We start from the raw sequence: 72,089 nt of genomic DNA on the forward strand, positions 1-72,089 counted from the left end.
GTGAAGTACTCGGTACAAAGTAGGGAAAGAGTGTCTATAACTCCCCGGGACCTACCCCCAAACCCGAGTAGCTAGATGGGGAAGTAAAAATCAATCCTTGTTCATACATGGGTTTCTCCAGTGCGAAATGAGACACTTCAAAATAGGTTCATTGCTCCGGCCCGAATACGATTAATCCGGCATGGGCTACGTGAGCCCTCAAGTAGTTTTACCGGACAAATTTATAAGTCCGGCATTCCCGCCCACCAAGCGAAACCGCTAGTTTCTTGGTCACGACTCGACTAAAGCTAAAGTTCCATTAAAGAGCGTTTCCACGGGGTAGAACCTCCTCAGGGAATATAAGGTTTTCATGAGGCTGATCCTGAGCTGCCATCCAAGCACGAATACCTTCATTTTAGAGAATATTTTGTGGTGTAGAAAGTCTCAAATTCCGGATCTCCAATAAGTAGTCTCCTACCATTAAAGGCCGAACACCACTATAGGGGGTGTGATTTGCTTCGAGTTGTAGTCCTCAAGATGTTGCCTACCCAACTTGGACTACAGGGAACCGAAATAAAGGGGCTCCGCAAGCTTCATTTCATTATCATTGAATGCTTCAAAATTGCTTAAGTGGTTGTTTGCTTAGCATCTTGAGTTTAAAATTTACTATTGTATGCCTACACCTAAGCCACAGGTTATTTATTTAGCCACTTATCAATCTCTCTTGTCTTTCATATTTATTTGTTTGGGGAAAAGCAAACATTTAAGTGGGGGGATATTTGATAAGTGTTTAAATACATCACTTTTAGTGTACACATTTTATGCATATTCAAGTATATTTTATACGACTCTGATGCCTTCGCCCCGTATTTTCCTTTCTTTTTATTTCAGGCTATCAAAAGATCATTTGGAGTAAAAGTGAGCTTCTTGCAATGAAATTTGGATGATTTATCGAAGCTCACACCCATCTCGAGCGGTTTAGCCACCTATTACTCATGTAAAGACTGGGAAAGAAGAAAGAAAAACTTCCAATGGTTGACTACAAGTAATTGACATTTTCTGGATATAGTTGAAAGATCTTTTCTGTAGACAGCTCCATTAATGATTGAATGTTGCTTATCGGAAATATTTGTTTTAAGATTTCCTTTCTCTGCGAACAATTTTTTTGTAAGGGGAAGTTGATGTTTAATAATTACCAACATGCAACATAAGTTCTGGCTATATTTGTTCCTCTCAAAAGCAACGTTCTACATCTTTATTTAAAAGTGAACCTCTTCTCCTTTCCTTTTCTCTTTTGTTTAGACTTGCAATGCAAGTTACTATTCCTTTTTTTGATAACTATATTTTTGTATTTTATGCTACCATAAGATCCATGGTATGATATCAACATTTTGTGTAGACTGAATGAATGGTTCAACTAGTCTAATGTTTTGCCCTTCGAATAACAGAAAGTAATCCAGAGTAAGAAACTGGACCCTTGGTTTGGAAGGTGTTAGACCCCATATTGCAATTATTAGAGCCTTTGGAAGCATTAGTCATACTTGTGGCCCATAAGCCTCTCTAGTTCTGGTATTATCAGTGAAGAACTAATTGAGAATCTGATTAAGAATATTCGCACTGCTAGAGGTTTACTTCTCTCAATGTTCTTTATGCTTGTGTAATTCTGCTTTTAAGTTTGTTGTTTGCATTCAATTTCAATCTACTGAGAGTAGTATTGGCATTTTAATTATTTAATAAACTCAAATTAAAGCATCAAACATTTACATTGTGCCTATAGTTAATGAAATAGAAGTTATAACAAACGTATCAGCTTTCAATTTAGATTATACTTCCCAAAGACAAATTGAAAAGAAGTCAGATCAATGTAAAGTAGGTTGTGTATTAAGCCTGCAAATGTGGAATATTATCAACTGCCTTTTGCATGATAATAATTGTTCACAAATCGAATTTGCTTGCTATGATATCTTTCTTTCTTTCTTTCTTTCTTTTTTAATCTTCTCTAATGAATTGAACTCAAGGTTGAGCAGAGAGCAAGCATTAGGCTGCAAAAACTGGGTTGGGCTCATCAACAGCAATGAACATTAGTAGTTGCTGCTTTACATGAACTCCCATTTGTGTCTAAAGATGGGATTGTTGTACAGACAACTGATTTAGATCTTGGCTTGGTTAATGCTATAGCTCAGACTACTGATTGAATAGCTCAAGAGAAAATTGGTAGTGGTTTTGATGTTTGTGCTGCTGTATATGGTAGTTAACACTATGTTCAATTTTTGCCTTCTGTTTTATTTTATGCTCAGGTTCCACCTATTTTTTCCTATGATATTTATATTGAAAGTACTTAAAAGTTAATTTTTAATTGGAAACTGACATGATGAATCTGGTTTGCCTAGATAATACTTTTACGAGTTGAAAAATGTGTAATTAGAAGTTCTGCAATGAAAGACCTCATCCTTTTGTTTTTACCATATGAGCGGGGTCCTCTTGAATTTCTGGCTATGGAGGAAAGCAGCTACCCTGACATGATCAATGATATTCTTAAAGAGAAGTGGGATCTCGAAAAGTTGTCATTTTCATTACCATCTCTGATGCCCCTTATGGGTTTGCATTTCATCTTTAAATTTGTATCTGACTAATTACTTATGTAACTTGCAATTAAGATGCTTACGGTAATTTTTAGTAGTCCAGAAGTTTGTTAATATATTGCTGAATATTATTTTCCATAAAAGTTAACGAGCTGTTTGAAATTGATCAAGATATTGTCACACTTTTAGATGTGCCTTTGTAGTTCTACCTATTATTTATTACTTATTTATTTTTCTTATGGTAGTTACCCTTTATAAGTTACTGTGAATTAATTCATACATTTTTGGCAGCTCTTAGGAGAACCTAGTATTGGAGGTTCATCTGCTCCTTCAATGGTTGGCTCTGTGAAACAGTGACAGAATCTGACCCTTAGAAATCTGAAAAAACATGGACGTGGTTGGCAACGCTAATTCAATGCTTGAGCTAGAGCTTAACAAGTTAAAATAATTTGCATTGGAGCAATGGGCTTTATACAAACATGAAAAGGTAAAATGCTTTGGTCATTATTTGTTTTTTGTGAAGGTTATAGTTTACTCACTAGTCCAACCTATGTTTAGCAATGTTAATTCAGAACAATCGACTTGCTATTGTAGTTTTTTTAATGATTAAATTATTTTAAGAATACTATCATTTGGAAAGAGGAGGCTTTTCTCTCGTTGGGATGTTTGGTTCGATAACCATTTCCGACAACCAAAAACACCCTATGAAGATATTGTGCCATCACCTCCTTTAAATGTGGTGTTTTAATGATATAGGAGTGCTGGTTGAAGTTTAATCTGTTATACTTTTGCTCTTGCACATTTAGCATAACCTAGTCAAATTTCCTCCCATCACAATTCTTATGATTCTCTAATTTTATAAAGTTGGTTGAACAAGTCACAGATCAAACACAGAAATCAATTGTCAAATCATTGCTAAGGGCTAGAGAAGCTTTTGTGGAGATTAGATTTCATATGCGGATGATGGGCAAGGGAGCTGGTGTCCCGGTATACTTTTTTCATGAATTTCTTTATACAAGCTTTAGTTAGAGCTGCCTCATGTATTTCTTTAATACTCTACTTGTTTGTTAGTTGATGTAAAATCGCTCAATGGAGTATTTTTAACCAGAGAAGTATAGAAGTTTGGGGGAGCACACATAAGGAAGCTTACTTTCTAACTGAAGTTATTGAAAACTTCTCATTTACGATACTTTTTTAATTTTTCATCAGCTTTCATGGAGATTGTTTCAAATGACATAAACTGGCTACTCTAAACTCTATTGTTTTACTTGCTGGTCCCTGGAACATATTTTTGAGAATCTTTTTGCAGCCAGTTTTATACTGGTTCACTGTGGAGATTAATTTTAATCATATGCTTTTTTTGCTCATTAACTGTGGAGATTAATTTAATCACATGATATTTTTGCTCATTCATCGTGGAGAATAATTTTAATCACATACTTGTGTTACTTTACTAATCTAATGAGCATTTTCAACTAATTACCTACTTTGCGGATCAAACCAGAATCACAAACTTAACTCCAAGATGCCACTATGAGTATGAAAGGAGTTCTAGTAGCCGGAGTTCACGGAGCTGGCGGCTATGATGTGGTGTTTGCTTGATGGATGATTTCATTCATCCATGATCGATTATGGTTATTTAAATAAAAGGGTGCATGCCGCTCCTTAATTTATTTTGGCAAATTATGCTTGCGGCATTTACTCCTATCAAATGGAAAATTCATTGTGGATTTCGAGTTCTTATTACTTATGTGCTTTATGTTAGATGTATTGTTGTATTGTATATGCATGTATACATGTATATGTATACTTATCATGTTCTATATGTAGACCCAAAGGGTCACTAATGTATGTTGTTCAAGGGATGTACACTTGTTCCACTCTCTCTTTCTTCCTCTAACATGAAATCAGACGCCTAGGTTTTTTTCGCCGCCGACATTGCCGCCGCCCTCCTTGTCTCTCTCTTGCTAAACTGATCGGTCCTCTTTCTCTTACAAAGCCAGTCCTCTCTCTCTCTCTCCTTCTCTATCACTCACCGACCACCTCCTTTCCTTTTCGACCCTCTATATCTCTATCCTCTGCTTCTCATTGGCAATCTTTTTCTCACCCATTGGACATCTCTATATCACCAACTTTCATTCATTCACACATACCAACAAAATCCTCTGAACATCACCATCTCACTCACAATCCATCTCTACATCACATATCTTCCCCTCACTCATCACAGGCCATCATCACCGGCCACCATCAACGGCCATCATCTCAGCTTGACTGTCCCTCCCACGACTAATCGGTTGTCACCACCATCACCACCCTCTGCCACTAGTGCCGGCCTCTTGCAATAGGATCACCGCTCACCCTCCACCGGAGAGCCCGACATCCATACATTCCTCTTCATTTTTCATTGCAATTTTCATAATCATTGAAGCATCTTCGATTCCAATCACACCTAGTAGAAGCTGCCAAATATAACATGCCCCTCTTGATTTAAAAAAAAAAAGTCTATCCGTCTGCCCACCCATCATCTCCTTTATATTATATATTTATCATGGTCATTACTGTACTCATGTGAAGCTTTGTATTCAAATGACAAAACATTGATAGTGATTTAATAGAAAAAAAAACAAACAAATAATCAAACAAACAAACAAACAAAAAATTTTGTCCGTCTGCCCACCCATCATCTCCTTTATATCATATATACTATATTATATATTTATCATGGTCATTACTGTACCCATGTGAAGCTTTGTCTTGAAATGACAAAACATTGATAGTGATTTAAAAAAAATGGATGTTTATGGATCTGTTGTTGCTCATGGTGAAGGAATCCACTTCCGGGTTTCCTCCATAGGGGGTCAGTACTCTCGTTGACTCCCAATTTTCTTCTATGCTTCCACACGTCACTCACACTATTGTTTCTTCACCGACTCCACCTCTTCTTCTAACACCTCACTTTACATGGGCTTCTCCTACTCGTCTGTCTCCTACGGATCAACAGTTTTTAGCTATGTTCCAACAGTTCTAGCAGTTCTATCTAGGAGACTCTACCACCTATACAGGACATGCGAGTTTTACTCAGGTTGCTCCATTTACTTCAGGTAGTTGCTATCCTCTATGACTTCTTGATTCTGGTGCTTCTCTTCACATGACCGCTGATGCCACTCATCTGCACCATTCCCACTCACCATCTTACGTCACCCGTGTTCGCACTGCTAATGGCACACTTCTTCCTATTTTTTCTACTGGTCATTTCACTTCTAGTGATTTCTTAATTCCTTCTATCTCTCATGTTCCTCATTTATCCATGAATCTTATATCTGTTAGCTAGCTTACTGATCATAATTATCAGGTTATCTATAATCGTACCTCGTGTTATGTGTAGGATCACAATGGGACGATGATTGGAACTAGTCATCGTCAAAATGGAGTTTATGCGTTAGATTCCCTTTGTATTCTATCTTCACGTGAACCCATTCATCACTGCTATACTACCGTTCAGTCTCATCATAAGTGGCATTATCATCTTAGCCACTTATGTCTATCTCCTATGTCGTCCCTTATTTGTCATGGCGTTTTAGGAGCTGTCTCTCCTCCTTCTGATATCGTCTGTCTTGGCTGTAAACTTGGTAAGCAACTGTAACGTCTTTATTCTTTGAGTGTGTCTCAGACTACTACTCCTTTCGAACGTATTCACTCTGATGCTTGGGTTCTCGCTCCCTTTGTCTCTCAAGGTAGTCATCGCTATTATGTTCTTATTATAGATGACTACACTAGATTCACCTGGCTTTATCTTATGCCTCACCGTAGGCAATTATTGTCTATTTATCGCTCTTTTTCTGCTATGATCCACACCCAGTTCTCTGCCTCTATTAAGACCTTTTGGTCTGACTCTGGCAATGAGTATATCTCTCACGCCTTTCGTGTCTTTTTGTCTTCTGAAGGCACCTTGCCTCAGTTATCTTGTCCTGGGATTCATCCTTAGAATAGGGTCACTGAATGTATTCATTATCACATCTTAGAGGCGACACGTGCCCTTCTTCTAAGTGTTTTTATTTTCCCTCATTTTTTGGCTGAAGCTGTCAGCACTGCTGTTTATCTCATTAACCTACAACCCTCCTCTCACCTTAATGGTCGTAGTCTAGGTGAGTGTCTTCAAGGGACACCTCCCCGCTATGATCATCTTCGTGTTTTTGGTTGTCACTATTTTATTTTGCTCTCACCTCAGGAGAGAACAAAGCTAACAACCCAGTCTATTTCATGTTTTCTAGAAAATAGCCTTGAGCGTAAAGGTTATTGTTGTTATGATCCCCTCACTCATCATATTCGCATCTCCTGTGATGTCACATTTGATGAGTCCACACCATTCGATGCTTCTACTTCTTCCACTGAGTCCCCATTTCTCTCTGTCCCTCTGTCCTTCCTTTTGTCCTACACTTTTGGCTAAGTATAGTCCTCCTGTTTCTTCCTCTTCTCTATCATTTAACCCTCCTACCGAGTTTCTTTGTCACTCCTCTCTTGACCCCTTATTCCTTTATCTATTGAGTCTCTTGTAGTGTCTTCTCCTCATTTATCTATTGAGTCTCCTGTAGTGTCTTTCCCTCCTCCCTCACTTCCCTCTTGCTCACCCACATGTGGTTTCACATACCACCATCGGGATCCCGCGAGCCTCTATCTCGATTGGTTATCTTTGACTACCCTCTCCACTATCGATCCAACTCACGAGTGCGCTCTCACACTTTTTTCTTTGCGTGATCGCTCTGCTTTACATCCCCCACTGTCCATTACGCTCTGACTAGTACTAGTGTTTTCAAATGTCTTTGAGCTGAGGTACCTCTAGGGAAGCGGTTTGATTACACGAATGGCGGTGCCATGGCGAGGAGCTTGATGCTTTGACTCGGACTCATAGGGTGGGATCTGGGTTCCCCTTCACTCCTCGTCCCAGTTCACAGTCACCTATCGTTGGATCTACCGTGTGAAGACTCGTCCTGACGGGTCTCTCGAGTGCTATAAAATGTGTTTGGTTGCTCGTGGCTTTTCAGCGGGGAATAATCGGCTGGCTATGAGACTTTTACCCTAGTAGTCTACATGCACACTATACACACTTTGGTTGTTGTTGCTGCTATATGTGGTTGGGTTCTTTATCAGCTTTATGTGAAGAACATGTTTCTTCATGGGGACTTGAAGGAGGAGGTTTACATGACTCCTCCCCCGGACTTGGTGCCTGAGGTGCCGGGGTCTGTTTATCATGTTTTCCTGGCTCTTTATGGTCTCAACCCGGGCTCACTGAGCCCTGGTTTGAGCGAGTCGATATAGTGGTTGAGGGCTGTTTGGTTCTACTCCGAGCATACATGACCTGCAGTCTTCATTCACTCTTCCTCTCGTGGGCAACCTATTCTTCTTTTATATGTAAATGATATGATCCTTACCGGTGATGACTCTGCTCACATTACCGATGTGAAGCAGAAGTCATTAGCTTCTTTCTTACATATTGGCTCCCACAACCCTACATGCACCAAAGTAACACAAACACACATGTATTTGCGCTAAAACCTGATAAAAGTAATTCTCAATGCAAGGAAAGAATACTTCGCACTCTTACCACACACGCACTTATCTTCCTACAGAGGTCAAGGTGGTTGATTTCTTCACCAAGGCGCAGACACGTGAGCACCATCTATTCATGTTATCCAAACTAAAGACACACGATCCACCTTAAGTTTGAGAGGGTGTTAGATGTATTGTTGTATTGTATATGTATGTATTTATGTATATGTATGTATAGACATATATGTATACTTATCATGTTCTATATGTAGACCCAAAAGGTTACTCATGTATGTTGTTCAAGGGATGTACATTTGTTCCCCTCTCTCTTTCTTCTTCTAACACTTTAGATCTCTGATAAGCGCTTGTGTATTAGTAATACGAAGTATTCTTTTCTTACATCGACCATTACTTTTCTCAGATTTTATCGCTTATACATGTGTATTTATGTTCTTTTGTGCATATAGGGTTGTGGAGACAATAGTGGAAGAAAGGAGCCAAAAGTAGATCGTGGATGCACTTTGTTGACGAAATCTAAGAGTGAACAAACGCGAAGACACAAGTTATGCTCAAAGACACCTGATTGTGTGCTAACCTATACTATAGCAGTTACTATTCACAGCTCACAGAAAACTGAAGTTTCAGAAATTCACAATCCTGTGTGGATGCCCGATTCCAGCCTATTTAAAGCCGCGACTTATGACGTTTTAGAAACCCCTTTTACCAACCCTTTTCTTATCTTTCCCCATCTTTGGAGGCACTCGCGGCTAGGGTTTGGAGAGGCTTTGGCAAGGCTTTTGGAGTGGTTCTACGGCCTTCAACACCACGTCCCTTTGGAAGATAGTTATTGGGGGAGCTTTCGTCGGCATCGATTTTGTGAGGTGTGCTCTAGGCTTGACGAGGGAACCTTCGAAGAAGACGAGGCTTCTCCACTAGACCATCGACACGGACACCAAGGGGGTTTTACTTTGGATTACATGTTTTTATATTTAATTTCATTATTGATTGTATCATGCTCCATGGAGAACTAAACCCCTAGTGGGTGCTTGGACTTGTAAACCTTTTGTTTCTTTAATTGATGTTCTAATTGAGTTCCAATCTTGAATGCATGTTGAGTTGATTTTTCCTTAGAGTGACACTCGGGTTGAGAATCCATCTTAGTAATCCTTATAGATGATTGACAAGCCATGAAGGTTAGACAAAGCTCGGTTGGAGAGGGTTAGTCGAGAGGTAGCAGAACGTCTCCTTTCCCTTCCGGTGTGATTTATCTTACCTCCGTATTCTAAGAATTATTTGTGGTCACAATAGAGTGAAGTGCTAAGAGAGGAACTCCGCTGGGACTTAGTGTGCAAGTAACAGAGTGAAGCGTTGTAGTAATCCTTAGTGTTGGGGCTTAATTATGACTAGGGGTGTTTCACTTGGACCAAAGCGTTAGATCTAGATTAGGGAATAGGGTTTATCACTTGGACTCCCTAGAGCTTTAAGCAACCTTGTACAATGTGAGGTGTTGAGACTGAACGATTTCTCCGCCGGGACATAGTGTAGGGTTAGTCACGGTTGACCTTAGGTTTGGGACCTTGTGTTTAAGGATTTTCATGACTCATTAGACATCAGTTGGGAGACATAATGATTGGTCTTGCACTTGAAGCAATAGTCCTAGGGTGAGTAATGTCCGGGTGCCCCACCTTCTATCTATTGCCTCTCCTCTCATTTTATTGTGTCTCTCTTTCTTATTTTCTTTATTTCTTTTATTTTTCACATTGATATTGTGTTTCTTGTGTTTCTAATCACTATTCGCTGTGAATACGACTACCTATTCACCAGCGTACTTTTATTACTTCGACAACCCGTGCACTTGCGGTACACACGCAAAGGGCGTTGTCAATCTCTCAATTGTTGCTATATTTTTGTAGGGATTTGAAATTTGCTTATATTCCATTGCAGAATCTAAAATTTAATTTCATAGATGAAGATGCTGAATCTGAATCAAGGAGTCATCATTTGCAATGTATTCAATGGCAACAATACCGGATATTTGTGATGCTTTTTATATTCATATTTTTACTATTATTAATTTTTTTATTTTTTATAATTGACATTAGCGAAGACCTGATACGTATGGATCCAATGGGTATCCTTAAATCCTCAGCTTAATTTGTTGGTATGACATTTCATCTGCTTGGTGGTTCTGTGGATGTGAGCAGTGATCATCATCATTTCCAATCAGTAATTCTACTGATTCTTGAAGATTGTAACAGTTCTTTTGACTCATCATCATTTCCAATACAATATAGTTTGTGGCTTTCTTAAGAATTGATGCATCTTTTTATTAATTCTGCTATTTTTGCTTGTCTTAGGATTTAGGGCAAGAAATTACCAATCTTTTGTAAATCAATCAAGGACATGGTAACCAATGAGTTTGGATTTATTGTCTACTTAGCTTTCCATTCATTTTCATTGTCTTTATATTGTGAGCCATGTAAGATTTAAAATGAATATCATGTAAAGTATGCCATTTTGACGGGTTGTATAGCTTATATTGCTTTTCTTGGATTTGGATATAAAATAGTATGATCTTGGCCTTCTTCGTTGTGATGCTACAAATGATAAAGTTACAATAGAAAGTGCAAAAGCTAAGCTAAAGTAAGGATCATTTTCCTTTTTTTCTTTTCTTACATTTAAGGGTTTCTGTGTTCCATCCATTTTTTTTATCCTTACAATAGTGAGTGATTTTGTAACCCAAATAATCACATATGTTGCTTGGTTATGTGATAAGGTATGGTACACGAGCCTGTTGGTTATGCTAGCTCTGGCATGAGGTACATGGATTCATTCTTTTGCTATAAAGATGTCAACGAGGCAGGGATTCACCTGGGCATTCCCCAGCCCCGGCCCAAAAATTATACTCCCATCCCCGAACTTGAATATGGGGAACTTTTTTCCCGTCTCCGTCCCCGCGGGGATTTTTTGGATTTGGAGATTCCCCGGGCCTATTTAATAAATTAAAATAGAGAAACATCAAGACTTCAGAGCTTACTCCAGCCCGACCAGTGCTTAGAAGGAGAGGCATTATGGTTGAGATGGTGGTATACCACCGAAGAAGTATTAATGGAGTAGGTATTAGGGAACCAAACCCAATGATTGTTAGAATTAACATCAATAAAACCAAGGGTAGGAAGTAGATAATCCAAATTACCACCAAACAGAACCCACAAAGGGTGTATATCCCAATTTCCGTTAAAAATAAAATCCGACATGGAAATATTTTCAAAGTCAGACAAAACATTCAAGAAGGTTGGTTTGAAGGCAAGGGGAACGTCAAAAAGCCATGGGTCAAAGAGTAAGGAGGTACAATAGGGGTTAATAGTGTTAATCAACACAGAAAGGTTTCAAGATAGAGGAAGTTTGACAAAGGCCACAAAAAATCCAGGAGTAGTTAGGAGGGGCGGAATTTAACCAGAAATTAAGAGGACCATATTTGTGGTGCATGATTTCAACCCAAATGGCTTGATCACATTTGAGGAATTTGAACATATTTTTAGCCATAAGCGAATGTTTAGCATGTGCAAGATTATGAAAACCAAGGCCCCCTCAGTTTTAGTTTTAGTAATACAATTCCAAGTAACAGGGTGGATGCCCTTACCATTACCACCTTTGAACCAGAAGAAATCCTAGACAATTTAAGAGATTTCAAGGAGGGTAGAGTCAGGGACAGGATAGACGGAGAGAATATAGGTTGGGATAGAAAGGATGGTAGAATTTATCAAAATAGACTTCGCTGCTGCAGACAGGTGGTAGGACTTCCACCGAGCACATAGACCTCAAATCCTATCAATCATAGGGTTAAAGGAAGCAACAACAAGCCATTTGGGGGAGATAAGAATGCCCAAATAGGTTAAAGGAAAGGAAGCAACATTGGAGGACAAAATGGTGCAGATACTCCTAGACACCTATTTGTTGAACCATGAAGGAAAATAAATTTGGGACTTAGAAGGGTTGGGAGCCTGACCAGTTAACCGAGCATAGATGGAAAGGCATAGCTTGATATTCCGAGCGGCACATCTAGACGCACGAGTAACTAGAACAAGATCATCTGTAAACATAAGATGATTGAAATTGGTCCGATGATTGCAATCAAACCTAGGGTTCATGTTGAATTAGAGGGCAAAATTTAACATGGAAGTAAGGTTCTGGGAGACAAGGATGAAGAGGTAAGAAGAGATTAGGTATTTGAGAGATATGATTATAATGGGAGCTGATGCGAGCAGAGTTATGAAAAAAAACTTGTGTTCTTATCACCATCACTTACCCAAAGCAACCTAGCACGTTGGGCCCATTAAGTATAAATTTAACGCTGAAAAGTAGCGAGCCTAGCGTACTATGATATAGTATATCATAACAAATTGCTTTATGATATATTATGAGGTTAACCTTACCATGAGTAACCATTCCCCCAAAATACATCAAACTAAATATGTGTTTTCCAATTCCAAATTTACAAATCCTTCCAAACAAACATAAAATTTTATAATACAGTAATTCCAATTATATCCAACCAAACACAACATTTACTACATTGGATTTTGAAAACCAGGGATTTTCAGCTATAATGTAACTAAAAATCCAGTGCATTTAGAATTACATCCAACCAACCGTCACCTAAATGTACATGATGACAAGCATGCTTTTGAGACCATAAGTAGAGTAGATATGAGCATGCTTATATATTCCAAAGCAAATAATACCTTTTTTTTTAATCAGCAGTTTTGACCTCTTTTCGCCTTCTCCTCGTTCCTTTTCCAGACCTCTTATTTTTCAGTCATCAATCTTCTTTCTTTTTCTTTGTTAATCTCTTTCTCTCCTTCTTTCTGCTTCGTTTTTTTTCTCATGTCTCATTTATTTTTACATTTTTTCCGAGAACTTCCTGGGATTCTCGATATTTTTTTTTTATTTCTTTTTATCCCAATCTTCATTCCCTTTTTCCTTATTTTTTATTTTTCAAATATTTATATTATTTCTTTTTTAAGTCCGAGCACCTAATTAAAGCCAATCACAAACCCGAATTTTTTTTCTGTTATGGAATATCTTAAATTATCCAGATTTTGTATTTCAATTTTTTTAAAATTTTTATCCTTTTGTAATATTTTTTCAATTATCCTTTTTCTGTAAATCTTTTCTTTATCGTATTTTTTTTCGGGCAATATATTTTTTTTCATTATTTATTTGATTATTTATTTTTTATTTTATTTTATTTTATTTGTTTTGATATAAACGCTTCGTAACTAAACACATTCTTTATTCACATTTTTATTTCACTCACTTTTATGTCCATTTCTATTCAACTCAACATTCTTAAACTGAGAACCAAGCACCCCTTAAAAATAAGAGACTAAAAGTAACTCTTTTTCAAATTGGATGAGCAAAATAGGAACATACAAAATAGAAACTCATGCTAAAGTTTTTAGGTGGGTAGCATTCCATAGTCATTTTTCATTTTAAGCATCGAACTTTAATTTATATCATTTTATCACTCAACTTTAATTTGAGTTCATCAAGAGGGTATCAAAGAAATTCTGGGGAGAATTTGATGACATGTACGCTAGATTTGCCACTTTAACACTAGTTTGTCCCTCCATATGCATACCTAAAAATATGACACATCATTGAAAAGGGCCATTTGACAACTCTTATTGACACAACATATGCCATATCAGCCTGACGAACTAATCAATAAGATTAGTTACATGGCTCTCTTTGATGAGATGGCATATCCATATATGCAGATGGTGTGCTAAACTAATGTTGAAATGACAAGTCCGGCATATATATCATCAAATTCTCTCCATAATCTCCCTTTAATACCCTTTCGGTAAATACAAATTTCAAAATAATATAAATTTAAATTCGGTATTCGAAATAAAAAATGATTATAATAGGATGCCCACTCAAAATATTTACCCCTGAGAACATAGGGGCCCATTGGTTGCGGGCAAACTAGCTAACTAGCAGGGCTATATGAGAATTTTAAATATATCTACATATATATTTCTATTTTTCAAAATTAAGGCTATCATAATCAGCCCTCGGTTCCATATCCGATCGTAGTTATCTTCGCTTCTCCACTCACTGAAACATCAAACAAAACCCTAAAAAAAAACAGAGCATTCAATATCACCGGACAATGCCCGCGGTTTCACTGTCCAAACCCATCGTCTCCGCCAACCTTCTCTTCGCTGCACGCCTTCCGTGCTCCTGTCCCAAATCTTCCCTCAAATTCCCTTCTCGATCCCTTCGGAGAAATAGAGGAGCCCTCGTGTCCTCGTCGTCTGCACCAGCGGCTGAGGAAGAGGAGTGGCTGAACCGACTCCCTGAGAAGAAGAAACCGCTTTACTGTCACAGCCTTCCCTGCATTGAAGCCTGGCTCAAGAGTTTAGGGTTCTCTCAGAGCCGGGATGACCGCGCTGTGTGGAATGTTGAGAAGCCAGATTGGCTTGCTCAGCTTTCCCTCGATGTCACTGATCTCTACATCAGGTAGTCATTTTTTGATACTCAGTTTCATATTTGGTGCTTATAAAATAGCGGAGAAAATTTCATTCTTTTGATTTGACCATATATTTCTTTTTGAATATGAATGAGTTTGTGTTGCTTTGGTCATTTTACTTAATATCTATATCAGTTAGTCATTTTTGATACTCAGTTTCATATTTGGTGCTTATAAAATAGCGGAAAAAAATTTAATTCTTTTGATTTGACCATTTTCATCTTTTTGACTGTGAATTTGTTTGTGTTGCTTTGGTAATTTTACTTGATATCTATAATTAGACGAATAGCCTGCTGGTGGCAAACGATGGAACCTCAACACATGTGAGTGTGCCATTTCAGTAGAGGAAAGAGCTTAACAAGGAAAGATCTTATGAAGTTGTCAGTGATTTATCTGACTGTAGTTCTGACATGCACTTTGCTCTAGAAACCTTGAACAATTATCTTCCACACTCTTGATTTTCACAAGATATCTAGTTTTGTGAAGCTTTTTTCTGCCAACTTAAATAATGAGTGTTAGCCTGTTAGGTATCTTAGTTTGAGAAATCTAAGATTTATGTTTTTTTTTAATTTTTATGTTTTCTTCTTATGCTTGTTCTCAACAAGTATGGATACTAGTTTAGTTCAAGAGAAACAAAACTTCTTTACTATGTGATATGGATTAAACAAGGAAAACTGGCCGTATAAATAAATTTCCTCCTTGTAAAGTGGTTACCGTTAACCCCACGTACATGCACCATAGCTCACCACTGCTTGGACCAGTGCCCGTTAAACTTTGCTCCACGACTTCTTGAAGAATAGGATTCAATTATCAAACTTTCCTATGTTTTGAAAAATAAAAACAAGTTTAATTTAATACTTAACAGAAGCACCACGATAAATCTGATAATATGAGAAATTTCAAGAATGAAATGACCAATAAGTGTGCTAGAAATGTAGGAAATAAAATCAACAGAAAGAAATTAAAAAAGGCTAACCTAAATTAAAATCAATGTTTTGGGGGTTTAAACTTGTCCTGGAAATATCAAAGATACTTGCTGTAAGGCATTGAGTTTTGAATACAAATCTGAGTTAAAGAATAGTGTGTGAAGAGAAGAATCACAGAATAAGAGTCTTATTTAGTTAATTTCAATGGTATTGGTTCTTGATAAAGACACTTACATAATTTGAAGAGAAAGAGTATTGAATAGGTAAAGTGAGACAAAATAAAGAGATGAAGTCAATGCTGTAGGAATGCTTCTTGTGGCTAAACACTTTGCTAGCTTGCTAAAAGTTCTAGCTCTGTCTCTGCTTTATCTGGTTGATTGATTTCAAAGTACAGAAAAACTAAAAGTGGTTCATTTGTTTGTGTACTGAAACAACAAAAGAAAAGTTTGATCCTATATTCCCCTAATTTGTTTGGTGTAGCCTTTTAACAGTCATTTATTTTGCAAGGTGTGTGTGGTTCATAGCCAGCTTGAGTACTTTTTTTGTTTGGGTTTTTTATCAGAATTGTTGTGCAAATCTGTTCTTCTATGTGATCCTCTGTGTCTTATTGCCTTCCCTTAAACCATTTATGCTGCAAAGATCTAAGCAATTGTTGTTAATACAAATATATCTAGATGATTGGAAGTTAGGATGAAGTTCTACGATTTTACTGTGAATTTCGTGCAATACCTTTTGTGTATTCATCCTTTAAAATTGAAGTGGAAGCTCTTATTTATTTCTTTGTTGCTGATCCTGTTTGATCTTTGGCTTTCTCACAATCCAGGTACCTGAAGAGTGGACCTGGCAATCTTGAGAAGGATGTGGAAAGGAGATTCAGTTATGCTTTAAGCAGAGAAGACATTGAGAATGCAATATTGGGTGGGCCATGACAGCAGAAGGGAAAGGTTTTGCTTTTAATTTCGTTTGTTTGAAGAAGCTCTTTGTTATTTCTGGTTGTGCACTGTCATATTTTTCCTGTAGTACTTTATTTATAAGAAATGTCAAAAGTAAGAAAAGTTGCTGTTAAAATTAGTTATTTTTGTAGTGATTGTCTGTCAACCAGTTCAAAAATGTCATGACATGAGCAAGATTTGGTCTTGCATTTTCTCTGAAAGTATTATGCCAATTTCAAAAGTGAAATGCAGTATGATTCCGATGAAGTATTGTGAAACCTTCTTAATAAACGAGATTGCATGCTTGTGTATTCTATTTAAGCGTGGCACGGACATTTTAAACATTTTTTTTGGTTGGCTGTGCCTTGCGCTTTTTATCAAGTTGTGGTTTCAGATGTAACAAACAGGCTACGTGGCTATTATGGGCTAATGTTTGTCTGCAGTGGGATTTTAATCTCGCAAGTGTTGTGCCCTAAGGTACGCTTTAATTCCATGTATGAAAAGAACAGATTTGTTTTTCATTCCTCATTTATGTGGTCAAAATGTGCACAACTATTATTAAGCTGGTATACTTTGGATCGGATTTACAATGGTGAACATTCAAAGCGTGAATTATCATCCAGCATATAGTAAAAAATTTAAAAAAAGCTTTAATTCAAAATAAGAATATATGCAATCAAATAAGCTGTAAATATTAAAGAATGATAGAATTATTTTTTACTATTATTTCGTTACTTTCTCCAGATTTTTCATGAGATTTAGAACGGTGATTGCTGAAACAATGAGAGGAGAATAAAGTGTAATGTTAAAATTCGTGTGACTCGTATTTTATATACATATAGGGTATTAAATTAAAGAGTAATGTTATATGGGATGAAATGCTGATCCGAAACAACGGACCGAATCACCATAGGCATCCACGTCATCCCACTTTCTCTCTTTGGTCTTTAAGAGAAAATAAGAGAGCTCGGTTTTTCCCAAATATTCGTCTCTTTCTCCGAAGCATCTTTAAAGCCCTTTCTCGCCGTCTCGCTTGAAGCTTAACGCCACCGGCACCGTCACCGACATCGCCACCATCAGCGCTGCGAAGCCCTTCCTCGTCGTCTTGCCTGACGCCACATGCCCCATCACCACTGTCGCTGCTATGAAGTTCTTCCTCACCTTCTCACCTGACGCCACCGTCACATCATCACCGACGTCGCCACTGTCACTACCACCAACAGACTCGAGATCATCAGCTATTCATCCCTCTCCGTAGCTGCTCGTTTGACGCCATTGCCACCGTCGCTGCCATCAAATCAATTTGTTCCTGTTTTGTGCTTTTCTTCCATGTTGATGAAGTAGACATAGATTGGTAATTTAAAACCAGGCAAATTCATGTAAAGAATGAGGAGAAATCATCCCTTGATTCTTCATCAAAGACCATGAATTCTCTCCTCATTTATCACCTTAAAACATCAAGTTTTCCTTGAAAAAAAAAACACCCAAAATGCAATTCCAAATATTAAGCTCAAAAGACAATGATTTTCTTTAGAGCTTGTGGCGGAAAAAAGCTAGAGTTCTTGATCTCAGAGCCACAGAAAGAGGAGAGGGCAAGGGAAGTACTCAGACCCATCACTTTCTCAGGAGAAGGAAAAAGGTTAAAGCTTTGATGCTCCGCGATGGAGTTTGGAGCTTTGATCTCGACTTCGTTGGTGGCGGTGGCGGTTATGTCGGCGACAGTGCTTCTGGTGAGACGGCAAGGGTAGTGTGGGCGGATAGATGTTGGCGGCCGGATGATGAAGAAGAAGATAGAATGTGGAATTTAGGGCATTGATTATTTGTTTATTTCGGGTGAGAGAAAGTGGGATGACGTTGATGCCACATAGGCATCTACGTCATTCGGCCAATTGTTTCGGATGAAGTTTTCATCCCATATGGCATTACTTCAAATTAAATACTAATGAAACCCACTACTCTGCATCAAGTTTTGGAAGAGCTACAAGGCCCAAGCAACTAATTACCTAGAATTGCTGGTGAGTTAGCAATGGCGCAACCATCTTACTACGCCGTCATCCTCACCCCTCATTTTCATAAGAACAAAGTTTCAAGGAAAAGTATGCGATCATGGGTTGCACATGATGTAAGAAAATATAACAAAAACAAATGCCTGGAATCCAGGCTTTAAAAGTTCTCAAACACAAGCATACAGTCAAAAGAGACAAAAGAAGGCCAGGTCCACATAAGTAATATCTGTTTAAATGCTCATTTGGCCCAACTTAATTTTGTATGTGTGTGACCCTATTGGCCCCAAACTGAATTGGATTCATTTTCCAATTATGTAAATGATATCAATTAAAATTTCTTTCAATTTAATGTTGAGCAACTACGCTTATATATATATATATATATATAATATTACAATTTTTATTCATTAACTCCTATCTTCTCTTAAATTACATATTACCCTGTTATATATGCATGCAAAAACACTTAACAACCCCATCCCCACCCCCTTGGCCCCTTTTTGTAAGTAATTTTGCAGCTACATCATCCCTTCACCCGCATATGGACATTGTCCTCCGCCACCCGTTCATCGACAATTGAGCACTGTCGTCGGCCATCCTCTTCATCCGTAGCCGAGCACCATCATCAACTACCCTTTCATCCGTAGTCGTGATTTAATGTGAGCTTGAGCATAAAAAATTAAGGTACAAGCTCGTTTTGAGCTTTGAATTTTATTTACGAGCTACGCTTAAGCATGACAATATTCAGCTTGGCTTGGCTCTTTTACAAGCCTACAACGGCTTTTTAAAAAAATATTACAAAAAATTACTAAATTACGCATGTTTGAGATTATTCTACCAAAATACGTGAGTTGGTGGAAAACAGTAAACCTTTCCCTGCTTTTCGGTTTTTTTATTTTTTTATTTTTAAAATATAGAAAACGGGAGAGTTTCTCCCTGCTTTTCATTTTTAATTAAAAAATTATGAAAACGGGAGAAACTCTCCCGTTTTTAAATTTTTTTAAAATTTTTTTAATCAAAAAAATGAAAACAGGAGAGTAACTCCCGTTTTCGTTTTTTTTTAAAAAGCCTCAGAATTCCTTGACCTGGTTGGTGTTAATTTGTTAAAGATTCTCATTCCTTAGCTTTTTTACAAATGCTTTTATTGAAAAGCAAAAACAAGAACACCAACTATATTAGCCTTTAGTAACGGATATAAATATATCCGTTGAATTATTTTATTATTATTTTTTTATATAATACCCACTTCCCACTTCCCACTTCCCACTTCCCACTTCATACTGTCTCCCCCTCTATTCTCATTTTCTCTTCAAGTTCTAATTGTGCGGGTGTTTTCTACTTACACGTGTACGGGATTTCTGTTGATAATTTTTGATGGCATTCTTAAGATTACAGAGTGATCACATTTCATCCATTTTGTCGGAAAAGGTAATATTTTGTATTATTAGATAACTTTGAAATTAATTATTTATTAATAATTATATTAAGACATTAGTTTCACATAATAACTTTTTATGTCATAATTATTAATCGTATTAATAATTATCTTATTAGCGGCCGAAGCATGTTTAATTAGATAACACACTATATTTTTAGGATAATTTTTTTATTAATAATTGTATTATGTCATAATTAATTATTGTATTAATAATTGTTAACCTCGAAGCATGTTTACTTAGATAACCTAGTATATTATTTGGTTAATTTTTATTAATACTTGTATTAAATCATTATTTTATATCAATGATTGTATTATATCATAATTATTAATCGTATTAATAATTATCTTATTAGCACCTCAATCATGTTTAATTAGATAACCCACTATATTTATAGGGTAATTTTTTTATTATTAATAATCGTATTATGTCATTAGGTTTTATAAATAATTTTATTATGCCATAATTAATTATTGTATTAATGATTGTTATATTAACCTCAAAGAATGTTTATTTAGATAACATAGTATATTATTTGGTTAATTTGTATTAATAATTGTATTAAGTCATTATTTTATATTATTAATTGTATTATATCATAATTATTAATCATATTAATAATTATCGTATTAGCACCCCAATCATGTTTAATTAGATAACCTACTATATTTTTAGGTAATTTTGTTTATTATTAATAATTGTATTATGTCATTAGGTTTTATGAATAATTTTATTATGTCATAATTAATTATTGTATTAATAATTGTTATATTAACCTTGAAGCATGTTTATTTAGATAACCTAATATATTATTAGGCTTTTTTATCAATAATTGTATTAAGTCATTATTTTAGATAACCTAGTATATTATTAGGTTAATTTTTTATTATATTAATAATTGTTATATTATGGTCAAGCATGTTTATTTAGATAAACTAGTATATTATTAGCACACCAATGTTTATGGTTTACTCTTCAATCATATTTAATTTTTCGATGGCATATGTTCGGATTTATGATTTTTTTGTGTCTTATATTTTTTCAAGTCAACCTATTTTATTTTTCCATTTAATATGAAATTGATTAATATATAACTTTCTACAGCCTGATCGGGTTCTTAGGTGTAGACATGTGTCTATCGCAGAGCCTCCTCCACAAATCATAGGCCTTTTAAGAGAAGCTGGGTTCTATCATGCGGCTCAAATTCTTAATTTCCGAATTGATGCCGCTCTTGTGAGCGCATTAGTGGAGAGATGGCGGACTGAAACACACACATTCCACCTTACATGCGGTGAGACAACAATCACGTTGGAAGATGTGGCACTATTACTTGGCTTACCGATTAACGGCCACGAAGTCATCGGTCAGACTTCCGGCTTAGGAAGTGCTGTCTGTGCAGAGTTGCTCGGAGTGGTCCCACCGGCGGAGCAAAGGAAAGGTCAGAGTATAACTCTAACGTGGCTTGAGGAAACATTTGGCATGCTGTCATACGATGCAGGTCAACGACAGATAGAATGTTATGCACGTGCCTATATCCTAAGGCTTATCGGTTGTGTCCTCATGCCAGATATGTCTCAGAATAGGGTTCATCTGAAGTGGTTACCACTTCTGAGGGATTTTACAGAAGCAGGAAGATACAGTTGGGGTTCAGCATGTCTAGCAACCCTGTACAGGTCTTTATGCCGTGCATCCAACAAGGATATGAAAAATATCAGTGGATATATGATATTACTTCAATCATGGTCATGGTATAGGATTTCAAGTATATCCCCTCGAACCCGCGGTATTGTATCCTTTCCTCTGGCTCGTAGGTGAGAGAAAATTAAATTGATAATTCATTTTACAATTAATTATAATACATTGAAATTATAATTCATTCTCATTTTTTTCGTGGGCGTACTATTGAAGTGGATGATGATAGCCGTAGCAACAAGCACAATGTGAAGATATATAGGCAGTTACTAGATCGGTTGGAGATGCAACATGTAATGTTGTTAAAAAACTGATAATTCATGCACATATTTTAGGTATTAATAATCATTGATTATTTGGTAAATAATTTTTGAACAGCTTTATATGGCGGCCTTATGATTCGAACGAGATAATCGCACAAGTGCCACATGACATTTTCGCAGCATGCACCTTTTATGGATCGCGCTTTACATCATTGATTTGCTTTCAAGTTGTTGAGTGGCACCAAACGGATCGAGTGACAAGATAATTTGGCTTCGCCCTAAGGTGTTCCTCTCGATCCAGCTTTGCATTGGACCCGACCCATGATCATGATCTTCGTGGTAGAATTGACACGCATTGGGCATTGATGCACGGAAGATGGATTGGATACTGGAGAGATAGAGCGTCACGTTGCCTCAGCCTCCACGTTCCTGCCGGGAATAACGTAATGTCGGTGGAATATTATGACTGGTATACTACTAATACCATACTATTTTTATCGACAGATCAGGACCTGTTGGATCCTCGTAAGAGAGGGAACACTCTTCCACCGCCCCTTAGAGCATTTCCAACAGTGGTTGTAGATGTGCCACCACCGAGTCCTCCTGTACGACGACGTCGTCGGCATAGTTCTCGGGTCGAACACGACGAGGCACATATTCCTCGACACTCACATCACGAAGGGTACCAGTCATTTCACTCATCAGATGATATCAACGTTACTCGATCATCTCATCTCCATGGATTTCCTCCAGTTGAGCCCAGCAGATACTCGGTTGATTTCGGGATGGACTTTGTGCGGAATTTATTTGAATATCAACCTCATCATCCACCTATGGAACGCGGACAATCTAGTCATTCAACTTCATTTCGGCAACAAGACTGGGAATCACCCCCAAACCCTTCGTACTTTGCTGCGAACCTAAACACTCCAGCCTCAGCAATACGCGATTCGGATGAATCATCTGATGATGACCCGCCAGCCGAGCAAGCACGAAGACCTAGGCCACGGGGACTGCCCGACAGAGATATTCACCCACCTCAATATTTTACTGAGAGGTGGCAGCGTAGACGGTAGAGTAGATTCTTGTATTAATTGTTGTTTTTCTTTATTGTCTGCGCAAAACTATCTTAGGTTGGTTTTGCTTGGTGTTCTATGTTGTGTATTTTTTTAAATTTACTTTTTCTTTGCATTTGTCTTGTCTTCATATGCTTTAAGAAAAGGCTTTAATGATAACTCATTGCATGTTATAATTATATGAAAGGCTTACATCATTAAAACATTACAACGAAAAAGACATTTAGACTATATTACGACCGAGTACTTGAACCGGCGATGTTGGGACAATTTCAGCGACTATGTCCTTCGTTGCGACATAAACCACAACGTTTTCGTTGAACATCTTCCCTAATATCCATCTCGTTACGAATCCTTGTAGATTTTGGTCTTCCTTTCGTCGGTCTTCTCATCGTAATATTAGGATGTAGACGTGGACCATTATATGGGTTCCAATATCTCTCATTTGATACTGGCTCAAACTCTTTACGATATACATTAAAAACTGTTTGAAGCCTATACACGTTGTCAACATACTCCTCCCAATGTAGATGAATATGCGAGCATGCTGCAAGGACATGTCGACATGGAAAATGCAGCATCTAAAAAGCACCACAGTCGCACCAATGTGATCTTAGGTTGATACAAAAAGTGCTAGCTTGTCTACCACATTGCGGGGGTGACATCTCATCTACCATGAATGACTTCTCTTCATGGTCAAATTGACGAACGTAAATGCTGGACGCTGCTTGTTGATTTTCTTGGATTACCTTCATTAGTGATTCTGAGAAGATAAGGCTTGATGCGATCTGAGCTTGCGCCTGCACACCTTTCCTCACAAATAACTCCGCAAGTCGGAAGTACGTTGATTTAACCATAGCTGTTATAGGAAGGTTTCTTGTTCCCTTAAGCACTGAATTAACACATTCTGCGAGGTTGGTTGTCATGTGACCATATCTTCTCCCTTCTTTATCGAACGCTTGAGCCCACTTCTCCCGCGGTATGTTATCCAACCATCTCGTCGCCTCTTCATCGTTGTCCTGTAGTAAACCATACCAGTAGTTAAAATCTTGAATGGTTTTCGAATAACCTGCAACAGTTAACTTAAAAAGTTAAGATAACTTCAATAATTAACAACAATGTAAGAGTTAGATTAAAAGAAAAAGTTAATCTTGTAACTTGCCAATATTGACAACTATCCGTTGCATTTCTTTGTTTCTGAAACGACGCATGAAATTGGCCGAGATATGTCTAATGCAATAAACATGGTATGCATGAGGAGCACTCATCTCACGGCCAAGTGATCTAAAAGCTGATTTGATAGATTCATGGCGATCAGATATAAAGCATATTCCTTGTTGTGGTGTTACACTAGAACGTAAGTTGCGCAAGAAGAAAGTCCATCCACCCAACGTTTCTCCTTCCACTATGGCAAAAACCAATCGGCGGGATATTTTTATTACCGTCTTGTGCGATCACAACAACAAAAGTGCCTTTGTATTTGCCATAAATATGGGTGCCATCTATCCGACGACCGGTTTACAATATTTGAAAGCCTTCACGCAGCGGGAAGCTCCGAAAAACTCTATGAAAGATTCGAGCATCACGCACTGTAAGGTCCATCTGACGTCGGGCTCGGGTCTCAAGATCAACTATTATCCCGAGAACAAACTCGCTGTAACGCTGATAGCCATCTTGGTAATTCGTTGTAGGACTCGTCCCCAATTGCCAAATGCTGCTTCAACCGCGTTTTGCTTAGCTGTCCATACTTTCCTATATGTCGGTGTATCCGTGATCGATTTTTTTGATCTCCACTATTAAAACCGATACATTGATGCTTGGGCTGCATTGGACTAGTGCTTGTATTTGACGACAAATCATGTTTGAATCCAGCTTCGAATGATCCTGTGAGATCAATGCTGATGAACACGTGTAAGGCCCAGTGTACTTTGTAATTTCCCAAAGCTGTCTTCGCTTGCTATAGGATGCGCGAACCCTCCAATTGCACCCATCGCCATATGACTTACATTTACCGGAGTATCGAGTCGGATCAGACTCAATAACTTTGTATTCGACGATTTAAGTAAGCGTAATGCTTTAATTGCGGTCACAAACGATCATCTTTGCTTTCGAAACCCTCATGCCTACATGAAGATCTCCATTTGTCGTTGCTCCAGTTAATGTGTCGGCATACAATAAAGGGTACTCCGGAAATTCTTGTGCGGACATTGCTTCCAAATCAAGGGTTCGCATATGTGCTGGAGGCTCCATTGGTGCCATCATGAAATTATGGGCGGTCATTGGAACGTCTTCAAGATTGCATTCTTCTAACTGAATGTCATCAACACTTGCTTCAGTGTCTTCCCCAAAGCTGTCACCATCGTCGTCCTCATCGTCTCCACTGGATCGGCCATACTGACCAAATTCGGTTTCATGAGTATCATGAAAACAACTTGTTCCGCCTTGTAGATGTTGTGAATTAGTAAAATAATTATTAAATGGTGGATCATCATGTGCCCTCCACTCCGCATGCAGCCGCTCGTGTTCATTAACTTGGCATGGTGATGAAATCCTCTCCGCCTCAAATTGAGTTGAACTTCGTCATTTGGGGTGGTTTGTTGTTGGGAAGGAGCACCCTCGAAAGTTGCAGCGCTGAACTCCACATACAATTCAATAATGCCAATATCTGGATTTCTTTTGTGGCAGTTGAACATCATCCGAACATCTCGGTCATTACGCAATTTGAATGACCGATAGCAAATCTTACCGGATCCTGAAGAAATTGGGAGCCGGTATTTGATATATGAAACTCTTTGGTTATCAGCAGTCTCAATGCTTTCTTCAATGGATCTCTTTAAATTTTCGTAAGAGATGTCGTCTTCGACATAAAAATATGATTGATCCTCCGACGAAAATAAAATTGTATCTTCACTAGCAATGATTGAACCATTGTAGTAAACCAATACAAGTGAAGTCTCCACCATTGTTGAAGATAAGAAAAAGAAGTATGGGTGAGTGAGTGAGTAAGTAAATAGTGTGCAAGAGTGAAAATGGGCTACTAATGTTGGTTTATATAAAGAGCTCGAATTTTGAAAATTTCATTTATGAACATTGCAGGTTTAACCGTTCTAATTACTGATTGGTTTAGGTTTGACCAACCTACTTTGTGCTAAGTACTAACTGGTGCAGGTTTGACTGTCATACTTTGTCCCAATCATCGAGTGGTGCGAGGTTTCGACCGGGCGTACTTCGGCCGATCGTGCGAGTTTGATCGCTCCCGCTTTGTCCCAATCAACGAGTGGTGCAGGTTTGACCGGGCGATTGCGGCTAACTAGTCGCAGTTTCACCGTCTCCCGCTTTGTCCCAATCACTGAGTGGTGCAGGTTTGACCGGTGTACTTTGTGCTAACTGGTGCAGGTTTGACTATCCTGCTTTGTCCCAATCACTAAGTGGTGCAGGTTTGACCCGGGCGTATCTTGCGTCGATCGTGTAGGTTTGACTGCCTCCGCTTTGTCCCAATCACTCGAGTGGTGCAGGGTTTGACCGGCTTACTTTTGTGCTCGACCGGTGCAAGTTTGACTGTCCTGCTTTGTCCCAATCACTGAGTGGTGCAGGTTTGACCAGCGTACTTTGTGCTGACTGGTGCAGGTTTGACTGTCCTACTTTGTGCTAATTACTGATCGGTGTAGGTTTGACCAACTTACTTTGAACAAATTACTAACCTGTGGAAGTTTGACCGACGTACTTTGTGCTAATCACTGACATGTGCAGGTTTGACCATCCTACTTTGTCCTAATTAATTACCGATACAAGTTTGACCAAACTACTTTATACCAATTACTGACCGGTGCAGGTTTAACCGACCTATTTTGTGCTAAGTACTGACCGGTGCAGGTTTCACTGTCCTACTTTGTGCTAAGTACTGACCGGTGCAGGTTTGACCGTCCTACTTTGTACTAACTACTTACCATTGTATATTTAACCATCCTATTTTGTATTAATTAATTACCGGTGCAAGTTTGACCGTTTCATTTCTAATATTTTTCGAAATTCATAGTTTTTTTTTAAAATAAAAGGTCAATATATATATATCAACAATTATTTTTTAATTAAAAAATTAATCATATAAAAAGCATTCTTTTAAAACCTAACAGCCAGCACTAGAGTTTTAAAATTTAAAACGAAAAACGGGAGTCACTCTCCCGTTTTCATTTTTTTTTATTAAAAAAATTTTAAAAAAATGGAAAACGGGAGAGTTTCTCCCGTTTTCATAATTTTTTAATTAAAAAAAATGAAAACGGGAGAAACTCTCCCGTTTTCTATATTTTAAAATAAAAAAAAAAAAACTGAAAATGGGGAAATGTTTACCGTTTTCCACCAACGTGCGTATTTTGGTAAATAATCCCAAACATGCGTAATTTAGTAAATATATATATATTTTTGTAATATTTTTTAAAAACCCGCCTACAACCCTCATTTTTGATACAAGTAGAAAAGTCCCAAGAAAAACCAAAAAATACTAAAAAAAAAGGGAAAAATTAAAAACTTACATAAGTAACATACAATTTTTTTAATAGGAAAAAAAGTTAAATATTCTATTAAGAATTATATATACGGAATCATATAAAATAGCTTTAAATTTAAGTCTTATTGAGAACAAAAATTTAGAAAAAAAATTATAATTCAAAATTATTTGAAGTAGGAAAAATTCTCCAAACCTTGAGTTTTGTTTGAAGAGTATGAAAAATAAATGTTTCTTTCTAAACACCCACCCCAATATTTATGTATATACATATACATCCAATGGATCCAAAGATTAGAAAAGAAAAATGTAAGGAGTACTAAAAAAAAGAAAAAAAAGGAAAAAAAAACCCCCTATATATTAAATACATGAATGATAAAATCTTAAAATTGTATCAAAATTTAATATATGAAATATTACATTAAGAAATAAATGATGTCAAACAAATTGAACAAAAGTTATTGCATAACAAATAATAACAAATAACAAATTGATGTTGAAAAAGAAAACTTAAAATGATACTATCATTTGTTTGAAAGCACGAAAAAACATATGTTTATCTCATAATTTTTTTATTTTTTATTTTTAAATTCCAACCTTCAAATCTTCATTTCTTAAAAGCTTAATAATTGAAGTTGTAGATCTTGAAGATATGAAAGCCTTTTAAGTATAACACTAGTGTATTTCTTAATCATTACATACTAAACACTTAATTGGTGTAGTGGACTCTTAATATCACTACCAAAGTACGAATGTCATGTTCTCCTTAATCTTGTAATCTATTTTCTACATTTAACTAATCCTTTAAATGTATGCACCTTTGCATTGCCTTTTATTTCATTTAGCTCCTATTATTGTCAAGTACTTTTTTTTCTCAATATTAAAACAAAACTCCGATACTATTGTTGACATTGGCGGAATTAATAGATCACATGCCGTGAAGCCTAACATTAAATAATTATTTTCTTGCCTTTTTTACCATGACAAAATATTAGAATTATTAATTTCCTTCAAAGTAAAAAAAATCTTTAAAATTATTACTTAATTAAAATTAATTTACTCAAACAAGTAAAACTAGTACTATAAGAAGAAGAAACACCAATAAAAAAAATTTTCCTTTTAATCATATGTACAATATGGCTTACAAATTTATGTTTGGTAAATGAACATGCATTTACAAGGTTTATAGCTAAATTATAAGCTCATATGTTAATTACCATATATTGCATTATATTAATTTTATATTTAATAAAGCAAACAATGTTAATTATCTCAATAAGAAGAACAATCAAATACCGTATTTTTATCAAAAGTTACAATTTAATAAAAAGTGCTATCAATTTAACACATGGGTCAAAAATTATTGATTACATGAGAAGAGGTTCAATTTTCAAAAATACTTTTTGAAATTTACTTCCATGTGCACAACAACATGAGTAAAATAAGGGTCACACATGTATTTTGAATAAAACCTACTAATAAAGTATAATTAATTAATAGCCATTGAACTGGTGGAATTGCTTGAAAAAAAATTAGTCACACTATATAAAATTTCCAAAAACTATTTCACCATAATACAAAAATTCTTAATCATAACTAGCGATTTCAACATTAGGCAAATATTTATTACAATACATTGTAATAATTTCTCTATAATCATAGGCACAATCTAACATTGCATAAGTTAAATAATTTTATGCATATAAATAGATTCTCTAATTTTATAAATATGGGTTCAATTATTTTTTAACCATCGTTAACACATAAATTTAAAACATGGTATGCACAATGAACATGAAATAAGTCTATGGAAAACTTAGGTTTTAATTGCATTTTAAAATTTCATCCACACCATTATTTGTTGAAGCATTATCTTAAGTAGTTGAAAATATAAATCTTTCAATTTTATACCTTTTTAATAGTATGCACGATGTTACCCATAATAGTATTTGTGGTATGTTTGTGTTCAAATTCAATAAAACTCAATTACATTTTTTTAAAGTCCAATTATTATTAATGAAATGTGTTGTAATATAACGATAATTAGTTCTAGGTTAACTAGATCAACTATCATAAGTGAGAGCAATTTCAAAAGAACTATAAGATATTTCAGAAATTAATCTCTCCTTTTACTTATCATAAATAATTAGATAATTTTTTTATTATATTCCTTTAAACAGATTTAAAATTCTGATTAAACCTCAAAGAAGCATTTTTATAAATGCTAAAAAAATTTAGCAAGGTAAAAAATTTGCTCATTTGAATAATAAATTTTATAATTATTTTTCTTTATATATTAAAAACAAAAAGTTTCAAATGAGCATGAACCCCTTTATTTTAAAATTCAACAATACCATCAAATTACCACACACCAAAAGTTATTTTTGTGTTTAGTTAAGGAATGTTATTGGATGGTCCTATATTAGGGGATTCAATAACAGGCTCAACATTAGAATCAACCATACTTATAGAGTATTTTCATAAATATATAATGGAATGTTATCACAAGGAACACTGGGAGAACTAGTTAGTATGAAAAATCAAAAATAAAAATTTAGGATTACCTCAATTGCTTTAATATTAGTTGAAGAAGCAGATAGAGTCCAAGTTTTTTTCAAATGCAGTTAAAGAATTGGTGAAGAACTTGGAGCTAAAACATTCCATTATATATTTATGAAAATGCTCGATAAGTATGGTTGTAATGAACCCCTTTAGTTCGACATCGTCTATGAGATGGACTCCTTGTGTGCATATAAGTGATGGGCATCCTTCACCACTAGGTCGGTCTTTTGGTGACACGCTCTTCTCACCACTTGTGTGCATAACAACTTGCTAGTTTTCAATCGTGAACTTTAGGAGGTTGAGAGGTAGAAGAGCTTGAATGCTTGAGTTAAAAATTAGAGTAAGAGTATAGTTTGGTGTGGAGAAATAATGGGTGTGTGTGCAGGTTATTTGTAGGGTTTTTTTTTTAATATACTATTCCCAAAATGCCATGATAAATTAGTTGTTTATACTAGGGAACCGAACCGCCTAGGCAAGGCTCTTGGCGGTTCGGTTCCGGTTCTGACTATTTTGTTCAATGGTCCAAGTTTGACAGTTCAAATAGTTCGAGCGACTGCATGGTAGCCTTTGTTAGTGAGGCCGTTGATCTGGTGACACTATGAGTAGTAGAGCTCCGAGAAGCCATGGAGCATAAAGATGACTGGTCCACCTAATCCCTTTCCACTATGTGCATGGCTATACTGTTCAGCTCCACTGTCCGATGAGTGAAGAAAGTTACAGTGATTCCACCCACCTCAGAAAGAACTCCTCAGAAATTAGAATGATCGGAGGCAGCAACCATGATTTCCTTCTCTATCACGTCAAAGATATCCAAGATCAAGCTACGGAAGAACCATTTCAGTAATCTATCGAAGATAAACTCCCGGCCATCTCTCTATTCTTGCTCCTCCCCACCTTGGCCACCATCAAGTCGGGCTTCCACATCTGTAGATCAATCCAGCCCGCCGCCCTAGGATAGAGATCTAGGATTTAAGTTTTATCAGAGGATTCAGAGGGGATTTAGGGGTTTCAAGTCTTCAAGAGAGGGCCGACCAAAAGAGAGAACAAATCAACAAAATAAAAACCTAATCAATTCGTTTAATTCAAGTGTTCAAACCTAACCTAATCAGACTATTCACATAACTCAAAGTCTCAAACGGTCAAACCTAATCAGATATCATAAGTCATAACATTATTGTATATAATTTAATAATATATATGTAATTAAGTAATTTGATATTTTAAATCTTTTCATTCAAGTGAAATCGACGGTTGAACCGGCGATTGAAGTTTTAAAATTTTGAAACTGGAAATGAACCTTATATGAAGGTTCTGGTTCTGGTTTTTGGCTGTTCTGTTCTGGTTCGGTTCCATGGTTTTGGTTTAACACATCTTGTAGCGGGCCCCGGATATCCCTACAAATCTTAGGGTTTGGGGTTGTGCTTATAGCACGATATTATAGCACCGTGCCATAGGCCCGGAATGGCCCACTTTGTGCCTAAGCTAACACTTTACTCACATATTAAAGTCAAAATACCATATTTAATTCAAAACCCATAAATTATGATCAATATCTATGATATCTGTAGATAAAGATTATTATTGGAACAACCAACATGTTCCCATGTAAGTTACAATATAATTAAATATCTAGATGAGCCATACGTTTGGGAACTTATCAAACTCATTTTAATTTGCTTGGTATTAATTATGACAAAGAATATATTTTTCTCATGCTTTGGATAAAGACTTTATTTTGGCAATTTAGAAATTTTCTCCACTTTTATGAGAAGTGTTAGATCATTTATTGATCACTCATTAATTCCATTATAAGTGCTTCACTATATCTAACACATATTACCTACGATTTCATTAACCTTGATTCTTTGATTGAACATGTATGAAATTAGAGTTTCACACATATGAGACATTTATGATTTTCAATTGTCTAAGGATTGTTTATATCCTTCTATCCAAGAATAAACTAATGATAAATGCACAACTTTCCATTAGACATTCTCATGACATGTCAATACCGAAGAAATCGTCTTTCTTAATAAGCACTGACAACGCCCCTTGCATGTGACCCGCAAGTGCACGGGTTTGCCAAAGTAATAAATCCCAAGTGAGTGGGGTATCGTATCCATAGGGAGTTGATAAGTGTCTAAATGTAGATGTTTTCATGTATATATCGTATTCATTTTGCATGTATTTTATGAGGTTTGATGCCCGTTTTGCGCTTAATCGTCTACTATTTGCTTTGTAGGGCATAAGGAAGCCATGGAGAACAAGAAGATATCATTTGGGCGAAAAGAGAAGAAAACAGGAATTTCATACTACCCCCATATTACCCAGTATGGGGGTCGTATGCATTGTAGCAGCGGAATAATTCGAGATGTATCGCCCTGATTTTCATATTACCCGATGATCACGGGGCCGTATGGAGGCTGTATGCACCCCGTATGGAACGCGAATCTAAGGTTTTTGAGTGCTATATAACCCCCATATGACCCCCATATGACCCGTATGACCCGAGGGTTATATATACTGACTTTTAGGGCAGAAAAGGGACTTTTTTTGGCTAGACTTTTTGCTGGGCATATTTTGGGGAGACACTTGAGAGGCTTGTGGTGACCTAGGGGAGGAGAAGAAGGGCAAGGAAGCTAGAAGATCATCCAAGCCCAAGGTCCAAGACTCTCAAGGCAAGAAGGCAACTTCATTCAAGGGGAGATCTACCATGATTTGAAAGAAGGAGACCCGGGGCTAGAGGAAGCGTCATTGGGCACTCCTTTGGCGGGGAAAGCGTCATTCGACATATTCTTCACCTCCTCCTCCACCATTTCATCTAGGGAGTGTCATTTATGCTTTTGTTTCATGTTTTGCTTGTTTATATTGCTTGATGTGGGATGATGACACATGACAAGGTCCCCTTGCGTATATCCCGCAAGTGCAAGGGTTTGTCGAAGTAATAATCCCGGGTGAGCGGGTATTGAATCCACAGGGAGTAGGGAATAAAAATACTTAATTCGATTCTTAGCTATGTAAAAGATCAATGATAATGAGTATGACAATGATTCAATTCTCAACAGTAAAAGCGACAAGTAAGAGAGCAAAAGTAAAGAAGGGGGTAAGACAATCGATAAAGATATGGTACCCGGATAATGCTCCACCTAGGATAATTGTTTCAAGTGCAAGAACCCTCTATTATGCTTCCTAATCAATGCAATGGTGAGTCGTGGAAATCCTTAATTACATAGTCCGAAATTTAAGGTCAACTATGCCTAACTCTATACATGTCCCGGAGGAGAAATCGAACAATCTCAACACCTCACACTCGCATAGAGTTGCAATGAGCTCTAAAGATTCCAAGTGATAAATCTCTTCCTAATTATAGGCCTAACCCTTTGGTCCAGGAGGAAGATCCCTAACCACAATTGAGCCCTAGATACTAAGATCACCTCAACGCTTCACTCCGTTGCACGCACAACTAAGCCCCAGTGGAAGTTCATCCCTTAGACCATTCACTTTATTATGGCCGCAAAGAACTCGAGGAACGGAGGTAGAATCTATCACGCCGGAGGGGAAAGGGGACGCTCCTGCACCTCTCGACTCACCCTCTCAACCCCTCTCCAACCTAGCTTTTGTCTAGCAGCTCGTGGTGTGTCACTCACTCACAAGGTTACCAACAAGAACTCTCAACCTTAGTGTCACTCTAGGGGAAATGTTCATACAATCAAGCATTCAAGGTTGGAACTCACAATAAACATCAATTTATTGAAAGCATAATAAAGAGGTTCAAAGAAACAAATACATCCTAGGGTTCACAAATTGCCAAGTACCCACTAGGGGTTTAGCTCTCCATGGAGCTAAGTACAATCAAAGAAATAGAATGTAAAAGCATTGAATCCATAAAGAAACCCCCTCGATAGTCGTATCGATGGTCTTGTGGAAAGTGCTCTACTCGTCGTCCAAGGATTCCCTCGTTCGGTATAGGATATGCCTCGACGAAAGCTCCCCTACCAACCTTCTTCCTAAGGAATGACGATGTTGGAGCCGTAGAACCTCTCCAAAACCTTGGCCAATACCCCTCAAAACCCTAGCCGAAGCCCTCTCTCAAGTTGGGGAAAAGATGGAGAAAAGAATACCAAAATCGGGGTTGATTCGGCTTTAAATAGGGTTGGAATAGGGCGACTACACAGGCGTGGATGCTCCACGCGGCCGTGCGGAATTTCCACACGGGCGTGGATAATTTCCACACGCCCGTGTGGATTCTCTGTTTCTCTGGTTTCTCGACCGGCTGTGAGCAGTGCTGCTACAGTATATGCTACAATGTTGCTACAATGCTCTGCTATAGTATTCGACCTGAATAGCTTCCTAATTCCATACTTTCATCGGGGTAACGCAAACGGGCACACATTCACATTGTGGATCACTTGCTTCTTCAATGGTGTACACGTTGGTGGAGCTCTTGTTCTATGTGCATAAGTCGGAATGCTCGAATGTGACTGCCTTTGTGCCCCTCCAAATGGATGTGCCCACTCGAATACGAGGAGGTTGGCACACACTCTAGCATCTCACACCTGACCTATGTCTTCGCGTTTGAACCTTAGCAAGATTTCCTCCAAAATTGGTGCATTATGATCCACATTGGCCTATTTCCTTCATACTTGGCCTCACAACCCTACCTGCATAAAAGTAACATAAAAACACACATATTAGTGTAAAAATCCGAGAAAAGTAATGCTCAACATAAGGAATGAACGCCTCGCATTCGTATCACACAAGCACTTATCAACACACTAGACCCCCAAGGGCACCGGGTGTTGGTGAACCTTGTGGGGTTTTATCATGTATGTTGGATGATAACTTGTTAATTCCATGTTTGGGTAATTTTGAGATTTAATCCATTGTTTTCATGCTAAGTGCTACACTAAGGAGAAATTCGTAGCTCTTTTATGAGTGATGCATGTAGATGTGACTTGCTCACATGTATTAGATCATGAATGGATTAGAAGGGGATGCTTGTATCATAGGGGTGGCAAAATTCGGGTCCAGACAAAACCGGGTCCGGACAACTACTAATATAAATAGAAAAACTTGTGTCCGGACCCGGCCCGGTTTTAAATCCGGACAAACTTAGCATGTCCAAACCCGGTTTATTTTAAAACCGGGTTGTCCGGATGTCCAAATTTGTCCAAATTCTATAAGCTATTTTTAAGTTCGCTCAAATATTAAATTATACAAAAATAATTTAATTCAAATTAAATGCAAAAAAAAAAACATCAATAATCCAAAACTCAACTCAAATTATAGAAAAATCTAAGTCTTAATAGAAAAAACAATATATGTTTAAAGTTTTTAGAAGAATGGGCTTAAAACAAATGGGCCTAAGGTTGTGGGCTTTTAAAGTTTTAGGGGTTAAAAGGGCCCAGTTGTCCGAATTTCTATGTTCGGACCCGGCCCGGATTTAAATCGGGACAACCAAGCCATGTCCGGACCCTGCCCGCATTTGCAAACCTTATGTCCAAACCCTTTTTATTCCGGGCCGGACAAAACCGCGCCGGCGGGTCCGGACATATTATTGCCACCCCTAGTATCATCACGCTGAGAAATCAGGTGTTTGGCAGCCCTCCATGTAGGTTTAATCCGAAGAAGAGTAGGTTTACTCCTAAGTGAGATTTCCTCGTACTTAATGCAATCGTAGGGATATGGATTTGGGAGAAATTCCTATCTATGTTCGTATGGGATTAGGGTTCAATCGCCGAGAAATTGGGGTTGTTCTAATCTTATAATCTCATGGTCCATTTTACCCTTGCATCTTTAGATTATCATCTATGTTGCATGATAACCCCTCAAGGGAATCGACATCCATAGGCCTTTGCATTTCATTGATTCTCTTGCTTGCTCATTGCTTGTTCTCTCTAATTTGTTGGCAAATATCATTTTAGCTTTAATTACATTTAGTAGAGTAAAATCCATCGCTTGAGATCTTAGGCTAGATAATAGCTCAAGAAGGAATAATAGGAGATCCTTAGCCCTGTGGAATACGATCCTCTTGTCTTCACACGAGGTATTACTTGGCGATCCCGTACACTTGCGGGGAATCAATCAGGAGTAGGGAATAAAAATACTAAAATTGCTACTTAACCAAGTGAAGATGAATAATGATTGTGTTGATAAAGTGTAATATAAGTAGAAATAAAAGAAACAAGAATGAGAGGCCCAAGTAAGTGAGAGGAAATGCAATTGATAGAAGTGGGGTACTCGGACAATGCTCCCCCTAGGACTAATGTTTCAAGTGCAAGACCTACTATTATGCTTCCTAACTAATGCTTAATGAGTCATGGAAATCCTAAAGCACATGGTCCCAAACCTAAGGTCAACCATGACTAACTCTACACTATGTCCGGGCGGAGAAATCACTTAGTCTCAACACCTCACACTGTGCAAAGTTGCATGGAGATCTAGGGATTCCAAGTAATAAACCCTATTCCTATTTGTAGATCTAACCCTTTGGTCTAGGCGAAAGACTCGTAGCCATAATTAATCCCCATATACTAAAGTCACTTCAACGCTTCACTCTGTTGCTCGCGCAGCTAAGCCTCAGCGGAGTTCATCCTTTAGTTCTTCACTCTATTGTAACCGCAAAGAACTCTAGGAATTGGAGGTAGGATAAATCACACCAGAGGAGAAAGGGGACGCTCTGCTACCTCTCGACTCACACTCTCAACCCTCTCCAATCTAGCTTTATCTAACCCTCATGGCGTGTCACCCATCCACAAAGGTTACCAAGATAAACTCTCAATCCTAGTGCACTCTAAAGGAGAAATCATTCAATAAGCATTCAAGATTGAAACTCAATTAAAAACATCAATTAAGGAAGGCATAATAAAAGGCCAAAGATAAATTAACATCCTAGGGTTTACAAAATCCAAGTACCCAATAGGGGGTTTAGCTCTCCATGGAGCAAGATACAATCAATAATGAAATCGAAAGTAAAAACAAGTAATCCATAGGAAAACCCCTTCAGCCGTCATGTCAATGGTCTTGTAGAGTAGCCTCATCTTCTCCAAAGGTCCCCTTGTCCGGCCTAGGGCACACCTCGCCGGATCGATGCCGACGAAAGCTACCCCAATAACCTTCTTCCAAGCGAAGCGCGGTGTCGAATCCATAGAACTACTCCAAAGACTTGCCAAAGCATCTCAAAACCCTAGCCGACAGCCTATCAAAAGATGGTGAAAAGTTGGAGAGAAGGGTGAAAGAATCCTCCCAAAATCGGGCTGAACTTCAGCTTAAATAGGGCTGGAATCGGGCATTCACACGCCCTGTGGATTTTTCACACGGGCGTAGGGAATTTTCACATGGGTGTGGGCAATTTCCACATGCCAGTGTGGATTCTCTAAAAACGTGATTTTTGGCCGGTTGTGAACAGTAACTACTACAGTGTATTGCTATAATGATTTGCTATAGTACCTACTACAGTGCTCCTCCAAAACACTCCCAATTCCACACTTTTCATCGAGGCAACATAAACGGGCACATGTTTATGCCGTAGATCGCAACTCTTCTTCAATCAAAGGCCTCATTGGTGAAGATCTTGCTATCAATGCACAAGTCGGGATACGCAAATGTGACTACCTTCGTGCCCCTCCAACTCATTTTAATGACTTGAATACATGGAGTTTGGCACAAATTCATGTATGGTAGAGCCCCACTTGTGTCTTCGTGTTTGTTCCTTCCAAGATTCCACCAAATAGTTTGTTTACGATCTACTTTTGGCTTCTTTTCTTTATACTTAGCTTCACAACCCTAAATGCGCAAAAAAACACACATACACATGAATTAGCGCTTAAATCTCATTAAAGTAATGATCATCGTAAAGAAAGAACACTTCACATTCTTAACACACAAGCACTTATCAAGCACCATATTTTTATACTAGTATATATCATCACACAAATGATTTTGAAATCAATCATCCTCATATATAGCCATGTGTAGAATACACATATCTTATTTATATTATTTACCCCTTTCTTGAAAATTCATATACTAATAATAATTTTAAATTTGGATCATAATAAATTAAGGTCTTACTGGTATATTTTCATAATGACCCTAAATTATGGCCCAAATTCTTGTAGTTCTTTTCGTTGTCAACAATGCCTCTAAAGCATTAGAAAGTTCTCCTCGACCTTGCTATTATGAGTCTCCATTTTCTCCCCCCTTGTCATGGAAAGTAGGGATTAGCCCTCAATTTCCTCGTCTCTTCCTCCATAGAGAAAATCATGGGCACAGGTTGCTTCATCAATTCGATAGTCTTTTGATAACTCTCATCTTCACAATTCTCACATCCTCAACAAACTCAAGGAGTCGACCACTAGCTTCGTTTGACTTCTGAAGATGCCTTATGCAGAGCTTGTATGCTATTCCAGCATGCACTCTACAAAAAATTCTTATGCAAGCCTCCCCCACTTTGACCAAGTTAAAGCTGCGCTCCTAGCTAAATGGACTGATTTCAGAGAGGTGTTCATCTCCGATCTTCCAAATGGGTTCCTCCTAATTTGGTGTACCTCATAACATGTGATGTAGCATCTCCTCTTGGAGGTATCCTGGTCCATTAACGGCATTATTTTATAGCTCTCTCCTTGGAAGCCTTTCTTCTAGACAACGTTTGGCATGCTAAGCACTGTTGCCACGAAACCCTTGAGGCTATAGCTGGCCAACTTGCCAGTCTCCTCAAAGTAGATAAGCTCACAATCTCTCTGGTCAGGTCTAAATTTGCCCAAGTCTGCATTGAAATAAATTTATCTGAGCCTCTTAGTAGAGGATTCTGGATCGGTGATGACTAGTATCGTGTGTTTATTGTTGTTAAGTACTAATATTTGCCAAATTTTTGCTATACTTGGCGGATGCCCAGATGGTCGTAGCACATGCTCCCGGTCAGCAGCGATAGAAGCTGGCAGAACCGCTGCACCTCTTCTCTATGAGCAAAAGATGGTGGCAGGTCCTCACCAGGTTCCTTAAGTTGAGGATCAAAGCATCGACGCTGTTGACCACCGGAAGACTCGTCTAACACTGCCCAGATTCCTCTGGAAATGGATTATGGCCCATGGCTTTTGGTTTCCCAGTGGTGAGATAGTGCTCGTGGTCGTGGAGGTTGCACACGTGACCCAGGGCACTGTAGCCGTTTCAAGTTTTGAAGCTGGCGGGTCCAGAGGTATAGCTTCTCATAGTATACTTGGAAGCAAAGGAAACAATGATAGTAGATAGTTCTCTTCTTTCCATGCCACCCACTCTGAGCCTATCGTAGAAGATATGATGGCTATCCCCATTAGCCCATATCATCTTAGCCTAACCGTTGATCTTACTCTCTCGAAAGTTCATCGAGATCATGTCAAATCTCTAGGCGGTGGTACTATTTCCCCTTGCAATACCACCCGACCCATCCAATCAAAACATTCTTTTTTACAGAACCCCAGAAAAAGGAAAAGCTCTGGTTCTCACCCGTTCAAACTTTTTCCCTCTTTGTCGCCCTTAACGGAGGAGATATAGATGAAGACAACAGTCAAGACGAAGAGTATTCAGAAGAGAAAGACGATGAGATGTGAGATGATGAGGGTATTGATGACTCAATAACTTTAGTTCAATACCAAGAAGAAGCAAGACGCGAGGCTTTCATAAAGAAAGGTTCACATACCTAGGATTCTTCTCAGAAGAAAGGGAGAGTTGAGCTTGGGAGTGCCAGTTCTTAAACTAACTCTTCTCTGTCATCATAGTTTTTCATCTTATCTGCTAGGAAGTTTTTTCCCACCTTTTTCTTTTCCTTACTCTGTCTTGTCATGAGCTCAGCTAAAATCCTTTGTTGGAATTATAGGATAACTTTGGTGAAAGACACATCTTCTCGCGTCTTTCGACTCATTCGAACCCATAAGCTCCTTCTTGTGTACCTCGTTAAAACTAGAGCAAACTTAGATCGTGTGGATCATTTTTGCAAAAATATTCCTAGAAACTGGGATTGGGCTGCGATCATGGTAGATGGCTTCTTCAACGTCATTATCATGTTTTGGAATAAGATAATCGGTCAGATTTCCCCTATTGCCACCTCAAGCAAAGCTTTACATATCGTTATCTCCTCTGATTTCTCTTATAATTTCATTATTTTTGTGGTTTATAATTCACTTCATTTTCACAATCAGTGTTTTTTATGGCATGAATTGTCCAAAATCACTCCTTTATGACTCCCTTGGCTCATAGTGGGAGATTTCAACTCTGTTCTCTCCAAGACCGAGCATGAAGGGGGTTCATTTTTGTATTATGACAAGAAAGCTCTTTTTTATTCTAGATTTCATTAAAGCTAATAACCTTCTTGACTTAAATTTCTCTGGTCCCCTATACACTTGGGTGCAATAACCAATCTGGTCTGGCATACCGTTGCACTAGACTAGATCGTTGCTTAGTGAACTTTGAGTGGACCAACATTTTTAAGTCATATAACCTTAAGCATCTCTCCCATTCTTTTTCTAATTATTCTCCCCTTTTTCTTTTTTCTTGCTTCCTCCCTTTTCAAAATAGAAGTGTTTTTCATTTTTAAAATTTTTGGTTCGATTATTTGGGATGTCACTTTATTGTTCGGGAAGCCTGGAATTGCTCTCACACGGTAACCCCATGCAAGCTTTCTCTCAATTATTTTCTAGAACTTGTTTTAAACTCAATTCTTGGTGCTGGCGTCGCTGTTAATAAAGTCGAGTCTGCTTTGATTGACACTGAAGCTTACATTAGTAATCTTGAGCTTTCTGACTACAACTTCAACTCTCACTTTCTCCTTATTAAACAATACACTAAGCCCGCTACTTTGCAGCATCAGTGTAACATCAAATGGGCTTACGGTGCCAGTTTACTTCGGATCAAAGATGGAGAGAAAAACACCAATTTCTTTAATTCCATCACCTGCATTCCCTTGCATTTTAACTTTATTTTCCATGTTAAATTTTCTAAAGGCAATGTGTTCTGCAACTGTGTTGACATTGGTCAAGCCTTTCTCAATTTTTACAATACCCTTTGGATCACCCTCTCTGCGTCTTATGCGAATGTAGTTGACGTGCTTCCTAATAACCTCCCCCGAATCTCTGATATCAATGTCGTGCACCCTACTTGGGAGGTCACAAAGGAAGAAGTTTATCTTACCATTCTTGATCTACCTATCGGTAAGTCCCCCAGTCCCAACGGTTTTAATATCGTATTTTATTAGAATTTTTGGCATGCCATTGGTGATCAGCTTTTTTCTGCCATTTATTATTTTTTTTTCAAATATTATATTATTCCATCCTCTTGGGGTAAAACGTTCATTAGTCTTATCCCTAAGAAGGACAAACCTAAGCTGGTTTCTGGTTTCTGGTTTCAGACTGATTTCTCTTTGCAATGTTTGCTTTAAAATTATCTCCAAAATTCTCTCCAAGAGGTTAAATCTTGTTCTTCCCCACCTTGTTGGTCGAGAACAAGTCGAATTTGTTTGTGGTCATTGTTTATTTGATAATATTATCATTGTGTAAGAGGTTGTGCATACCCTAGAAAATGATACCAACAACCTCCAAGAGGTTGTGCTCCTATATTCTTCTTGAATATCTATTTACGAGCAATAGGAGTAATTCCATTTGGTACATCCACAAATGCCCAAACTTGATTACTATTGATAAAGTTCATCTCGGGTTACATGACTTTAAGCTATTTCTGTAAGTCACCACTCATAATGGCTTGGGTGTAAATTAAGGGGTTATCATTTGCATTGATTGGTGATACATTATCAATTTCAATAATGAGCCCAAATCTTTCAAGTGCAATTCATACATTTTGAGGCCTAGGGAGGAGAGGTGGCCAGTGACCTCTTATTTGATCATTTTTTTGATTGAGGAGGAGCTTAAGAATTGTTCTCTACTTCTACTGCTATATTTAGGGCTCAAGAATTTTTCTAAGTTTAAAATCTTTTCATCTGGAAATCCTATTTTTGGAAAACAACATGTTCCTTATGAACACGTTTTGCTTGTCATAATGATAAAAGTAGCATCCAATACTCTCTTTTAGATAACCAAGGAATCTACATTCATGGGATTTCATACTATTGTCTCCATATGCCATCTTGATATATGCATGACAACACTTAATTTTCAAATGCTTAAGAGCCATATCTCATTTAGTGTAACCAAAACAAATTTTTTTTTTTTTTTAAGAAAGAACCCAAAGGCTGATATATTAAAGAAAAAACACAACTAACAAGATCAAACAACAGAAAAGGAGAGGAAGACTAGAAACAAAAACTTAGAAATGAAAGATAGCACTTAATAGAGGCTTCATGACCCAGAAAAAAGGTCTCTGCCTGACAGGAAAAGAGAGAAAGCATGCAGGTTAGCTCCAAGTAAGACAAAGGAGGGGTAGCTCCATCCAACTCTTAGGAATGTGGGTTATAACTGAATTTCCAGCAACCACAAGAGTGCCAATAAGAGTATGAGTTTTTGAGGTCATCCACCAGAGAACTAGGCTTGCATTATGGTTGAGAGCTTTGAGAATATCAGGATTACTAGTGAAGACATGCTAGACCTTCAATCTTCTCTCCATACCTATGTTAAGATCCTTGTTCAGAGCAGCAACTTCAGCAATTAGAATGGAGTTAGCCTCCATTTCACAGCATCCTGCGATGGAAATTTGATAATCAGAATTAGCTATGAAAAACCCCAAGTAACTTATCTCTCTAATTGGATTCCATCTTGAGTATCAGAAGAGGTAAGGGCCCTCGGCTTGGTTATAATTACTCATGATGAGATGCTTCCCATCAAGTCTAGCCCCTCCCTGCATATACTCTTTAACATGAGAGACTACTATGTTCACAATTATAGTATAATTTAGAGAGACATTTTTGAAGATGGCATCATAGGGAGCTTTCCATAAGATCCAAATGGTGTTAGCAATCAAAGCAATGGAATACATAGAAAAATTATAAGCACTAATCCAAGCTCTTGAGCAAATGTTATCTAGGACAAAGAAATTCAAGCCTGAGTAAGCTCGGAGCAAATTCCAAACTACTTGAGACTTAGAACACTGAAAGAAAAGATGTTCAAGAGATTTCAGGTTAATATTGCAAAGGATATAAGTGATTGTAGGAGCCAAGTTGATACTATTGAGATAATCCGTAGTTACAACTCTCCCATAAAGCAATAACCACAGAAAGTGCTTGACATGGGAAGCTACAGGAATTCTCCAGAGGGTATTCCACCCTAGCCAGTTGTCAGAGAGAGGATCATTTAGATTAAGGTAATGATAGATCATTGAAGACACTTTGATACTGGAGGATTTAGGATGCCAGACCCACTGATTAAAGTTGCCATCATTAATAGCAGCTAGAGAGGAAAGTAGGTGGGTGAGGTTATCTCCAAAAAGCTTCCTCAAATTAGAGGGATTTCAATTATCCTCAGAGATCAATCTAACAAGATGTTTTCAACATTAACATTAATTTTTAAAAAAGTGGGTTTAAAAGCTAAGGGCACAACAAATAACAAGGGATCGAAAAGAAAGGAAGTAAGGGTAGGTTTTATTGTTTTTATCCAGTAGAAGGGCTTCACAATAGAAACAGTGCGCTAGAGACCAAGAAAAGCCTAGGAGCAATTGGGAGGAGCAGAATCCAACCAAATATTCAGTGAACCATATTTCAGGTGCATAATATCCACCCAAATAGCTTGATTAACATTAAGAAATTTAAACACATCCTTAGCCATAAGGGAGTGTTGATCATGAGAAAGATTCCTGAAGCTGAGGCCCCCCTCAGTATTATTCTTGGTAATGCAACTCCAAGTAATAGCATGGGTGCCCTTTCCATTGCCGCCTTTGAACCAGAAGAAATCCCTAACAAGTCTAGTGATTTCTTGAAGAATAGAGCCCGGCACAGGGTACACTAAAATATAGTAAGTAGGGATGGAGAGAATATAGGAATTAATCATAGTGGACTTGGCAGCAGCTGACAGATTAAAGGTTTTTCATCTACCACAAAGTCACTTGATTTTGTCAATCATAGCATTAAAAGAGGCAACAACTAGGTGCTTTGGAGAGATGAGCACACTAAGATAAGTGAATGAAAAGGAATCAACATTAAACCCTAAGATAGAGCAAATGCTCCTAGAAACTCTTTTATTGAACAAAGAGGGAGTATAAACTTTGGACTTGGAAGGGTTAGGGCATTGGCTAGTTAAACGAGCATATATAGAGAGACAAAAGATTTATATTATGAGCAGAACTTCTAGAAGCTAGAGAGACTAGGACAAGATTGTCTGCAGATATCAGATGATTGAAATTGGAGCTAAGGTTACCATCGAATCCTGAGATCATGTTGGTTCTACGAGTAAAATTTAGCAAGAAGGTTAGATTATAGGAAATAAGAATAAAAACGTAGGAGGAAATGGGATCTCCTTGGTGCACGCCATCAGAAGAAGAGAACCAGCTCAAAGCCTTGCCATTAAAAATCAAAGAGAAAGAACTAGACATAAGACAAGTTATAATCCAAGAAACCCAAACTGCAGGGAATTTCATTATGGTTATGGTGGTAAGAATTGCACTCCAGTTAAGGTATCATAAGCTTTCTCAATATCTATCAATATTAACATCCGAGAGGGGCCATTACAATTAGTCTCAATTGAGTGGGTAATTTCTTGCACAGCATTAATGTTATCAAAGGCACCACGATGAAAAACAAAGCCCACTTGTTCTCTACCCGCAAGACAAGGAAGAACAACTTTAAGATGGTTTGAAAGAATTTTAGAGATAATTTTGTAACGAACATTGCATAACAAAATAGGCCGATAATCTGAAACTAAACAGGGATTTTCTTTTTTTGGTACAAGGATAATAAAGGTCTTACGCCAATTGGATGGGAGGAAAGAATAGGCAAAGAAATGGCTAATAGCAGAGGTTAACTTGTCTTTGGTTGAGGGCCAGAAGAACTTGTAAAATTCCACATTAAACCCATCGGTACTAGGGGACTAACCAGTAGGGAGGTCCAAAAAAGCATGGTAGACTTCATCTTTGGTAACAACCTGGGTAATAAGAAGCCCATCTGAATCCGGGATGCTAGGAAGATCAAAAGGCAGAGCATTACAGAGATCTTAAACTTCGGAATCACCATTACTTGCCCAGAGACTGGAATAGTAATTGAGAAAGGCTTGCTCCACAATCAAAGAAATCAAATGTAAAATCAATGAATCCATAAAGAAACCCCCTCGATGGTCGTGTCGATGGTCTTGTGGAGAGTTCTCTACTCATCGTCCAAAAGATTCCTTCGTCCCGGTATAGGATACGCCTCGATCGAAGCTCCCCTACCAACCTTCTTCCTAATGGAATCACGATGTCGGAGCCGTAGAACTTCTCGAAAACCTTGGCCAATACCTCGAAACCCTAGCCAAAGTCCTATCACAAGTTGGGGAAAAGATGGAGAAAAGAATACCAAAATCGGGGCTGAAATCGGCTTTAAATAGGGCTGGAATTGGGCGACTGCACGGGCGTGTATGATGTTACAGTACTTGCTACAATACTTGCTGGAATCGCCTGGTCTGCTACAGTACTTGCTACAATGTTTTGCTACAATAACCTGCTACAGTACTATGCCGGAAATACTCCCGAATTTCATACTTTCATTGGGGTAACGCAAACGGGCACACGTTTACGTCGTGAATCACTTGCCTCTTCAATGATGTGCACATTGGTGGATCTCTTGTTCTTATATGCATAAATCAGAATGCTCGAGTATGACTGCCTTTGTGCCCCTCCAAATGAATGTGCTCACTCGAATACGAAGAGGTTGGCACATACTCTAGCATCTCACACCTGACCTATGTCTTCGCGTTTGAACCTTAGCAAGATCTCTTCCAAAATAGGTGCATTATGATCCACATTGGCCTATTTCCTTCATACTCGGCCTCACAACCCTACCTGGATAAAAGTAACATAAAAACACACATATTAATGTAAAAACCTGAGAAAAGTAATGCTCAACATAAGGAATGAACGCTTTGCATTCATATCGCACAAGCACTTATCAGTAGGATAAATCACACTAGAGGGTAAAGAGGACTCTCCGCTACCTCTCGACATATCCTCTCAACCCTCTCCAATTAAGCAATGTCTGACCCTCATAGTGTGTCACTCATCTACAATGGTTACCAAGATGGACTCTCAATCCTAGTGTCACTTTAGGGGAGAAATCATTCCATAAGCACTCAAGATTGGAACTCAATTGAAACATCAATTAAGGAAAGCATAATAAAAGATCCATGAAATAATAACATCCTAGGGTTTACAAAATCCAAGTACCAACTAGGGGGTTTAGCTCTCCATGGAGCACAATACAATCAACAATGAAATTGAAAGTAAAAGCAGGTGTCCCATAAGAAAACCCCCTCAGTAGTCTTGTCGATGGTCTTGTGGAGTAGCTGAGTCTTCTCCAAAGGTCCCCTTGTTCGGCCTAGGGCACACCTCGCCGAATCTATGCCGATGAAAGCTCTCCCAATAACCTTCTTCCAAGAGAATCGTTGTGTCGAATCCCTCAAACCACTCCGAAGACTTACCAAAAGCCTCTCTAAACCCTAGACGACGGCTTCCAAATGATAGAGAAAAGTGAAAGAGAAGAGGGTAAAAAGATTCCCAAAATTGGGACTAAATCGCAGCTTAAATAGGGTTAGAATCGGGCATCCACTTGAGCTGCCAATAAGGTTACTGCATCTATCTCATGGAGGCCAGCCACCTTTTTCTTCTCCCTGGCATTCCATTGGTAGCTGTTTAACCCCATTTCTTCAATTAATTGACGGGCTTCATCGAGGATCTTGCTACCTAAGGTACCTCCTGCTGCCGCATCCAAGAGTTGCCTTGTAATCGGATTTAAAATGTTGTAAAAGGTCTGAACAATCATCCACTCTGGAAATCCATGTTGCGGGCACATTCTCAGGAGCTCCTTGAACCTTTCCCACGTCTCAAATAGAGACTCCAATTCTAATTGTACAAAGGATGAGATCTCATTCCTAAGCTTTGTAGATTTTCCGGGAGGGAAATAACGGCCAAGAAAATCTTCTACCTTCTCCTCCCATGTCGTAATTGATGTTCTAGGTAATGAGTGTAGCCACTGCTTCGTTCTTCCCTTCAAGGAAAATGGGAAGGCTCTCAACTTGATGGCATCATCCGTCACCAAGTTTATCTTCAGCATATCACACACCTCAAGAAAGTTCTCTATATGACTGTTTGGAACCTCATCAGCCAAACCATTGAACTGTGTGGATTGTTGCAGCATGTGGATGAATGCGGCTTCGACTCAAAGTTCGAGTCATAATCGGGGAACGCATCAATGCTCGATTGTGTCCCCACATCGAAGGTCCGGCATAATCGGATAATGTCCGCTGCTGCTCATTCCGCTACGCTCGGCATGTTTTTTAGATTCTTCTACTTCCAAATCAACTAGATTAGACTGTTCTTGCACAGGTTCTTTCCCTTTTCTTTTAAGTGTACGTTCAAGCTCGGGATCTTCTTCAATCACTATTGAGGGGTTCCCTCGGATCATAACCTAGAGTTGCACCCAAAAAAGAAAGAAAAAGAAATCAGAACGATGATAGAATAAGAAAATATGAAATAAAATGAATGAATAGCTAAGAAAATAAAGTGTAAAGTATCTCTAAACGCCTACTCCCCGGCAACGGCAGCAAAAACTTGACACGTCCGTATATGCGTATAAATCGTAAGTGCACGGGTATCGAAGTAATAATCCCAAATGAGTGGGTATCGTATCCACAGAGAGTAGGGAATAAAGACACTTAAGTTGTTTCTTAACTAATGTGGAAGATGAATAGTGATAAGTGTGACAAAATATGAAATAACGAAAATAAAAGCAACAAGATAGAGAGCACAGGTAAAGGAGAAGGTAAGGCAATCGATAAAGATGGGGTACCCGGACATTGATCCGCCTAGGACAATCGTTTCAAGTGCAAGAACCCTCTATTATACTTCCTAATTGGGGCAACAATGAGTTGTGAAAATCCTTAATTACATGATGCCAAATCTAAGGTCAACCATGCCTAATTCTATACATGTCCCGGAGGAGAGATTGAATAACCTCTCAACCTCGCACTCGCATAGAATTGCAATGAGCTCTAGGGACTCCAAGTGATAAACCCTATTCCTATGTATAGACCTAACCCTTTGGTCTAGGTGGAAGATCCCTAGCCACTATTAAGCCCTAGGTGCTAAAATCACTTCAACGCTTCACTCCATTTCACTCGCAACTAAGCCCCAGCGGAAGGTCATCCCTTAGCCCATTCACTCTACAATGACCGCAAAGAACTCTTGGAATGTGGAGGCAGGATAAAACACACCGAAGGGGAAAGGGGACGCTCCGCTACCTCACGACTGACCCTCTCAACCCACTCAAATCTAGCTTTGTCTAACTCTCATGGTGTGTCACTCACTCACAAGAGTTACCAACAAGAATTCTCAACCCTAGTGTCACTCTAGCGGAGTATTCATACAATCAAGTCTCCAAAGTTGGAACTCACAATAAACATCAATTAATTGAAAGCATAATAAAGAGATTCAATGAGACGAATACATCCTAGGGTTAACAAATACCCAAGTACCCACTAGGGGTTTAGCTCTCCATGGAGCTAGATACAATCAATGAAATCAAATATAAAAACAAAGCATCCACAGAAAACCCCTTCGTTAGTCGTGGCGATAGTCTTGTGGAGAGTCCTCTACTCGTCACAAGGGTCCCTTTGTTCTGCCTAGGATACACCTTGCTGGATCGGTGCCGACGAAAACTCTCCCACTAACCTTCTTCGAAACAGTGCACGATGTTAGAGCCGTAGAACCTCTCCAAAGACCTAGCCAATATCTCTCAAAACCCTAGCCGCCACCCTCTCTCAAGTTGGGGAAAAGATGGAGAATAGAATGCTGAAATCGGGGCTGAAATCGGCTTTTAGAATCACGAATCCACACGCCCATGTGGGTGCCCCTGTGGATTTTTCACACGGGCGTGTGGAATTTCAACACGCCCGTATGGATTATCTGTTTTCCTGTTTTCTCGGCCGGCTGTAAACAATGCTGCTACAGTATCTTTGCTACAATATTTTTACAGTGCCCTGCTACAGTACCTACCTGAAATACTCCCGAATCCATACTTTCATCGAGGTAACGCAAACGGGCACACGTTTACGTCGTGGATCGCCTTGCTTCTTCAATAACGGACATGTTGGTGGAGATCTTGTTCTATATGCACAAGTCGGAATGCTTGAATGTGACTGACCTTGTGCCCCTCCAAATAGTTGTGCTAACTCGAGTACGAGGAGGTTGGCACACATTCCTGCATCTGGAACCCGACCTATGTCTTCGCGTTTGAACCTTAGCAAGATTTCCTCCAAAATTAGTGCATTACGACCCACATTGGCTTCTTTCTCTCATAATCGGCCTCACAACCTTACCTACATAAAAGTAACATAAATACACCCATATTAGCGTTAAAACCCGAGAAAAGTAATGCTCAACACAAGGAAAGAATACTTCATATTCTTATCGCACAAGCACTTATCAGAACACAAATACAGATGTATTAGTGCTTAAACTTGATAAAATGAATGCTCATCATGAGGAAAAAAACACTTCGCATTCTTATCACACAAGCACTTATCGAACTACCCCACACTTAAGCTTTTGCTTGTCTTCAAGCAAAGAAATACACATTGAAACATGGAAGAAGGAAATATTGAAAGTGCTCGGCCTTAGGTTCACCAAAACATGCAAGGAGAGCATTCTTAAAGTAATGGAAATTTCAATACCAAATACGAAAAATCAATGCTCTAGCCAAAAACTTGAATAAAAAAGGACAACAAACCTGGAATCGTGTAAGTGTGTGTAAACTCACTCAATTCAAAATAAAGTATACTCCTTAAAGTCCTAAGTATAAGGGACTTATTTATCTACAAAACATAACAAAATAAAAAGATGGTAGTAGCTTCACACATCCTCCAAGGTAGCCCTTTCCCAAGCGTCCACTAAGGTGGCTTTCACACTTTCGAAGTGGTAGCTCTTTCTACCGGGGTGGTAGCTTTCACTCATCCATGAGATAGCTCTTTCTCTCATTACGGCATAACTAGTATTCGACTTATGAGAGTAGCTACATACAACATATGTGGAAGCTCTTTCCACCCCTAATGCACAAACAATAATTTTTTTCAGCCCCTTTAACATTAAACTTGAGTTTCCAAAAGAGTTTAAAGAGCGAGTAGTGCAACAAGTGTCATTCAGCCAAAAATTCTTAGAAATTCAAGTAAAAACTAGAGCACGAGAACATTCAATGTTAAAAAATTCTCCTAAACTCAAGAATACAATCACTGTAACTAAGGTGAACCGCCATTGGCTATATGAGCATGTATGGCAATCAAAACTTATATAAAAGACGTGTGCAACGGGAACTCCGCCCCGCACTTAAGTTGTACATTATCCCCAATGTACACATGCAAGTGATGAACGATCCGCAAGTGCACGGAGTCGTCAAGTAATACCTCTCGTGCGAGCACGAGAGGGTCGTATTCCCTGGGCCCAAGGAGCTACTATTACTTCCCTTTCGTCTATTTCCTAGCCTAACACTCCGAAAGATGAATAGTAATTATAAAAAGAGAAAGAATTAACTACAATGAAATCCGGGGTACTACTACACACAATACGAACTCAAGGGAGAATCAAACAGTGAAGGGAGTGATTTGGACAACGAATCCCCCTAGGGTTGTCATTAGGTCCTGAATTTAGGATGAAATGAGAGATGGTAGTTGAGCCAAGAGAATCCTAAATTAGCTCAACCCGATGGTCACGGCAATTGAACCCTAATCCCATACAAGTATTGGGCCAGAATCGCTTCCGCCCAAATCCTCGTATGATTGCATTACACTCGTGGAAATCTCTAATCGTGGTCGATACTCAAACTAGGGTCCAACCCCTAATTCTTTGGAGGGGTACAAAATACCCGATGGTCACGGTGTATTTGTACATGGATCCCTTCCAAGCCAAGTGTGTCTAGTACAAGGGCGATGGTCACGCAACCAAGTACAACCTAGAAGTTGAAATACGTGAGTTCTCATGCAAATCAACACATCGAAGTACACAAGACTTGAACCACAAACTACAAGATTCCATAAAAGAAATACAACATCCAACAATACATCAATATAGATGATCATCCAAATTACAAACAATCAACCCTAGAGTTCATCATATCCAAATCACAAATAAGTTAGTGCCTCATGAAAGAGGACCACTCATACAAATCCAAGGAACAAATAAAAGAAGAAAAAGAAGTAAGAACTACTCCCTCTAGCTTTAGATCCCCTTAGATGGTGAAGATCATGAAGATTTGAAGAGATCTCCCTCAAATGATGCCTTGGATGCCTAGGATCTTCACCCAATCTTCTCCTCCAAAGCTTGCCTCCCTCTTGGTGATGTCTTGCGTAGTAGATCGCCGGCGGGAAGAGTGGTGCGGCGGCCTAAGAGGCCCAAGAGAAAACTGCACACCAAAAGCTCTCCAAAAACCTCCCCCTTGCCCTAGAAAAATCGGTTTTATTTATATCCCGTCAGTTCATGCGGGCATCCATGCGGGCGCATGGAGCCCGTGAAGCTCACAGCTAAATGCCGCAGCATGAATAGTGATCAGCTACAGTGCGCTCGTGAGTGTGTGTAAATACTTAATCCCTCGCTCTCCCTATTCACGCCTTATTCAATGACTATCGGTGTTAGAAATGTTAAAGACGCCCTCAATAGCGAGTTAAGAGTCCTTCGGTCCACAGTCAACACTTTAATTTCTAAGTGAATGCATGAAAGAGTTCAAGAGAAAAACACATTTTTTATCTTTTTTCATTCATTTTTTCGTTTCATCGAGTCCGCCTAACGTAGACGCACAAAAATATCTTATAATCATTCGAAGGATGCACATGCTCGATTAGGCACAAGAGCCACCCAACCTACTTGATTACAGTCTACATAGACGCATTCATGCTAAATTAGCAGAGGAATACTGACATAGACTCATTTTTTTTCATTTTTCAATTTATTTATTTATTTTTTTTAAGATAACAAGTATATACATGTCTCTTGAGCACTTTCATGCAAAACTTCACTTAGGGATAAAGTAAAATGAACAAAAGGACCAAAAGCTCTTAAAAGACCATTGAGGGATGAATTTACCACTCTAACACTTTAAATCAAAGTAGTGGGTTAGCTGGGGCAAACAAGGTAGAAAGTCATCGTGTCAAAGCCGTGAAGAAAAACACTAGAAAGAAAAACATGACTTCCTTTATAGCACAAATAACACTACAACTCATTACTATCATTCATTCAAGCCGGGAGGTTCTTAACAATAAATCATAGCTATCATGGGTGACTTAAGCATGCAAATAACCCATCCCTCATCACTTTCAGAATCGTACATTGCCCTCAATGTACATTAATCAACGTAACATGGTGTAAAAAGCGGAATAATTAAATTAAGCATGAAAGGGAAGGGTAAAGAGACTGCCCCATTTGGTTGATGAAGATTGTGCAATACATGCATGAACAGGGGGTTGGTTCAATTCAATTCTTAAGGGGTGGTGAGAATGAAGCTCATGTCCCGATAATCCTCGCAAATGTCAAAAAAAGTATAGTTCATCTCACCAATGAATATGTAGGGAGAACACACAAACAAAAAAACTCTAAAAAAACTATGAAAACAAAAGTCCATGCAAGTCATTTGTTCAATCAATGTCATGATGTTTAAATCTCTCTAGTGCAAGTGTTTTCGGGGGGTTTCAAGGATGCTACAACTGTCAAACAAATTCAAGATAAGAAACATTCAAAAGTTACTGTAGCACATTTATGATCTGCAACACCAAAAGAACAAATTTATACTCAAACGGGCATCAATTCATCAAGATATACACAAATAATACAAGATCAATACGTATAAAATATGTACATTTAGGCGTTTATCAGCAAGCTCACTAATAATGTATATAAATAAAGAATATATGTGGGAGAAACAATCAAAACAATACTCCCTTGATTCCTAGTATTGCATTTGATGGAGCTAAATCCTTGGCAGTGATGTTCCAATGGGTTGTGAAGCACACACGGCCAAGTGCCAAAACACCTTGCCCGTGTCCATGACTAGTTCTCGATTCCCATACTGACAAGACCATCTGCACGTATACACAACGGGGTTCAGTGAAGCTCAAGAAAACAAAAACAACTCGAGCATATAAACGATAGAGCAATGAATACAACTCAAGATAACAAAACAAAACTATAAGATATACTTATAAGGAAAATTCTTTCTGAGTAGTGCAAGTCTAACAACAATATAAAATAGGATAACAAGAAAGAAATAAAGAACGACACATCAAGCGTCGGTGTCACGATCTGGCTCTGCTGCTACTAGATAATCAAAAGGTGCCGGTGGATCTGGTGATGGTGAGGCTGGTGGGGCTATAGGGGTTCGAGGTCTCAGAACAAATAATGGGGCAATGTCTCGCTCAAGAATCTACTGTAATGTATCAAAACGTGCCATAAACTCTGTATACTATGAGGCCTGTGTAGCCCGGACCTCAGCGATCTCTATTTGTAGCACCCCCACCGCACTCTCGAGTCTCTCAAAATGATCATAGGCTCGAGACGGTGAAAACATGCATACTGGGGGTGGCTCCTCTGCCACTGGAGGTGCCTCGATCTCCACCGGTGTTAGCTAAGGCTCGGGAACAGGCTGAGAACTCTCGGCAATATCATCATCTCCTTCTGCTACCTCTGGGGTAGGTGTAATTAGAGTATACACTCCAGACCGAACTCTGCAAACCATCCCCATCAGCCTCAACGTCTATATGCCCAGGGGAGCAGGTATACTCGCCTTCTCGGTCCCTCGAATCGCATCTAGAAGACCCATGCCTATGACTAGTCTCATGATATATGGGCCTGAAAAAATGGCTCCAGCTCTGACATACTGGCTCTGGTGGTACATGTACTCAACCAGAATGTGCCCCAAATGAATCGACTCTCTCTGCACCATGGAATACAGGTATAGTAGCTCCTGTTTGCTCAGTACCCCTATGCTATCACCACGCCCGTTCACTGATAGGCTAAAATTGGCGTGGATGTATCTGTATGCTGGCCAAGAAAGGCACGTAGCCTTGGACACTCCTGGCTCATACTGCCCCTCCCCACAAAGTGTCCTATATGCCCTCTGGGGTATCAGACTACCGGGATAATCTGTGGGTAATCGATCATACTACTCTGTATCCATGCAAACCTCATCACACAAGCCCAGATAGACGGAGAACTGCATAACACTCATGCTGTGATGATGGCCTAGTGCTCTGAACTGTATAACACCAATACTGTCAAAGCTCGAGTAAGATTGGTCAAACTCAAAGGATGAAAGCACCTCCAAAGTCAGTTGACAAATAGCTGGCTCTCGGATAGATAATAGACGCCTCCAGCTACCCACATACAACATCTCTTCGACCTCATCTACCATGTCTTCCACTGAATGAACTTCCCCGAGAATGCTTATGTTTGGGAATCAGTTTTGACCAAACCTGAGCTTAGACAGTTGCTCAAACCGAGCTTGATGCTTGGGAATAGCAAACTCCATGTGATCCTACTCAGGGGAATGCTCATGTGAACACTTGTCAGCTTGCTTCTTCGACCGGGGAACCATTCCTACAAGGTTTGAGAATAAATTTGATCAAGAATACTCACAGGATAATGTTGCAAAAATCCACATGGTCATGTGGAATTTCCACACGCCCGTGTGTATCCACGGGGCGTGAAAAATGCACGGCCGCATCCTAAAAACTCACAAATACATCATCAAATTGCCTCTAACTTCTTTCTAAGCATGCATACCCCTTCTAATTGTATAAATGAAGCAATATTTACCAGTTTTAACAATTAAATTAAAAATTTATGAAGAAGAGACGGGAAAAGGATTTACCGATGAGTTAGAGATGTAGAGCCTAAAATCAGCCGGAAAAATCAAGTAAAATCCTTTTAAAATGACGATGCAAGGTAGGGCGAGTGAGTGTTTTATTTTTTTGAACAATTTGGAGTGCGAAGATAGAGAAACTCGAATAGATTTTAAAGTAAACCCATGACTCTAGAGTTTCTGTACATCCACACGGGCGTGCGGAAATTACCCACGCCCGTGTGGCTTCAAAGGAGAGCTTCACAGGGGCAGATGCACGCTCATGTGCACTCTTGGGAAAACACTCTAAGACTCTGACTGCATACACATGGGTGTGCGAAAAATACCCACGCCCGTGCGCCAGACCCATAGGGGCATCCCCACGTCCTTGTGGCTTCTCTGTCCAATCCAAGAAAACTCTAAGTGTTTCACACGCTTGTGCAGAAATTCCCCACGGGTGTGGACATGTACAAGGCCAGTTCACAGGGGTACTTGCACGCCCCTGTGTATTCTCAGGATGGAAGCGAGCTCCTCTGCAGAGATCCAAACGGGCGTGCGGAAATCACCCACGCCCGTGTGTTTATCCTAGGGTCATCCACAGGGGTGAGTGCACACCCCTGTGTTCTCTCGGGAAAAATCTCTAAATCTCTGTAGGAAGACACACGCCCATGTGGAAATTACCCACGGGTGTGTGTATCTCACATGGTCGTTCAGAGGGGCGAATCCATGCCCATGTGCCTTCTCTGGATGAGCTCTCAGTAGAGACCCACGGGCGTGTGGAAATTCCACACACCCATGCGTTTTCTCTAGATGCCTTAGGTGAACTGCAAGCTCTGCAAAAAATTCTTGCACATATAAAAACACTCAGAGCCTATTTCTAGTATGCAAAATATACCAGAGAAAAATATGAACCATGCTCAAACGACCAACAATTTCGCCATAGACATTTAAGCACACTATAACACCAACTCATCCATAAGAGAATCACAGAGATGCATCAAAACATATAGACACCAACACTCAATGTCTTATTCATGCAAACACTAAACTAACAACTAACAAAATAGTAAGTGCTTGGGTTGCCTCCTAAGAAGCACTTGTTTAACGTCACTTAGCTTGACGTACCTTTTCTTACCTCACGGGGATTCATAGATGAAGGTTTCTCTCTTACCTATGACTTGAAAGCATGATGAGCAAAGCCTCTTAAAGGTAAAGGGAGAGTTGTCGAGCTTGTTACCACTCAAGGTCATGTCACCCTTGTTCCATTCATGCACATCCCCAACAGCCTTGGGGCATTTCTTGTGCCATCTTCTTGCTCGCTTCATCTTCCAGAGCATATTTTTCATGATCCTTGGAGTAGATAGTGCTTTCTCCTCTAGACCAAGCATCATCAATTCCTTGTTCTCCTCGTCTTGGTCTAGCAACCCCTCATATGGGTTCGGATTCAACATTTCCTACACATATTCATCGATTAGTTCATCAGTAGTGTCAAGAAAATATAAAGTATCATCAAAGTCAAGAGAATATCGCATGGCTTCAGCGAGGTGGTATGTGAGCCTGTCATCTCCAACCCTCAGTGTCAACTCCCCGTCGTCCATGTCGATCAATGCCTTGGAAGTGCGCAAGAATGGCCTCACAAGTATCAAAGGAACATCTGCATCCTCATCAACATCCAACACTATAAAATCTACAGAAAATATGTACTTGTCCACCTTGACAAACACGTCTTCAATGATGCCCCTCGGATGTCTCACCGTCTGGTCCGCCAATTGCAAAGTCATCCAAGTGGGCCTAGGCTCTCCCAAGCCTAACTTTTGAAAGAATGAGTATGACATGACATTGATATTGGCCTTTGAGTCTGCCAATGCCATCTCTTCACCCAAGTTGCCAATGTTGCACGGAATAATGAAGCTTACTGGGTCTTTCTTCTTGTTCGGCATATTCTTTTGCAAGACCACTGAACAAGTGGCATCTAAGATCACCGATGCACTCTCTTCCAACTTCCTCTTGTTGGTCAATAGATCTTTCAAGAACTTACCATACCGAGGCATTTGAGATAATGCCTCCATAAAAGGAATGTTGATGTACAATTGCTTGAATAGACCCAAAAACTTTTTTGTATTGCTCATCATTTTGGTCGTTCTTCAATCTAGAGGGATAAGGGATTCTTGGCTTGTAAGATGGGGGTGTCATCTCCTCCTCCTTAGTTGCTCCCTTCTCAACCTCTACGACCTCCGGTGCTTCAACATTGGTCTTCTCACTTGGAAGCCTACCATCAACCTCACGACCACTTCTCAAAGTGATCACCTTCATATGCTCTCATGGGTTGGTTTTAGTGTTACTTGGTAAGCTTCCTTGTGGTCTCTCCGATAGAGACTTTGTGATTTGCCCCACTTGATTTTCTAGGTTGTGCAATCAAGTGGTGTGGTTGTGAAGTGTTGCCTCAACCGATTGGAACTGTGTATCCGATGATTGCACAAACTGGCTCAAGGTTTTCTCTAGGTCGTTCATCCGAGTCTCTAAACCTAAAACTCTATTTTCCATGTTCGGGGCTTGTTGTTGTTGTTGGAAACCCGGTTGTGCTATGGCCTTTTGTTGCCCTTGGTTATTCCATGAGAAATTTGGGTGATTCCTCTATCCCTGGTTGTAGGTGTTGCTATAAGGATTGCCTTGGTTTCTCACTGCATTACCCACAAAGTCAACTTGCTTAACGGATGAAGTACCACCAATGGCTATCGGGCAATCAGACGGGGCATGTCCTTCCTTGCATCCATCATAATTCATTACGACTGCCAATCTAGGAGAAGCCAGAGTGTCTAACTTCTTACTCAATACCTCCACTTGGGCCGCCAACAATGTAACCGCATCGATCTCATGGAGTCTGGCCACTTTCTTCCTTTCCCTTGCATTCCATTGGTAGCTATTCATGGCCATTTCTTCTACTAATTGTCAGGCTTCATCAGGGGTCTTATTCCCCATTGTACCTCCTGCGAAGGCATCTAGAAGTTGTCTTGTACTTGGATTCAACCTGTTGTAAAAGGTCTGAATGATCATCCATTCGGAGAATCCATACTGTGGGCACTTCTGCAAAAGATCCTTGAATCGCTCCCATGTCTCAAACAAAGACTCGAGCTCCATCTGAACAAACGATGATAACTAATTGTGAAGCTTTGCTGATTTCCCAGGAGGAAAGTACCTTACAAGAAAAGCTTCAACCATTTCATTCCATGTCGTGATGGATGCTCATGGTAAAGAATGTAACCACTGCTTAACTCTTCCTTTTAGAGAGAATGGGAAAGCCCTTAACCTAATAGAATCATCCGTAACACCGTTGATCTTCAGCATGTCACGAACTTCCAAAAGGTTCTCAATGTGATTGTTTGGATCCTCATCAGCCAAACCATTGAATTGCGCTGACTGTTGTATCATCTGGATGAATGCTGGCTTCAGCTCGAAGGTCGGAGCTATAATCGGGGTCACACAATGCTAGATTGTGTCCCCAGTACCGATGGTCTAGCGTAATTAGATAGTGTTCTCTGTTGTTCATTCTGTTCCGCCTTGTTGTCAGGTCCTTTAACTTCCACTTCAGCTAGATTCGGTGGTTCTTGTATAGGTTCTTTACCCCTTTTTCTGAGTGTACGTTCAAGTTCAGGATCATCTTTAATTAGTATCGAAGGGTTTCCTCGGGTCATAATTTGGAGTTGCATCAAAATAAAGAAAACAAAATTAGAACGATGATAGGATAAGAAGATATGAAAGAGAATGAATGAATAGTTAAGATCGAAAAGTGTAAAGCATCTCTAAACGCCTACTTCCCAGCAACGGCACCAAAAACTTGATAATGCCTCTTGCGTGTGACTCACAAGTGCACGGGTGTGGACTCCTTTTTTCTCACCCGGCCTTTAATTAGGGTTGGACCGGTTGAAATAAATGGATCACAAATCAAATTTAAATTTTTATGACTTCAAGAGATTGTGGGTTCATGACTTCCATTAGGGGCAAGCCCTTAATGTTAATTACCACGGACATTGTCATGCAGGAACCTCCGATTAAGAAATAAGTGTGAACATTGAAATAAGTTGTGACAATCAATTTCATTTATTTCATGGATTTCATCAAAAATACAAGAAATTTGAAATTTTTGCATCTTTTGATTTGATTTGTATTTCAAGTTCGGGTTCTCTATGTTGATGAATCAAAAAAACTTGATTTTTGACTTTCCATAGGCTTCGGCTTTTTGTGCTTGTGAAGCTTCCTTCAAGTCTTGACTTGTGAAACTCTTTGGGTCTTTGACTTATGATGTCTTGACACTCTTTGAGTCCAATTATCGATTTATATGGATTTTTGAATATTGACTTGTGAAACTCTTGTCTTGAGAGCTACGAGTTCAATTGTCGATTTATATTTTTGACTTGTGAAACTCTTTAGGTCTTTGACTTCGATGTCTTGAGACCACTTTGGATTCGATTGTCGATTTGTATCTTGACTTGTGAACTGTTTGGGTCCTTGACTTCGATGTCTTGAGACCATCGGGTTCAATTGTCGATTTATTTTTTGACTTGTGAACTCTTTGGGCTTTTTGACTTATGATGTCTTGAGACTCATCGAGTTCAATTGTCGATTTGTATTTTAACTCAGTAAACTCTTTGGGCCTTTGACTTATGATGTCTTGAGACCACCGAGTTCAATTGTCGATTTGTATTTTTTGACTTGTAAACCCTTTTGGGCCTCGACTTATGATGTCTTGAGACCACTGAGTTTAATTGTCGATTTATATTTTGACTTGTGAAACTCTTTGGGTCTTTGACTTATGATGTCTTGACACTGCTGAGTCCAATTATCGATTTATATGGATTTTGAATATTGACTTGTGAAACTCTTGTCTTGAGACTGCTGAGTTCAATTGTCGATTTATATTTTGACTTGTGAAACTCTTTAGGTCTTTGACTTCTGATGTCTTGAGACCACTGGATTCAATTGTCGATTTGTATCTTGACTTGTGAACTGTTTGGGTCCTTGACTTCTGATGTCTTGAGACCACTGGGTTCAATTGTCGATTTATATTTTGACTTGTGAACTCTTTGGGCCTTTGACTTATAATGTCTTGAGACCACTGAGTTCAATTGTCGATTTGTATTTTAATTTGTAAACTCTTTGGGCCTTTGACTTATGATGTCTTGACACTGTTGAGTTCAATTGTCGGTTTATATGAATTTTTAAGTCTTGACTCTTTTTATATTTTGAGTCTTGACTTGGCTGCTTTGGTTTTGCTTTTATATATCCATATATATGTATTTTTTTTATTTTTTTTTATTTTATTTATGATCATCATATATATTTGAACATAATCGCTGCATGTGCCTCGTCGCCACATTATATGCCTTATTGCCGTCTTGAAATATATATATCTCATTATCAAATGTTTTTTTTTAGTGTGGTTTGTTTATCCCAAGTGATAAATGTAATGAAGGAGAATTAATGGACGGTGGATATAAGGAGCATATAATTAATTTAAATTTGAGGCAATATGGTGAATGGTTTAGATTTGATCATCAAGAGATAGGATTGGAGGGCTAATATTTCATCATCAAGCCACATTGTCTTAAGTTCGAGGCAAGATGAATAGTTCAAATTTTATTGGAGGGCTGAGATTTTATCATCAAGCAACATTGTCTTAAGTTCGAGGCAAGATGAATAGTTCAAATTTGATTGGAGGGCTGAGATTTTATCATCAGGCAATAATGTCTTAAGTTCGAGGCAAGATGCATAATGTTTGATCAAGGGTCCAGATTTCATCATCAAGCTAAATGGTTTAAGTTCGAGGCAACTAGGCAATGAATGAGATATCATTTAAGAGTTTGATCAAGGGTCCAGATTTCATCATCAAACAACATGGTTTAAGTTCGAGGCAGAGTGAAAGAGGATGTCGGTCAACATTAATTTGGTTGTGATCAAAGATTCAACGGCCATGATTTTTTTTGTAAACCAAATCCTAAGACCATGACCGTTAAATTTATTTATTTTTTTACTCATTCATTGAATATAAACTCTTTATTTTCTTCTCTAATTTAACGTAGAGTTATATTCACTGGGGAAGCCATTAATTTTATTGCAGGCCATTGTATTTTTTTTTTTAAGATGCACATGGGTATATTACATACAATCTCATTTTCTTCTTAAACATATTTGCATGTGTGTTTCTAATCATTTTCTCTCCTTTGAATGAGCAGCAGACTTGACCAATTGACCCTCTTTCTTTTTTTGTTTTTAAATGAACATATCACCATATCACACATAAAGTCAAGGGCATAATTATAGTATGGAACTTGACTCTTTAATCCTCAAATATTGAAATAATCTTTTATATACTCGTCATCAAATATGACTCCTCATTGTTTGTTTCAAAATCACCACCGGAGCACTTGTTCTTCAGGAGATCCGCTCACCTGGCCGATTAGTAGGTCTTGATGCTTCATGGAAGAGACCCGGTCATTCTCTTTAACTCATTGATCTTGATATATCCATTCCTATCCTTATTAAATATTTGAATGCGTTGGATAGTAACTAGCTCCTCATGTTCCAATACGGAGTTGCAGCAATAATTTCTCTATAATCTATGGTACCACTTGTACAAGATTTTATTCACATTAGCATTGGCAATCATGCGATTGGTTGTTCTCTCAATAGTCCACCATTGGTGCGAGTCTCGATTTACTTATTTTTTTATTTTATTTTTATTATCATTCTTTTTTTGCTACTATGTTTTTTTATGTTACCCGCAGAGACCATTGATGGCTTTTAAAAATTCGTTCGCCATGATGCCAACGAGTCTAATCCATGAATAATCAAGCAGCGCATGCACATGCCATGATCATTGCACCCCGAACCATTCACGCGGCAACGAGTAGAAGAGCCTCGTGTCTTTGGCAAACTCATGCAAAGATCTTCTCCTCCGACACAACGATCACCATCATCGTCGTCCCACCGCCACTAACGCCTTTTCCTTCCGAGTTGTAAACCCTCGCATGAGAGCCTCCTTTGAATTCACCAAGTTTAGAGAGCGCCGACGTAGGATTCAAGTTGAGGCGAGCCAGCGATGACAAAGCACGCAGCGACCGCGGCAACATGACAGACAACGGCAGCAGCAGCCTCCCCTCTCCCTTTTTCTTATCATATATATATATATATATATATATATATTGGTAGAGAAAAGCAAAAGCCTTAGTCTTCCTCTTCCTCTTCTTCTTTTTTCGATGGAGAACCGTCATTTGTTGCTCTCTCCGGCGGCGGCATCAACAACTGGAGGCGGTGACCGCGATGGCGAGCAACAATAGCGATGACTGACTGTGGGAGCGACCTCTTTTCTTTCTTCTTCTTCCTTTTTCCTCGCTCTCTTTAGTTCTTCTTTGGCCTGTCAGACTCCTCCTCTGAAGCTTCTTCTCCCCAAGGCGACAACCTTGACTGGGATCTTCTTCTTTATTATTTGAATATATATATTTTTTTAGCTCGGAGAAAACCAGCCCTCTCTTCGTCTCTCCTTTGTCTTCCTCCGTCAGTCCCGGTCCTCTTCTTCTTAAGTATATCTTTGGCCGAGAAGCCCTGTAATCCTCTATCTTCCTTTGTTTTCTTAGCCTTCGTCTTCCCTCTTCTCCGTCTTCTTCTTCTTCTTTTGCTGGTCCGGTTCCCCTCTTCTCCTTTGCTCTTTTTTTATATCAAGTATCTCTTCGCCTAGAGAAAACCGAGTGCCTCTCCTTCGTCTTTCTCCCGTCGGTCCCGTCCCTCTCTCCTTGAGTATATCTTTGGCCGAGAAGTCCGGAATCCTTCTCTTCCCCCAGTCGTCCCTCCTCTTCCTCTTCTTTTTTAGTTTTTCCTTTCGGTTCCTTTTTTAAAACAACTTTTCTCATAACTCGCTCCTCACGTCGTGGGTTCATCATGGGTCAACCACGCACCCACGCCTCCACGTTCCCATGCCATATATATATTATTATATTTATTATATATATATATATATATATATGTACATACATGTCTTACACATAATTTTGTTTTGTTATTAATATTATTTTATCATGTGCTATTATTATTATTATTATTATTATTATTATTATTATTATTATTTGATTTATTATTTTATTTATTTATTTTTATTGTTTATTTTTTATTTGATTTGATTTGATTTTTTTATTTTTTTATTTATTTATTTATTTATTTATTTATTTTTATATATATACATATATATATATATATATATTATTTTTATTAGGTTTGATTTGATTATTATATATCACGTAACTATTTGATTTGATTTTTTTATTGATTTTATCTTATTATTTTTATTGATTTTTATTGATTTTTATCTTATTTGTATATTATTATATTTGATTTGATTGATTTATTATTATTATTGTTATTATTACTTTTTTTATTGATATGATTTGATTTATCGGATTTTATTTTTATTTTTAATTATATATATATATTTTTTTAAAAAAATCTTTTATCCTATTTTTAAACTAATTATTTTTTTATTTTAATTTATTATATTTGTTATATATATATATATATATATATATTTTTTTTGCCTTGTGATTTGTATTCACGGTTGATCCTGGTATTGTGGTTGCATCAAGATCGGTGTTATAGGCTGGTCTTGAACTTTGGATCGCCTTGAGATCGGTGCTTTTAGTTTATCCGGAGAATTGAATATTTAGATTGCCTCGAGATCGGTGCTCTTGGCAGATCTTGATATTTGAATATTTAGATCGCCTCGAGATCGGTGCTCTCGGCAGATCTTGATATTTGAGTATTTTAGATCGCCTCGAGATCGGTGCTCTTGGCTTATCCAGGAATTTGAATATATATATATATATATATTTTTAGATCGCCTTGAGATCTGTTTTCTAGGCTGATCTTTGGATTTTAATATTTAGATCGCCTCAGGATATGTATTCTTGGGTGATCTTGAATATATCTATATATTATAAAATTTATTCATCTTATCCACAGGTTGTCCTAATTTAATTATGATCGGGGAACATGTGATTTTAAAATTTTAATTTGATTTGAATTAGGACATGCAAAATTTTTTGTATAAACAACGGGTTTGTCAAGTAATAAATCCCAAGTGAGTGAAGTATCGTATCCACAGGGAGTAGGGAGTAAAAATACTTAAATTGCTACTTAACCACGTGAAAGTGAACAATGATAGTCATGATAAAATGTAATGAAAACAAGGATAAAAAGAAACATGAATGAAAGGCAAAAGTAAGTGAGAAGTAAGGCAATCGATAGAAGTGGGATACTCGGGCAATTCTCCCCCTAGGATTAATGTTTCAAGTGCAAGACCAACTATTATACTTCCTAATCAATGCTCAATGAGTCGTGAAAATACTTAAGCACACAGGCCCAAATCTAAGGTCAACCATGACTAACTCTACACTATATCCCGGTGGAGAAATTGCTCAGCTCAACACCTCACACTGTGTAAAGTTGCATGGAATTCTAGGGAATCCAAGTGATAAACCCTCTTCCTATGTATAGACATAACCCTTTGGTCCAGGTGAAAGACCCCTACTCACAACTAAGCCCGAAACACTAGAGTCCCTTCAATGTTTCACTCTATTTCTCATGCAATTAAGCCCCAACAGAGTTCATCCTCTAGAACTTCACTCTATTGTGAACACCAATAACTCAAGGAAATGGACGTAGGATACATCACACTAGAGGGGAAAGGGGACGCTCCGCTACCTCTCGACCTACCCTCTCAACCCTCTCCAATCAAGCAATGTCTAACCCTCATAGTGTGTCACTCATCTACAATGGTTACCAAGATGAACTCTCAACCCAAGTGTCACTCTAGGGGAGAAATCATTCCACAAGCACTCAAGATTGGAACTCAATTGAAACATCAATTAAGGAAAACATAATAAAAGATTAATGAAACAATAACATCCTAGGGTTTACAAAATCCAAGTACCCAATAGGGGGTTTAGCTCTCCATAGAGCACAATACAATCAATAATGAAATCGAAAGTAAAAATAAATGTTCCATAAGAAAACCCCCTCGGTAGTCATGTCGATGGTCTTGTGGAGTAGCCAAGTCTTCTCCAAAAGTCCCCTTATTTGGCCTAGGGCACACCTCGCCGGATCTATGCCGACGAAAGCTCCCCCAATAACCTTCTTCCAAGCGAATGGCGGTGTCAAATCCCTCAAACCACTCCAAAGACTCTCCAAAGGCCTCTCCAAACCCTAGATGATGGCTTCCCAAACGATGGAGAAAAGTGAAAGAGAAGAGGGGAACAAGATTCCCAAAATCGGGCTGAATTATGGCTTAAATAGGGCTGGAATCAGGCATTCACACGCCCCTGTGGATCTGCCACATGGGCCTGTGGAATTTTCACACGGGCGTGGGGAATTTCCACACGCCCGTGTGGATTCTCTGGAAATCCTGTTTTTGGCCGGCTGTGAACGGTAACTACTACAGTACTTGCTACAATATTTTTACTACAGTAATCTGCTATAATACTCGGCCGAAACACTCCCAATTCCACACTTTTCATCGAGGAAACATAAACGGGCACATGTTTATGCTGTAGATCGCAACTCCTCTTCAATCAAAGGCTTCATTAGTGAAGATCTTGTTATCAATGCACAAGTCGGGATACGTGATAAACGTCTAAAAGTATGTATTTCGCATGTATTTGTTTTGTATTATTCTTTACAGTATTTGTTGAATTGATGCCCTTTTTTGTCTAAATTGGGTTATTTTTACATTTCAGGCCTAGTAGAAGCCCTGGGAACTCGGCGACGCGATTGGGGATGAATTCGGCATCGAAACATCGTTTCTGAGCGGGGGATTACTGTAGTAGAGTTATTGTAGCAGTTCACTGTAGCTCATCGCGGGCTTCTCAGCAGAAAACTGAAAATCCCGAGGGGTCATCATACGGCCGGTATACTGACCCGTTTACCCATCGTGATCTGGGCATTTATAAGGCCTTGATGGGCATCTTTTGGGGAGCTTCTTCTTGATTCTTGATCTTTCTTGGGCAAGGACGGCTAGGGTTTTGAGCACCACTTCCACACCACTTGAACACGAGCTTCAGGAGGCAAAAAGGGAGGAAATCCGAGCATTTCTCAGCGGGGAGAGCAAGAACGAGGAGGATCTACTTCTAGGGGCTACATTGTTAGGAGGTTGAAGACAATGGGAAGCCACCCCTCCAAGTGGCGTCTTCGGAAGGTTTTCTCCGAGGATTCTTCAGTCATTCGACCTTCACCATTTGAGGGAATGTTCCTCATGTTTATTTTGGTTGTTTGTATGGATTATTTGGTTTCTTTGTTGAACATGAACAACTAAACCCCTAGGTCACCAGATGTAGGTGAACCTTGGGGGTGAACTTGTGATGTTTTTTATTGTTTGAGTAGTTTATGCATGTTTGTCTTGTTGTGATCCTTGTTTGGTATTCTTAATTGTTTTGGTACATTTGATTGAGTGATGTATCAAATTCTTGGTAGCACTTTGTAGCATGATCATTGCCTTAGTGCTAGACTCCATCAAACTAGGAAGGGTTTATTGTATAAATACGCCATGACCATCGGGTATTTGTACCCCTCCATTCGTATGGTCAAAAACTACTTGCACCGGGTTAGGGGTCAATTGACGTGACCATCGGGTTGACCTAGGTTTTGCTTTTCTCGGTCCAACTAGCCACGTGCTTAACTACTCAATTTCTTACTCACTTAAGTAACCCCCTCGGGAATCCGCATCCGTGACCGTTTTCCAACCTTGAGCATCTCCCGTGTTTTGATTGTTTCGCACTTCTTTAGAATTTCTTGCGCTTTTCATTTTGCTTTCTTTTCTTTTTTTCTCTTACCTTGGAATCGGTGAGCTAAACAACAAGTAAGAAGTGAGTAAAGTAGCTCCTCAGGCCCCTTGGGAATATGACCCACTCGTGCGTGTGCGAGTGGTTTATTACTTGACGACCCCGTGCGCTTGAGGGTGTTTACACTTTGTGTCGATCAATATGCAAATATGACTTCTTTTGTGCCCCTTCGACTCATTGTAATGGCTTGAGTACACGGAGGTTGCCACACATTAATGCATCATAAGACCCCACTTGTGTCTTCGCGTTTATTCCTTCCAAGATTGCACCAATTAGTGTGCTCGCGATCTACTTTTGGCTTCTTTTCTTAATACTTAGCTTCACAACCCTACATGCGCAAAAGAACACAAATACACATGTATTAGCACTTAAACATGCTAAAAGTAATGCTAATCATAAGGAAAGAACACTTCACATTCTTATCGCACAAACACTTATCAACCACTACGTGCGGTACCGTGGTGCCCCCGCTAACAGCCTTGCCAACGGGAGACTATCATCCAAGGCCCGAACTCTAAATCAGGGGATGGAGGAGAATGTTTTGAAGGGGATTCATGTTCTAGGGGGTTAGGGCTGGGAGCCAGTATGCTTGTGCCGCTATTGTCAACAACCTTAACTCACCTTGAACCTACCGTCGACCCTCATACTTGACAAGGGGTTGAAGGGATCTGGAAATTCTATTCGTCGGCTTTCAAATACAAACATTAGCTCCATGTCCAATTAACCCATAGGAATAACAGAAAGTGTGAAGTCTTTGATCAAGCAAGGCAACAAAATCATGCTGCATATCATCTCCAACCCAGAAACCCTTACTCAAAGGCTTGGAGAGATCAATTTCAATGCAAACTCTAATATACTTTGATCTAGTGAGAGAATTAGTAAGTTAATCCACCTTGAGAAGGTTCCCGAGATGTCCAATAATGGTCTCCAGAGTATTTTCCTCCCAAAACTCAATAGGGAGATTGTGCAGTTGGACCCAAATAGCAACCATATTGAGCTTAGCAAACTCGAGCTCAAAGAACAGCCTCCATGGGGTAAATTGAAGGATTATACCATTGATGGTCCACAAACCATCTTGTAGAAGAAGCTGCATCACCAACTTAGTAGCACATCTGATGAGAAAAAAGTTGTTGGGAAGTTCGGATATCATCACATCTCCTTAATCAGCCCACTTGAATAGTAGGTTAAGCTTTACTTGCACAAAAGGAATGTTTTTTCTGAAGAATTTACCTAAAAGAGAGTGCTGGCATTGCAACTAGGCCTGAGAGATAGCTTCTTCATCAAGCCTTACAAAGTTAGCCATGGTCTCCTTCAGTTTGTTTAGAACCTGAGCATTATAAATGGGAGAGTTATCTACTTGCTGACCCAACGCAGAGGTAATTTGGGCCCAGGAGGGAGGGGAAGGGTATGCTAGAGGCGGAGAGGAGATCCATCCCCCACTTTCCATGACAAGGGGGGAAGAAAATATTGAAAGAGGTTGAAAAAAGGAAAAGGTTTAAACACCTAGAGAAATGCTTCACTCAAGACGGACCAATTCCTCCTTTCACTGATGCTCCTTTTTCTCCACAAAGCCTAGAGAATCTTCCCTAACTAAAACAATTTTAAAAAGTGCCTTATGACAACAATACTCTATTGCCAATGGGCCTCTTGGCTTATTGGTATCTAGGGTTCCTTATAGAAGCAGATCTAGGAATTTTTTTTTCCAATTGTGGCACTACAAGAAAAATGTATTTTTATGATAAATGTTTTTGTGACCACTTTAAATGCTGTCACAAAACAAGCTTTTTGCTTTGTAACAACTACAAGCTTTTGCGACCAACACATAGACCCATTATAAAAATCATAAGAATTTGTGACCATGACAAATATTTGTCATAAAAACTATAAGTTTTTGTGACCAGCACATATAAATGTAGCTAAAACCATGGGCTTTTGCGACAATGCAAAATAACCGTCGAAAAAACTATTAGCTTTTGTGACAACCAAATGCACCAGTCATAAAAAAGATTAGCTTTAGAGACAACCAATTGTACTCATTGCAAAACTATTAGCTTTTGCTACCAACCCAAACAGTGTCGCAAAAACTAAAACTATTTGCAACCAACATAAATACTCTTCACAAACACTGTGAACTTTTGTGATTAATATATACTCTTATTTCAAAAATTATGATTGTTTGCTACCAAAACAATTGTCATTGTAAAAATTACAAGATTATGTGAAAAATTATGGGCTTTCACAACCAAATTGCATTCTGTTGCAAATACTAAATGCTTAAAAATCTACACGCAAATGTTATTGAAATATAAATTAATTTGTTTTTGAGTAACTTATTTTTCAATAGGGACATATAAGTGAAAAATAATTTGATTTCTATTAATAAATATTATCAACAGTAATATTTGACTTCTATTGATATTGAGAATTGAATTTTATTTTATAATTTAAATATAATAATAAACATTATAATTTAAAAAAAATGCTTTCTTTAAAGATAAATCTCAAATTTTAAACTTAACTAATTATAGGAATACATGCTCAATGAATTAGTTTAATTTAATTTATGATTCGTGGTGTAATAAAAAATCCAAGATAAAATAAATAACTGACTTGTTAAAGAAATAAAAAAAATTAATTTCAATTTTTACTTAGAGAATGTTATATATTTTGAAAACATTAATGAATAAGATTTTTAATTATATATTGAAAATATAATTCTATTTTATGTAATTTATAAAAAATAAATTAAAATTAATTTGTTATAGTGAAAAAATATATGAGAGTAAACAGTTTAGAGAATTTGATTATAATTATTAAAATCACTTTTAGTTATATTTTCAATGATACCTTTAGTTATATAATTAAATAGGTAATCATATTTAATAAACCATGTAAACACTTATCACTATATTTAATTAAATACTATAAATAATAATTTATTTTCCCCTTAAAAACCCTCATTTTGTGTCATAGGTATTTTTTTTAGTATGATACTTATCATAAACATCATCGACATGATGCAACTCACATGGCATAATTATTATGTCAAAATTTCCATAATGTGTCTTATTATTGATCTTTAGCATTTGATAATCATAATCATAATTGATTCTTGGTTTTTTTTTTCTCGATGTCACAATTTGATAATCATAATCATAATCACCATTTTCAATCTCACCATTATAATATTTATTCATAGCTTCGCATGATGTTGATTTTGGACTCCAATCAATACAAAATATTTTGTATCTATTGATGCCTGCAAGACACTTTATTTAATTGGTTTATTTATTTCTAAAATAAATTTTTAAAATACATGACACACCCCTTACGTGTGTGTACCGCAAGTGCACGGGTTGTCGAAGTAATAAAGTACCCTGGTGAGTGTGTGTCGTATCCACAGGGAATAGAGCTCAGAAGCACAAGAATTGTCATTTAACTATGGTGAAGATGATTTAAGAGTGGTGTGAACAATATCAATGCAAATAGAAATAAAGTGAAGAAGAAAGAGGCGCAATAGAATAATAGGAGAGACAATCGATAGAAAATGGGGCACCCGGACATTACTCACCCTAGGACTATTGTTTCAAGTGCAAGACCAATCATTATGTCTCCTAACTGATGTCTAATGAGTCGTGGAAATCCTAAAACATACGGTCCCAAACTTAAGGTCAACAGTGACTAACCCTCATACTATGCCCTCGGTGGAAAGGGATACTCTCGACGCCTCACACTGTGTGGGGTTGCATGAAGATTTGGGGATTCCAAGCGATAAACCCTATTCCTTAATATAGATCTAACCCTTTGGTCCAGAAAAAAGACCCCTACTCACAATTAAGTCCCAGCACTAAGGTTATTTCAACACTTCACTCTGTTGCTCGCGCAACTAAGCCCCAGTGGAGTTTGTCTTTTAGCACTTCACTCTATTGTGACTGTAAAGAACTCTTGGAACGTGGAGGTAGGATAAATCACATCGGAAGGGAAAGAGGGCATTCCTCTATCTCTTGACTCACCCTCTCAACCCTCTCCAACCTAGCTTTGTCTAACCCTTATAGTATACCACTCATCCACAAGGATTACCAAGATAGATTCTAAACCCTAGTGTCACTTTAAGGAAAAATCAATTCAACAAGCATTCATGGTTGAAACTCAATTAGAAACATCAATTAAAGAAACATAATAAAAGATCAATGAAATAAAGTCATCCTAGGGTTTACAAGCCCAAGCACCCACTAGGGGTTTAGCTCTCCATGGAGCAAGATACAATCAATAATGAAATCAAATGTAAAAGCATGCAATCCATAAGTAAAATCCCCATCGTAGTCCATATCGATGGTCTTGTGGAGTAGTCTCGTCTTCTCCAATGGTTCCCTCATCAAACCTAGGGCACACCTCGCCGAATCGATGCCGACGAAAGCTCCCCCAATAACTATCTTCCAAAGGAACGCTGTGTCGAAGACCGTAGAGCCACTCCAAAGATCTAGCCAAAGCCTCTCCAAATCCTAATCGCGAGCACCTCCAAAGATGTGGAAAAGATGAGAAAAGGATCAGAAAAAGAATCCCCAAAACGTCTGAAATCGTAGCTTAAATAGGGCTAGTATCGGGCATCCACACAGGCGTATGGAATTTCCACACACCCGTGTGAATTTCCATAAATTGTTTTCCTGCGAGCTGTGAACACTAACTGCTACAGTACTTTTGCTAGAGTGCTTTGATACATTAAACTACTACAGTACTTCACCAAAATACTCCCGAATCCACACTTTTCATTGAGGCCACATGAATGGGCACACATCCATGCGGTAGATCACGTTGCTTCTTCAATGAAATCACATTGACGAAGATCTTGCTAGTATTGCACAAGTCGGAACACATGAGTATGACTGACTTTGTACCCCTCCAATTTGTATATTTTCTTGAACACAATGGAGGTTGGCACACACCCAAATGCCTTTGAGCACATCTTGTGTCTTCACGTTTGTTCAATCCAAGAACTTCATCTAAAATTTGCATCCATGATCTACTTTTGGTTCCTTTCTTCCACACTTGTCTCCACAATCCTTCATGCACAAAAGAACACAAATACACAATCCAAGAACTTCATCAAAAATTTTCATCCCTAATCTACTTTTGGTTCCTTTCTTCCACACTTGTCTCCATAATCCTTCATGCACAAAAGAAC

At 38.5% G+C, this 72,089-nt stretch overlaps 3 protein-coding genes and 2 non-coding genes across 5 annotated transcripts; 4 read left to right on the plus strand and 1 right to left on the minus strand.

The window, feature by feature from the left end:
• The first annotated feature begins 14,173 nt into the window (after positions 1 to 14,173).
• Positions 14,174 to 16,777, plus strand: LOC120258124. The gene is made up of 2 exons (XM_039265474.1): positions 14,174 to 14,642; positions 16,402 to 16,777. Exons 1-2 carry the CDS (start codon positions 14,293 to 14,295, stop codon positions 16,505 to 16,507), a joined length of 456 nt encoding a protein of 151 aa, XP_039121408.1. The 5' UTR covers positions 14,174 to 14,292; the 3' UTR covers positions 16,508 to 16,777.
• LOC120258685 (protein MAIN-LIKE 2-like) lies at positions 16,757 to 21,770 on the plus strand. The gene is made up of 6 exons (XM_039266135.1): positions 16,757 to 16,777; positions 17,550 to 17,764; positions 17,855 to 17,864; positions 18,045 to 18,254; positions 19,912 to 19,944; positions 21,060 to 21,770. The coding sequence occupies exons 1-6, from the start codon at positions 16,757 to 16,759 to the stop codon at positions 21,768 to 21,770; spliced, it is 1,200 nt and encodes a 399-aa protein (XP_039122069.1).
• Positions 21,771 to 23,258: 1,488 nt separating this feature from the next.
• Positions 23,259 to 24,977, minus strand: LOC120258686. The gene is made up of 4 exons (XM_039266136.1): positions 24,914 to 24,977; positions 24,149 to 24,277; positions 23,661 to 24,055; positions 23,259 to 23,567 (listed from the first exon to the last, which is right to left on the minus strand). The coding sequence occupies exons 1-4, from the start codon at positions 24,975 to 24,977 to the stop codon at positions 23,259 to 23,261; spliced, it is 897 nt and encodes a 298-aa protein (XP_039122070.1).
• A 22,006-nt stretch (positions 24,978 to 46,983) lies between these two features.
• LOC120259764 lies at positions 46,984 to 47,090 on the plus strand. Its single transcript, XR_005536316.1, has one exon. It is a non-coding gene; the product is annotated as a small nucleolar RNA R71 (small nucleolar RNA).
• An 11,002-nt stretch (positions 47,091 to 58,092) lies between these two features.
• On the plus strand, positions 58,093 to 58,199 carry LOC120259723. Its single transcript, XR_005536278.1, has one exon. It is a non-coding gene; the product is annotated as a small nucleolar RNA R71 (small nucleolar RNA).
• The last annotated feature ends 13,890 nt before the right edge of the window (positions 58,200 to 72,089 follow it).

This window comes from Dioscorea cayenensis, chromosome 4 (assembly GCF_009730915.1).
Source record: "Dioscorea cayenensis subsp. rotundata cultivar TDr96_F1 chromosome 4, TDr96_F1_v2_PseudoChromosome.rev07_lg8_w22 25.fasta, whole genome shotgun sequence".
Taxonomy (NCBI): Eukaryota; Viridiplantae; Streptophyta; class Magnoliopsida; order Dioscoreales; family Dioscoreaceae; genus Dioscorea; species Dioscorea cayenensis.

Bases quoted from the DNA above. Each gene is read 5' to 3' on its own strand.
- LOC120258685 (XM_039266135.1), top strand. From the start codon at position 16,757: ATGCAGTATGATTCCGATGAA. The intron at 16,778-17,549 runs GTATTGTGAAAC...TCTCGCTTGAAG, and splicing joins TGCAGTATGATTCCGATGAA to CTTAACGCCACCGGCACCGT. The intron at 18,255-19,911 runs GTAGTGTGGGCG...TTAAGATTACAG, and splicing joins CTTCTGGTGAGACGGCAAGG to AGTGATCACATTTCATCCAT.
- LOC120258124 (XM_039265474.1), top strand. From the start codon at position 14,293: ATGCCCGCGGTTTCACTGTCCAAACCCATCGTCTCCGCCAACCTTCTC. The intron at 14,643-16,401 runs GTAGTCATTTTT...CTCACAATCCAG, and splicing joins GTCACTGATCTCTACATCAG to GTACCTGAAGAGTGGACCTG.
- LOC120258686 (XM_039266136.1), bottom strand. From the start codon at position 24,977: ATGGGTGCAATTGGAGGGTTCGCGCATCCTATAGCAAGCGAAGACAGC. The intron at 24,278-24,913 runs GTACACTGGGCC...CTATCAAATCAG, and splicing joins CAGCTTTGGGAAATTACAAA to CTTTTAGATCACTTGGCCGT. The intron at 23,568-23,660 runs GTAGATGAGATG...GGTGCTTTTTAG, and splicing joins ATGAAGAGAAGTCATTCATG to ATGCTGCATTTTCCATGTCG.